Source organism: Barbus barbus, assembly GCF_936440315.1.
Source record: "Barbus barbus genome assembly, chromosome: 3".
NCBI classification, from domain to species: Eukaryota; Metazoa; Chordata; class Actinopteri; order Cypriniformes; family Cyprinidae; genus Barbus; species Barbus barbus.
This window is the reverse complement of record NC_136731.1, coordinates 11,442,557-11,514,645: the sequence shown is the minus strand read 5'-3', so window position 1 is coordinate 11,514,645 and position 72,089 is coordinate 11,442,557. Positions and strand designations below refer to the sequence as shown.

The 72,089-nt window shown below is 38.9% G+C and overlaps 3 protein-coding genes across 6 annotated transcripts; 1 reads left to right on the top strand and 2 right to left on the bottom strand.

Annotated features, from left to right (window-relative positions):
* Positions 1-304: 304 nt before the first annotated feature.
* On the bottom strand, positions 305-9,727 carry LOC306854109 (uncharacterized protein). Its single transcript, XM_079391935.1, has 3 exons — positions 9,673-9,727; positions 8,954-9,102; positions 305-4,981 (listed from the first exon to the last, which is right to left on the bottom strand). Exons 2-3 carry the CDS (start codon positions 9,033-9,035, stop codon positions 4,137-4,139), a joined length of 927 nt encoding a protein of 308 aa, XP_079248061.1. The 5' UTR covers positions 9,036-9,102; positions 9,673-9,727; the 3' UTR covers positions 305-4,136.
* An 8,925-nt stretch (positions 9,728-18,652) lies between these two features.
* LOC306848771 (uncharacterized protein) lies at positions 18,653-26,684 on the bottom strand. 4 transcript variants are annotated; one of them, XM_079383537.1, is made up of 3 exons: positions 26,622-26,645; positions 25,774-25,915; positions 18,653-19,868 (listed from the first exon to the last, which is right to left on the bottom strand). In XM_079383537.1, exons 2-3 carry the CDS (start codon positions 25,853-25,855, stop codon positions 18,922-18,924), a joined length of 1,029 nt encoding a protein of 342 aa, XP_079239663.1. In that variant the 5' UTR covers positions 25,856-25,915; positions 26,622-26,645; the 3' UTR covers positions 18,653-18,921. The 4 variants fall into 4 exon arrangements, 2 of the variants coding, with proteins under 2 accessions (XP_079239663.1, XP_079239664.1); XM_079383538.1 differs by having other exon boundaries at positions 18,655-19,868; positions 25,774-25,900; positions 26,622-26,677; XR_013782277.1 differs by lacking the exon at positions 18,653-19,868 and adding an exon at positions 21,773-23,089 and having other exon boundaries at positions 26,622-26,684.
* An 11,260-nt stretch (positions 26,685-37,944) lies between these two features.
* Positions 37,945-57,039, top strand: LOC306848022 (uncharacterized protein). Its single transcript, XM_079382332.1, has 2 exons — positions 37,945-38,533; positions 55,655-57,039. The coding sequence occupies exons 1-2, from the start codon at positions 38,155-38,157 to the stop codon at positions 56,374-56,376; spliced, it is 1,101 nt and encodes a 366-aa protein (XP_079238458.1). The 5' UTR covers positions 37,945-38,154; the 3' UTR covers positions 56,377-57,039.
* Positions 57,040-72,089: the final 15,050 nt, after the last annotated feature.

The following is a 72,089-nucleotide window of genomic DNA, read 5'->3' as shown; positions in this document are numbered from 1 at the left end:
ACAAAGTAGTCCATGTGATATCAGTCTGTCAACTGTAATTTTACGAAGCCACGAGAATACTTTTTGCGCAAAGAAAATAAAAATAACTATATTCCACATTTTCGTCTTTACATTTACATTTAGTCATTTGGCAGACGCTTTTATCCAAAGCGACTTACAATTGGGGAATACAAAAAGCGATTCATCTTGAAGAGGCAATCAGACAGAGGAAGTGCTCGTAACACCAAGTCTCAGTCATTGTTCAAATAAGTACAAGCTAGTAAGGGGAGAGAAAGATAGAGGGAAAGAGTTTTTTTTTTTTTTTGAGTTTAGGATGAAGTCAAGTACTGCCGAAAGAGATGAGTTTTCAGTTGTTGCTTGAAGATTGACAGGGATCCGGCGTTCCGGATAGGGGTGGGAAGATTATTCCACCAGCCAGGAATGGTGAACGAGAATGTTCTGGAGAGTGATTTTGAGCCTCTCTGTGATGTTACCACAAGGCGTCGCTCACTAGCAGATCTCAGACTTCTGGAGGGGATGTAGGTTCATAATAGTGAGTGGAAGTAGGAGGGTGCTGAGCCTGTGGTAGTTCTGTATGCAAGCATCAGTGTCTTGAACTTGATGGAAGCTGCCACTGGTAACCAGTGCAAGGAGATGAAGAGAGGTGTAACATGCGCTCTTTTGGGCTCGTCGAAGATCGGTCGTGCCGCTGCATTCTGAATCATTTGTAGAGGTTTGATTGTGTTTGATGGCAGACCAGCCAGAAGAGCATTGCAGTAGTCCAGTCTAGAAACGACAAGGGCCTGGACAAGAAGTTGTGCAGCATGCTCTGTCAGAAAGGTCCTGATCTTTCTGATGTTGTGTAGTGCACACCTGCAGGATCGAGGAGTCTTTGCAATGTGCTCTTTGAAGGTCAGCTGGTCATCAAAGATTACACCAAGATTTCTGACCGAAGTTGATGGGGTAATCATTGATGTGCCTAACTGAATCGTGAAGTCATGCTGTAGAGTCGGGAGTGGCAGGGAAGACAAGAAGTTCCGTCTTTGCCAGGTTGAGCTGTAGGTGATGTTCTTTCATCCATGCCGAGATGTCCGCCAGGCAGCCTGAGATCCGTGCAGCTACCGTTGGGTCATCTGGTTAAAAAGAGAGATAGAGCTGTGTGTCATCGGCGTAGCAGTGATAGGAGAAGCCATGTGCATGTATGATGGGACCCAGCGATGTAGTGTATGTGGAGAAGAGGAGGGGTCGACTTTACTGTTTCTCTTATGAACGCGTGTTCACGACAGTACATGACGCAAGTGCGTGGTGGCGCAAGTGCTGATCCAGATCCAGCGTGATTACGTTGAACATGCCTTGTGCCTCGTGGCTTCGTAAAATTACAGTTGACAGACTGATGTAACATGGACTACTTTGTCGATCATCTTGGTATTTTTCTGGACCTTGATCGTGTAAGGACCCTTGCTGTCTATGAGCACGTTTACATGCACATCAGTAAGCTGATAACTCACAAATATCAGCTTATGAAAATAACCAGTTTTCGCCGTTTACATGACATCAGGTTATTTCCCTGTAGTGACATCAAAATATAATAATTTGCATATCTGACTGAGTATTCCATACATTTGTCAGTTGTGATGTTAAATTAAGCTTGCAACATGTCAGCAGGAAACTTACAGTTCATATATTATCCTCTCATGCATTTATAAATGCAGCATTGTGACTGAACCACTTCTACTTCCGCTGCACGAGATGAGAATACATTTTTATAAATTTCTGAGTCATGAAAAAGTCTGCTTTTGTGATATATTTCCTTCTTTCTTTACTGCGAGTCATTTGCTCGGTCTAGATGCACTTAAATCTGCACGATGCGTTCCTGTCACAAATCACACATGTGCACTTCAATAAGCCGACAGAAAGCGGGTTATTGTGTTTACATGCTGTGCGAAATCTGGAGTAAGGGGCAAAAAAGTACCTGTTACGATCGGTTTATGCTTAAGATGCGTTTTCAGCTTATTAAGCATAATCGGTTTAAGAACGTGCATGTAAACACACTCTATGGGAGGGTCTGAGAGCTCTCAGATTCCATCAAAAATATCTTAATTTGTGTTCCAAAGATGAATGGAGGTCTTACGGGTTTGGAACGACATGAGGGTGAGTAATTAATGACAATTTTCATTTTTGGGTGAACTATCCCTTTACGTCTATAAGAAAAAGAGCCTAGGTGGAACAAGCAACCATTTATGCCCACCTGATGTAATGTGCAGATCTGAGAAAACTTTCTGATGTCTGTTTGGTGCATGAAATATGAGCTGTGCATGTGCATTGGATCGCCAGGACCCTAGCTCATGTTGAAAACATTTTGATTTGAACACCCTTGTCTAGAGTGTGCGATTGGAGGTGCCATCAAGCATGCTGCATGCTCAAACACTTAAAACACCTCTCATGCAAATCCTCACTCATAATAAATGAAGACACATTGGCACACACTTCTTGAACAACATCATGTTCCACCAATGAGGAGATAAAATATTCACTTGGTAATGGCTGCTGAAAAATCACACAAAAATCAACAATGCGTGGGTCAGAGCAACCCCTTTCTCAAGAAGATAAATCAGAGGATTGATGGCACCTCAGAGGGTTAAGTTAGGCATCATAAAGAATTTAAATTTTACAATGCCATTTTACATTCACCCGTTTTAATCTTATTCATCGATTTCAGCAAACCTCCGCTGGGCAGCACAACATATTCAATTGGAGACATGCACAACTCTAATCTATATATTTATTTTGTACTTAATATCTTCACCAGGCTGGCTAGACAAGGTCCACCATAAAAAACTGACCCCTACTGGCCAAGGACTAACTCGTTTAAAGGCAGGGAAGGTGATTTGGTTCAAAAACATTTTTTATTATGCTGGTTGTAAGTGTCTTCCCAATAGCAATCATCTAGTGGTCTAAATTTATTTATACATATTTATATCATCTGTGGAAGGCGTAGGACCATAAAATGTTCATCCAATCAAAATGCTTGGTCCGAACATTACGATAGGCTGTCATGCCTGCCTGTCAAATATGTTTTTGCATACCTCTGCGCACTCGTTTGTGCAGACATGATGTCATCAGCGCTTTCCAGCAAGAATAAAAGGTGCTATTATTGTAATATTATGTGCTTTGTATTGTAATGTTTTCTCACCGGTGAATGAGACATGAGGTAATCTGAGTGCTGCATTCAGTCCTCCACTAACACAGGTTAGTATCTGTTCTGCCGGAGCATGTTTATGTGTTTTGGAGGAGGCACAGCTTTGCAAAATGATTATGGGGATGTTGCATTTAAAGCTAGCTTGCTATTGCTAGCCTTTCCAAAATCGCCTACCCTATGTTCTTTTAGCAAACACACAGTCAAATGAATAGCCTTTCAAACACATATAATTCACATGGACACTAGAAAGATTCGTTCTTGGCCAGTGTCTACTATTTAAGTTATAAGTGTCAAAATGTTTTTGTACTTGTTTAAACTATTTAATCCCCTCACACAAGCACTCATCTACGTTGCCATCTTTAGTAGTTTGTTGTTCATATTCTGTCCCCTTTGTTTCTTTTCAGACTGTGAAACACCAGGTCGGGCCAGTGTTGCCACCTTGTGGAAACCAGTGCAAAGAAATTCAAAATGTATAGGCATTGTACGCATACACTTGCATATGCATAAAAAAAATCATAGCATGCTTTGGGCTTAAGTGTGATGGCAAAATAATTTATTACACATTTTCTCCAGAGTGAAAGTGCAGGTGATTTTTTTGAAATCGCTATATTTTGTAAACCTTTTGCCAAACTGAGAAACACTGCAGTTTCTTTCTATTATAAGATTACAAATGACATTTCAGGTCTCTTTGATACATGACACCCTTTTCACACTGAAGATGCATGAAATTCCTCTATAGTTCCTCTATAAGCCTCATGTGGATGTTAAGGTATCCTTTACGTGTCAATCTCTTTCCACACTGATGGCAGGCTCCTCTTTGAATTTTTATGTAAACCTCAAGATTTGTTTTGTGCTCTTCCAAAGTGATGACACATGAAATGCTTCTCTTCAAGTTTTTACATGCCTCTTAAAGTGTTTTCTATCTGTGAAATTCATTCCACACCAAATGACATATAAATCAGTTTTCTCTTGAGTGCGTCTTCATGTGTTGATTTAGTGTTACACTGAATCTGAAATTCTTTCCACACTCACCACAAACGAATGGCTTCTCTCCAGTGTGAATTCTCATGTGGGCATTAAGTGTTGGTTTATGTGGAAAACTCCTTCCACACTGAGGACATGTATAAGGCTTCTCTCCAGTATGTGTTCTCATGTGGCGTATAAGGGTTCCTTTTCGAATAAAACTTATTCCACACTGTTGGCAGGTGAAAGAGCACTCTCCAGTGTGAATTTTAATGTGACGTGTAAGGCTTCCTTTTTGAGTGAAACTTATTCCACACTGTTGGCATGTGTAAGGCTTCTCTTTGGTGTGAATTCTCATGTGCCTGTCAAGGATTCCTTTTCTGTTGAAACTTATTCCACACTCTTGGCATATGAAAGGGTTCTCTCCAGTGTGAATTCTCAGGTGTACTTCAAGGTTTTCTTTTCGGCTGAAACTTTTGCCACACTGTTGGCAGGTGAATGGGTTCTCTCCAGTGTGAATTCTCATGTGGACTTTAAGGTTTCCATGTTGACTGAAACACTTTCCACAATGTTGACAGGTAAAAGGGCTCTCTCTAGTGTGAATTCTATTGTGGTGTTTAAGGCTTTCTTTTTGAATGAAATTTATTCCAACCTGTTGGCAGATGGAGTAATCTCTGCTTCCTGTCTTTTGAGCGCTTTTTTCCTCTTCCAAGGATGTCTTTTCAGTCTGTGAGCAACTAAAAGATTTTTCTCCAATTATTAAATTGTGATGTTCCTTACACTGATCTTGCTCTTCCATTTTATTCAGATCTTGTCTCTCTTCTTTCAGTGCCATCAAATCTAATGTGAAAAGAGACAAATACAAGTTAACCCCAGTTTAATAATACAACAGGAACAGACAAAAATGTTTAGACATGTAACCAGCAGCATGTATGATAGATTCTATACCCACTTAAACAGGTGTTTCCTATAATGACAGAATTTCCTCTCAATATGGTCTGCTTTCTTTAGGACAGTGTTTCTCAACTGGTGGGTCGCGACCCACTACCGTTCTGAGTGGGTCGCAGAGTGTGCGACAACTGTTGTTTCCATAACCCAAAAATACCATGTTATTTTCACTTTGTGTCATTTTGTATACGTTTAAATGACTGTGGTGGATCAAACCAACTTAATTGCCATTTAATAGCCTTACCTTGTAGGCTGTTTTTTTCAGTATTAATCATATTCTTAACAGTCATACTTTTTGTGAAATAAATTTGCTTTGTTTTGCAACCAGTTGAGAACCACTGCTTTAGGACATATCCCAAAAATGTTTAAGCTGGTAGATGTCTAAAAACTATAGCTTGGCCCAAGAGAACTGGTTAATTAGAGGCTGATCTCAAACCAACCATTTATGTTTCAATTATTATAAAAATAGTGTCCTCCTCACGTATGTTCAGTTTCTAGAGACCCTTTTTCTGTTAGTAAACAGTGACGTTTTTCTGTGGGCGGAGCTTAGCTGGAGGCAGAAAGATTCCACTGACCGTTTCACTAACGCTAGCTATGAAGTCTGTTTAGCTTGTTTTTAATAATAACTGGAGAAATTCCGATTTTACCTGCATATGTAAGGTATAGATGCACTGTCCAGGACCACGGTTGTTATTTGAAAAGGTTAACTTTAACGGACGAAACCAAATTGGCCGACCCGCACAAGCTTTTACAAAGGATGGACGATCTGACAGGATTCCCTCCGGTTGAGTGACTCACATCTAACGTGTAACATGATAGTTAAGACAAACTCACCGTGTCTATCTAGTTATGAAGATGTATATATATTTCAATTTCAGCAGGCAACTATTTTTACAGCAACATTATTATTCCAGCCACAATTAATCACAACAATGTATAGACAATTATATAAGCATATAAATCGTCAGTTTGCTGTTTTACACACATGCACACAGACATCATTTCATACACGACATGAGATGCATAAGAAATCTATAGACGCGCCCATAACAACAAAAGACAATACTTTATTTAACCTTTTCTGATAAGAAGTGTGCCCTGCAAATGCGAGCATTTTTGACGATTGTTTCTGTCCAGTCCACTTGTTTTATCACGTTTCACCACAGCTGTCGTCGTTTTTTTGTCTGGCAGTGGCCTCTACAACATCGACGGGCCGCCTCCAGTTTTTGCTTTGTTTTGCCTCCAGCTAGCACTGTGACGTAATTGTGACGTCGGCCCTAAAAGGGTCTATTGCTATTAGATCTTTCCACATCATAGACCACAACATTTTTTGGATAGCTTGAGAATTTCTTATTTATGTTGGCATATGTGGACAAGCATTAGCTTATTTAGGTCCTACCTATTCTTCCCTTGCCACTTGTGTTTGATGCGCATGCAATATAATCACCCAGCCCTAGTTTAATCTGGCCAGAGGAGAACTGGGCCCCCAACTGAGCCTGGTTTCTCCCAAGGTTTTTTTCTCCATTCTGTCACAGAGGAAGTTTTGGTTCCTTGCTGCTGTTGCCTCTGGCTTGCTTAGTTGGGGACACTTTCTGTTTCTAGCTTCATTGATTATCGTCAATTTGATTTCACAGATACTATTTAAACTAAACTGAGCTAGACAATGACATCTCTGAAATCAATAATGAAATTCCTTTAATTGAAAATTAAGTGTTTAATCTTATTATACATTACTGACACTCTATCCTCCAGTTTGATACTGTTAAGTGCTTTGACACAATCTGTATTATTAAAAGCGCTATATAAATAAAGGTGACTTGACTTGACTTGACCCAATGAACCCATCATTACATGAACAGTGAATGCAGTTTGTTTTTTTCCGGGGCAGCAATGGAGTTTCACAAGTGTGTTCATTTGTTCCTACAATTTTGTGACAACATTGTTTGATACTGAAAGATGGAGTGGTCCCAGCGATAAAAGATGACGGTCGTGATGCGGAACTGCAGGCCAGTAAGTAAAACTGCATCAAATTTCTGTTTTGTTAGCAAAACTTTCCTGGCTAACTAAAAAACAAACCTTAATAAAATAACATTCTAAATAACTAACCAGTGTTTCCCATACATTGATTTATTTATGTATATCTGATTGCCACAAATAGATTTTCCAAAAGGCTTTGAACAAAAGAAACATGAGCACTACAATCAAAATGGGTCGCGGGTGTTTTTATATCACTGTATCTTCTGAAGAAAACTGTTTTCAGAACATTTTAATTTCATCTTGCATGTAATACCTAATGAAGCAGCATTTGTGAATGTTCAGTGTACAGCCATCACCAGGGAAACCTCTACCATTTGCAGCTCCAAAAGCGCAGAGAATGCTGGCAGAGAATGAATTTGCAAATATAAGCCCCCACCCACCTGGGGGAAGTGCCACCACACATAGAGTGCAAGTTTGTGAGAATATTCGATTAACGTTAGAATAATGTTCTACCAACCAAAAACTGACATTGTATTTCAGTCAAGAAAACTTTCCTGGTTAACCAAAAACAAACCATAAAAACTAACGTTCTGGGAGAGTTCTGGTATCCAAAAATTATTAGCTGGGATTAAAACAAATGGCAAACCTGGAAGTAGGAGCTTCTCAGGTGCACTTGAAAGCAGTATTAGTACTTCCACTTGAAGCAGCACTATGCAGACCGATCGGCGTCTGTCTTAAAGTACTGCTTGCCGATTAGAAATTTTTGTCTGACTTGAGAGCAAATCAAGGGCAAATCGAGAGCAGCCAGCTGGCTCATTCTGCACAGCTTTACAAGCTCTGAGACAGCTGTTTCACAAACGGGCCTGTTTACCAACAACAATCGTGCCTTTCGTGTTTATTTGGACACTTTCAGTTCTGCTAATGCTCACAAATATGGAGGGGCGGTGCCAGAGAATTTTGAATGCAGGTGCTGAGGGGGTGCTAGATCATTCACAGGGGGAGCTGGGCAATTAATAGTAAATATGACCAAAACAGGGTATTATTATTACTTTTTATATGAATAATAAAATAGCTATATAGGCGCATTTCAAATGTTTATGAGGAGTGTGGGACTATTATCGCGCTTACTGTCTGACATGAAGGCGCCGGGAAATCCCTCGCATTTTTTTCCTGCTGGAGCACCTGCTAGCCCCTCCCTAGTGACGCCCATGCAAATATGTGCTTTTATAATAGCAGAAATGTTAATGCATGTTAATGCTATATTGTGTCATGTTTACCAAAATAGAACTGATCAAATATATAGACCCCTCTTACTTGGCATTTTAATAGTGTAAACTTACATTAAATGTTATACTTGTACAGGCTCTGTATGAAGCGGTACAAACATTTTTTTTATATTGCTTAATGAAAACATCTGCAACGCCTGTGTATTTGACAAATATAGCTTCTAATCCACTTAAGCATCGGTTCCCAATCCTGGTCCTGGAGAACCCCCAACACTGCACGTTTTTGTGTCTCTTATCTAACACACACATTTGAGGTCTTGGAGTTTTTACTAATGAACTGATGAGTTCAATCAGGTGAGTTTGATTAGGGAGACATGTAAAATATGCAGTGTTGGGGGTTCTCCAGGACCAGGATTGGGAACCACTGCACTAAAGTATGCAAATACTGTGCCAAGTCCACTACAGGAAGCACAAAGTGTCAGACCTGACAGCTCCATTTTCAACTCCTTTCACATGAGACAAACCTCTCCATGTCAAATAAAACCACTTTAATTAGAACATTTTTATGACATTCTCCAAAAGTATCATTGATTTCTGTAGAAGTCAAAATGTTAATAATGATCATTTGAGTAGAATTTCAGCTTTGAGAATGAAAACCAACCTGTTTGTTCCTCAGTATCTTCATATTTGACTCTGAATGCTTCTTCAATCTTCATGTCTTCACTCTCCTCTTTAAACTCCATCTTTGTAATAGTGTGTCATGTGAATCTCAGCTGCTTCACCAGGGGTTTTTCTGTGTGTTTGGACACTCTGTCATGTTTAAGATGAGAATAATTAACACAAAGTTAAATAAATCTTAACTAGATCTCTGGGTGCATCTCAATCATCTCTCCCTAGAAATAAATGAATGAATAATTTAGGCATTCATAATTTACATTAGGTATTTAATTATTTTTAAATGAAACGTAATAGGTTACACATTCATAACATTCGCAGTTAGTTTGTGAAAGCTGACATTAACTGTACATGTTTGTGTTTGTTGTGCTTTGACCAGCAAGTCTCGTCGTGAATCAATTAACGTTAATCGCTTGTAATGCATTTGGTTCAGTTGACTAGTACTAAAAGCTCCGTTTCTCCATCGGTTCTTGCCAATCAAAGAATCTGTGTTTACCATAAACTGATTTAGGAAATAGGGAGCGAAATGAGACGCACCTTTCATAGCACGGGTGCACGTTATTCACAAAAAATAACGTTTATTAATGTATAAAGAAATCGTTACAATGCTATATTAAGTAGCAACTGATTCGTTTCAAAATTATTGCAAAATCTGTAAAATAGACTGCACGATATTTCAACATTTTAAATGCTTAAAATACAAACCTTTCTTCAGATGCAGGAGCGCGGCGCTTATTTATGACATCATACGGCACAACAAAATAAAAGTCCCGTTCGCAAGCTGCTGCCTAAATTTACAAACGTGAATAAGGACTACATACAAATGATAGAAAATACATATGTTAGAGCAATTCCGAGTTTATTGGTGAAATTGATATTTAAATACATGTTGCCCAATATGCTGAACATCAGTGTTGGGAAGTAACTTATATGTAACTAAATCATGTAATTTAATTAAAAAATACATGTAATTGTAATCAGTTACAGTTGCTGAGAAAAAGTGTAATTAAATAACAGTTACTTATGAAAATGTTAATGATTACAAAGGGGGTTACATCTGATTTAAAACATACAGATTTAATTGATTTCTTTCATAAATTGCAGTGACTGCTCTGACTATGTTTCAGGAGTTTAGGACACAGAATAGGACACATGCTTATTGTTTTACTTCCTATTTGGGTTTATGTATATGGTATTTTTTTTTTTTTTTAAAGATTAACTGTTTTGTTTTAGTTTTTTTTACAAGGCATTGTTAGATTCCAGTGTTTCCTATCATTGCGGGCTTTCTCCGTCTTCTCAATAGCGTTGGACACAGCTAGGTTCAGGTTGTGCCCAAAGCATCTTAACCAGAAATTACGAATACGAATTTAATGTTGCTTCCAGTGTCCATCGTGACACAAGACACTTTATTCTCTTCTAAGCCCCAGTCAAGCAGAGCCTCCTGCAAAGCATCGGCTAAGTTAGCGGCAGTGTGGTGGTCATCTGGCAAAAAACTTGTTTGGAGGCATTTTGACACCAGTGTCTATTCCGTGTCAATAAAATGGAAAGTCAGGGACATGTAAGGTGTCATTTCTGTGCTCGACCACATGTCTGTTGTGAGTGAAAAATGCACCAAACTGTTGAAACAGTCTGTTGCAGCTCACCACGGACACGGTCATGTGGGATAACTGTTTTGGGAAATATGAATGCCTGGGTAATTCATATCGAGTGTGGTTATGAGGTCTTTGAAAGATTGTTTTTGTAGAAAGACACCATTTCTTTGCAGATGTATTTGGACACTGCATCAGTACATTTGTTCCACCTCACACTGTCCCTCATATTTTGAGCATCGCGCATACGCATCACTAATTGATGGCTGTACCTGTGCGTCGGACGATTTTTTACTGCAGTGCCCATTTTGGCAGCCTCATTCTTGTGGTGCGCTTGAAGGTGCGTGTATAAATTAGTTGTGTTTCCTCCGGATGCTGCCACCTTTGACAGGCAAAGTTTGCAGATTTCCTCATTAACACTTTCAGGTTTCCTATTTGCATTTGGTTTAAACCCAAAATATTGCCAAACAGGCGCTTTTGCGTTGCGTTTTGACAATAAATCTTCCGCCATTCTCTTTCTTTTCAGGCAGTTCGACTCGCTCTCCTCACGTGATAAATTAAATTTGACTCGTGATACTGATCTGTCTCTTGGCACGCTGCATTGCGCAGTAGCGGCATTCCGTTTTTAATTGTAGTGTCCACTCTCTTCTGAACTAAATTATTATTTTTTTTACTTTAAATATTTAGTAAAAAATCTAAACGGTGGGGACGGTGTCACGGTGGGAAAGCAATAACCAGTGTGGCGGCTTTAAAACCAGTAACACCATCAACCCCGTCTATCGCAGGAAGCCTAATATATATACATTTTCTGTCCCCATATCTTGAATTTTGCAATAATTTTTAATGCATTTTAATTAGGGGTGCTCCGATCAGGATTTTTGAGGCCGATAACCAATTACAGAAAGCAGTATCTGCCGATACGATCACCGATAACGGTCTTTTCAAAGCCTTCTTTTTATCATGAAGAATTATAGTGATGATCCAATCAAAAATTTTAGACATTTATTCAGGGCCTGAATTTCATTTTTGAAAATGAATTACCCTCTTAGGTGACACTTGTGAGGGGCTTCTTTTATTTGACATTTTTCAAAAATATAAATTTATCTCACCTAAATATTTGATCATGCACTGCATTTTTATTTTGACAATCGTGCAATTGTGACACAATAGCTTATACACAGCACTATCCTGATTTCATGAACTGTGTGTGAGGCAGTCTTAAGCCAGGTTCACACATTCTCTGTTTGCAGTGTGTAAGTGGTGCAGAAGCAGCATTGACTGTACTTTCACACAGGAGTCTGCTACTGATCCGTGGCTGTTTACTACAAACACAACATTTATCCACCATTGATTTCAATTTCAAATCCAAACATTGTTCCTTAAAATCCTTTTTCAGCATCGTGATTCTTTTTTACACAGTACAGTAATACAATCTTTCATAGATGTGTTTAAATATAAGAAACACATTATTCAATGCTTTTTTCCTTTTGCATTTACTTCTAGATTTATATATTAAGTTGCTCAAGCAAGTGGCAAAACACGTAAACTACTTTTCTTACATTATCACAAACATACTAAATCAAAACTTACCATTGACAGAAACAGTAGTATCACATTCTATAGCCCATAGCCATAGTCCGTGTTGACTGAAACACAGTAGACTTTAATTATATGCATTTATGGTGTTATTACTACATTTTCTGTGTCAATCCATGTTCATATTTACCGCAAACAATGCGCTGTCACTTAGTTCAGCACATGCAGCGGAAACGCTCACCCCTAATGAGCACATGGTTAAACATGTGAAAATAGGTCAAATGTCTTCATGGTTTTGAAAAATGTGTCTTTGTATTGAGAGCTGAAATTAGACCAACTGAAACAGTTACAGTGTTTTTATTCATTTAACCTTTATTTAACCAGGCAAGTCAATTAAGAACAGGTTCTTATTTTCAATAACAGCCTGGCAGGAGAATCCATATCTCCTGAGAAACATTACAAACACGCATTACAACACATAAAAAAAAGAATAAGATCTCAGTTAAAACATTTTACTGTACAGTTAGCAATTGAGAAAAACCAAGTAAACAAAATAAAAAACCTAAAAGACTCTAAATACACTGTAGATCGATTCATGGAATGTGTGACCCATGCTGGCAAAATTAGTTGGAATGCAGGTGAGCTAATTTTGAGCTACAGGCAAAAAAAGTGAAAAATATTGATTGTGGTTGAATTTGTTAGGTGAGGTTTTCACAAAAAAAAAAAAAAAAGTAGTTCATAAAGCCCTTGTCTAGTGATCTCAATTATCCAAATAGCAATTAACCATCCAAAAGTATCTTTTTTGTGTGTACGTTTTCTGAGAAGAGTATCTTTTCGGACTGTCACCCGAAGTGCATGCATAAAGGCGCTTCCGACTGCGTGCGATCCCCATACACATACACACAGATTTACAGTAGGCTAAATATATTTAAGTAATCATGTACACATAATCTGTTATATCTTAAGTGAATGTTTGGGGAACTGTCGGGGAAAAACATCGGATGTGTAACATTATATTAGATCCATGCATTACACGGTCTTAATATAGGCCATCACATCAACATTAATCAAATGACAAATGAAAAGAGGGAATGACTCTCCGCTCTTGATTGAACTGCTTTTGTAGTATTAATAATCAATTTACTTGTAATGAACACACATAAGCAATTTTTACATTTTACCATTTGTTTTTCTTGTTTAGCTATAAAATGAAAAAAAAAAAAAAAAAATTATATTATACATACACAGGTCCTTTTCAAAAAATTAGCATATTGTGATAAAGTTCATTATTTTCTGTAATGTACTGATAAACATTAGACTTTCATATATTTTAGATTCATTACAACACAACTGAAGTAGTTCAAGCCTTTTATTGTTTTAATATTGATGATTTTGGCATACAGCTCATGAAAACCCAAAATTCCTATCTCAAAAAATTAGCATATTTCATCCGACCAATAAAAGAAAAGTGTTTTTAATACAAAAAAAGTCAACCTTCAAATAATTATGTTCAGTTATGCACTCAATTACTTGGTCGGGAATCCTTTTGCAGAAATGACTGCTTCAATGCGGCGTGGCATGGAGGCAATCAGCCTGTGGCACTGCTGAGGTGTTATGGAGGCCCAGGATGCTTCGATAGCGGCCTTAAGCTCATCCAGAGTGTTGGGTCTTGCGTCTCTCAACTTTCTCTTCACAATATCCCACAGATTCTCTATGGGGTTCAGGTCAGGAGAGTTGGCAGGCCAATTGAGCACAGTAATACCATGGTCAGTAAACCATTTACCAGTGGTTTTGGCACTGTGAGCAGGTGCCAGGTCGTGCTGAAAAATGAAATCTTCATCTCCATAAAGCTTTTCAGCAGATGGAAGCATGAAGTGCTCCAAAATCTCCTGATAGCTAGCTGCATTGACCCTGCCCTTGATAAAACACAGTGGACCAACACCAGCATCACTGACTGTGGGTACTTGACACTGGACTTCAGGCATTTTGGCATTTCCCTCTCCCCAGTCTTCCTCCAGACTCTGGCACCTTGATTTCCGAATGACATGGAAAATTTGCTTTCATCCGAAAAAAGTACTTTGGACCACTGAGCAACAGTCCAGTGCTGCTTCTCTGCAGCCAAGGTTAGGCGCTTCTGCCGCTGTTTCTGGTTCAAAAGTGGCTTGACCTGGGGAATGCGGCACCTGTAGCCCATTTTCTGCACACGCCTGTACACGGTGGCTCTGGATGTTTCTACTCCAGACTCAGTCCACTGCTTCCGCAGGTCCCCCAAGGTCTGGAATCGGTCCTTCTCCACAATCTTCCTCAGGGTCCGGTCACCTCTTCTCGTTGTGCTGCGTTTTCTGCCACACTTTTTCCTTCCCACAGACTTCCCACTGAGGTGCCTTGATACAGCACTCTGGGAACAGCCTATTCAGAAATTTCTTTCTGTGTCTTACCCTCTTGCTTGAGGGTGTCAATGATGGCCTTCTGGACAGCAGTCAGGTCGGCAGTCTTACCCATGATTGCGGTTTTGAGTAATGAACCAGGCTGGGAGTTTTTAAAAGCCTCAGGAATCTTTTGCAGATGTTTAGAGTTAATTAGTTGATTCAGATGATTAGGTTAATAGCTCGTTTAGAAAACCTTTTCATGATATGCTAATTTTTTGAGATAGGAATTTTGGGTTTTCATGAGCTGTATGCCAAAATCATCAATATTAAAACAATAAAAGGCTTGAACTACTTCAGTTGTGTTGTAATGAATCTAAAATATATGAAAGTCTAATGTTTATCAGTACATTACAGAAAATAATGAACTATCACAATATGCTAATTTTTTGAAAAGGACCTGTATATATATATATATATATATATATATATATATATATATATATATATATATATATATATATATATATATATATACACACAATTGTTTTATTCTTTTTCTCCATCTGTTCTTATAACAACGGTAAAATAAAAATAGCTGTATTGTGATTATTAAACTAGTATTGTTGCTAGGTCACTGCTTTGGAACCTTCAAAAAACTTTAAATCAGTTTTTCTTTAAATTGACTTTGCTGACTCCATCGACTTCAAATCATACATCATTTTGAAGGTCTTTTAATGGAGAAAGTAAAAATAAAACTAAAAAAAATTGTCACATTGATTTCAAAGTATTACACAGAATCAAATATAGGAGAGACAGCTCATTCACGTGACAAAAGAAAACAAAAAGCCTCAAAGCAGAGTAGGTCACAGGTGGTCACAGATGCAAATAAAGTAATTGATAAAGGCCAAATCATTGTGATGAACTTCGTAGAGTCATCAGCTCAGTATCTTATATGGGCTACATTTAGAAGGTATCTCCAGAGTGAAAACTCATGTGAACTTCAACGTTTCCTTTAAGTGTGAAACTCTTTCAGACTGTGGGAACGTGAAAGGCTTCTCTCCAGGGTTAACGCTTATGTGAACCTCAAGGTTTTCTTTGTTTTTGTAAGTCTTTCCATGGTGATGGCTCATGAAAGATGCGTGTTATTGCATGATTTCTAAGGTGTCTCCTGTCTGTGAAACTCTTTTCACACTGATGACATATGAAAACAGTTCTGTCATAAATCTCTGAGGGATCAGCATGGTAATGTAATGACAGTGTTAATGTGTTTGGTCTTGGCAAAATAGATCTGCTACAGCAGCAGTGCAAGTACCGAGACTTGCTGCTGTGAGCATGTAAGAAATACTGCAGCTGCACATATAATTTATATGGGATAATCCCCCACAAAGCAGGAGAAAAGGAATGGACAATACAAGCCAAAAACAAGAACAAAACACCCCTAACAAGCAGATCTATGGCCAAGACATATGTGACGGTGGACCACAAAACCAGTCTTAAGTCGCTGGGGTATATTTGTAGCGATAGCCAAAAATACGTTGTATGGGTCAAAATTATCAATTTTTCTTTTATGCCAAAAATCATTAGGATATTAAGTAGAGATCATGTTCCATGAAGATATTTTGTCATTTTTTTACCGTAAATATATAAAATCTTCATTTCAGATTAGTAATATGCATTGCTAAGAATTTCATTTGGACAACTTTGGATTTTCTCAATATTTAGATATTTTTGCACCCTCAGATTCCAAACGTTTAAATAGTTGTATCTCTGCCAAATATTGTCCGATCCTAACAAACCATACATCAATGGAAAGCTTATTTATTCAGCTTTCAGATGATGTCCCCCCAAAAAAAAAAAAAAATCCCAATTTTGAAAAATTTACAATTTTTGTGGTCCACGGTCACATATGTACAGCTGTTGCTTCGAAGAGCCATGTGAACCTCATGTATTTTTATCTGTGTTCCTGGGCTACCACACCAACTGGCTTAACGCTAAGGGCCTCTGGGTATGTGTGCCTGGGCTACCACATTGACCGGCTTAACACAAGTGCACTATGACTGTGTGTGCCTGGGCTACCACGCCGACTACTTGAACTAATTAGACGTGCACTGTTTTATGTTAATTAACAATTGTATATACGTTGCAATCCTATAAGACCCCTGAGCAAGTATCATTAAAGGCATTTGATAACTGTTGTTTCTTTCTCCACTTCATCAGTCCCAGAGGCAGTATTACAGTATAGCATGACAAAGTTAGCCAATGCATGCCATTTTACACTCATGCAGATAAAAGTTGTTAGGGTTACAGCGCACAAAAACTCGCGGATGCACCAACTTGAATGAACTTGAAATAAAAGCAGAGTATAAACATTCTTCCTCAGTTTCTGAAATACACAGCACAGTGAGAGCACACGTCTCTCCGAATTACATTTCCCTTCTCCTGCAACACTTTCATTGATATGGCTGCGATAAGTGCGTGCTTCTGACACTGCATGCAGCTGATATTAACCACACACTCATCACTAGGGATGGGTACCGAAACTCGCTATTAAATCGGTCTCGGGGCTAAATTATGAAAGACCGGAGTATCGATAAGCTCTGACGTTATCGGTACTTCTGTCGGTATTAGAGAAATTAAGAAAACGCACATACATTTATTGTTGCTCTCTCTCTCTCTCTCTCTCTCTCTCTCTATATATATATATATGTCACCAGCTGTTTTTATGTGCAATAATATTCAAACATTTGTCTGATGCATTTTTGCTATGCGCAATTCAGAAGCCAGATCGCGCTCACGCGGAGGAGCTTCAGCACACGCAACATGAAAGTCCTGTTTAATTATGATAGAAGAGAGAACCAACTATTCAAACATCTGCTCACACTTTAGGCCTGTGGCTGTTATAGTAAGCTAAGTATTTTTTTTTTTCGATTTTGGCTTCCAAGGATTATAGCCGCATTTCTTCTAGCACAACTCCCTTCCCTTCATAGCGGCGCGGATTCGTTCCTCCGAACCAAAACTTAACATCTGAATCAGCTCAATCAGTGATTGTTATAAAATGTTATAAATTGTTATAAAATGCTGTCTTTACTGTTGCCACGTTGCAGGACATATTTGATAGTAAAACGCTGAAAGTACAATCTGCACAAGCGATGCTGTTCAGGCTGAAATGTGTGTGCGCGCGTGTGCCTGCGCGGCGGCGTGCTCCAAAACGGACAAGCAAAGTACACTTTGAGGTTCGGGCGCGTCGAAATAACACACAAAAATATGCCAAAAAATACACACACAATGTGTCAAAATGGCCGGTTTATGAGAGTCTTCACTTTTATGTTTTAAGTGGATGAGAACAGTTGGGAGAAAATCCGATGCGTGTCAGTATATTGTCTTAAAGTGTCAGACTGGAGCTTGAGCCATCAATGTTAATCAAAGAACAAAATGCAAAGAGAAAATCACCCACAGCTCTTAATCTGAACAACGTTATAGCTTTACTAAGCATAAATCTATCAGTACATACAGTGAAAACTATGCAGTGCTCATTTACATTTGATTACTTTTGTAACTATTACTTACCTGAACATTAATATTAGTAGACCTTCATGGAAAAATGAAAGCACTGTTTATTTCATTTCGTTTGTGTGTTTGTTTTATTGTATTTGTCAGTTTCTTTTACTTTGTTTCTTTGTTCATGTTGTTACTGTATCTTATCTTATGTATATAAAACACTAAAAATACCTGCACACTGGTGCATTTACAAATTGATGAAGTGCAGGCATTTTTAGTGTTTTATATACATAAGATAAGATACTGTAAGAATATGAACAAAGAAACAAAGTAAAACAAAAAGTACCGTTAAGAATACCGTTAAAGTACCGGATCGATAAGCAGTATTGGTAAGAGTAGTAATACCGTTAAAACCTTAACGATACACATCCCTACTCATCACAGGTAATGAAAATATCGACCTTAGAAATAACGAACCTGAACACTGAGATATGTTGAAATGCATACACAAGAATGCTTATTTAATTTAACCTGTTTTCATGTCCATTACTATTAGCGTGTCCTGAGAGCGATTGCTCTAGACTGTTTTGCTCTAGCTGTTTAAACACAAATGCTAAATGCTGCTGCTAATATGCTTAATATTTCACTCCCACATATGATGCAAACTGCTAATATGACATTTTAAACTTGTTTATGGTTGCTCATTTTTTTATTAAATTAGACCACACAATATACACAGCGATAAGGATTAAAAGAGCATTCACTACTTAGATGTTGATTTCAGATGTTTCTGAAGCATGCTGCAACTGCTACAGCATGCACTAGTCATGTATTTGAATGTTGAGCAGCGACATTGCCTACCGGTACAAGAGAGAACCAGTCAGCTGTGCCATGTGATAATGTCATTATGTCAGATTAAGTTAGACCGATCTGACGTCGCCATCTAGATTTCTCTCATCCTCTCATACATGAAGCCTCATGTGGTACTTAAGAGTCACTTTATATCTGAATCTCTTTCCACAGTGACCACATATAAATGGCTCCTCTCCAGTGTGAGTTCTCATGTGCCTGTTAAGGATTCCTTGTCGGTTGAAACTTGTTCCACATTGTTGGCAGGTGAAAGGCTTTTCTCCAGTGTGAATTCTTATGTGGTCTTCAAAGTGTCCTTTTTGATTGAAACACTTTCCACACTGAGGGCATGTGTAGGGTTTCATTCCAGAGTGAATTCTTGTGTGGTCTGTAAAGTGTCCTTTTTGACTGAAACTCTTTCCACAATGATGGCAGGTGTAGGGTTTCTCTCCACAGTGAATTCTCATGTGGACTTCAAGGTAATCATGTCGATCAAAACACTTTCCACAACGAGGGCATGTGGGCTTCTCTCCAGCGTGAATTCTCACGTGCTCGTTAAGGCTTTCTATTTGAGTGAAACTTATTCCACACTGTTGGCAGGTGAAAAGGCTCTCTTCAGTATGAATTCTCATGTGGTAATTAAGGTTTCCTTTTCGGTTGAAACTTTTTCCACAATGTTGGCAAGTGTAAGGCTTCTCTCCAGTGTGAACTCCCATATGGACTTCAAGGTTTCCAAGTTGAGCAAAACTTTTTCCACAATGTTGGCAGGTGTGAGGCTTCTCTCCGGTGTGAATTCTCATGTGTCTGTTAAGGCTTCCTTTTTGAGTGAATCCTTTTCCACATTGTTGGCACATGAAAGGGCTCTCTCCAGTATCAATTATTATGTGGACTTTAAGGTTCCTATCTTGATCAAACATCTTTCCACACTGAGAATAAGCATTTTCTCCAGTGTGAATTCTGGTCCCTGTCTTTTGAGCCCCTCCAGTTATGAATTTATGATGATTCTTATAGTGATCTTTCTCTTCCATCTCATTCAGTACTTCACTCTCCTCTTTCAGGTCTAAGGTGAAAAAAGACAAATATAAATTAATCCTAATTTAACGGCACAAAGCAAATGTCCTCAAAACATTTAGACGTGTAAAAGATCAAAAACCAACATACTAGATCCTATACCCACTAAACTAATGAAAAAGGTGTTACGTGTAATCTGAGAACCATTTCTCAATATTGCTAACACTTCACCATCTTTAAAATGTCTTAATAATTATCATCCTGGCAGTTAAACCATTTAATTAAAAATAAATCATTTCAATCTCTCATTTATTACATCTACTGTGGGTTACTAGTGCTGTCAAACGATTAATCTCATCCAAAATAAAAGTTCTGTTTATTTTTGGATAATGTGAGTTCCGAATGGTTTCAAAAAAGACTTAAAAAAGACACGCAAATTACACAGTTTTGTGATGATGCAACAGTGTCCTGATTAGTCAAATAACAATTCTGTCAACTGTCCCAAGTACAAGTGAAATACAAGAGAAAATCTCAAAGGCAGCGTGCAGCAACTCTCTTGAAGTGCAGCTGAAATGTGCTGCTGTAAAGTCATTTTGAGAGGGTGAGAGGTACCGCTGAAGCACTCATGCTATTTTAATATGACTGATCTGATATTCTGTGTGGATTTATTTACATCTAACCTACATGCTATATTAAATAAACATTTGCAGGAATTTCCCGCATCATAAAATGCGAAACCTGTTGGAATGAGTAAAACTAGGTGACAATAGGGTTGTCGCGATAACCGCAATATTGTAATATTGTTTGCTTGTCTATTGAGGAAGGATAGCAACCGCAGTGTTCAGGTTTTTTTTTTTTCATGAGGCTGTGGCCTTCTTGTTTTACAATTTTTCACTGTGCATTCAATGTTAAATAAATTAATGATACAATATGGTTACGACTGTTATTTTCCCGCGAACCGTTGTAGCCGTTTCGTTTGTTTTGAATAGACCTGCTGAAGCGATGGCAGGCGCTCTCGTCCCAAAACCCAATGTCACGTCGCCAGTTTGGGAACATTTCGGCTTTCAACCCAATGAAAAGGGCGAGCCAGCGAATTTAGATGAGCCGATATGCAAAATTTGCAGCAAAAAGGTTCCTGTGACACGCGGCAATACATCTAATTTGAGGTGTCATCTCGCTAACTGTCATCCAGCCATTGAAGCGCAGCTGCCCCCTCAAGCATCAGGTCGTGGAGCAACATCAAAAAGAACAGCTGAGACCGGTACCGGACGACAGTTAGGAGTAGCTGAAGCCTTTGCGAAATCTGTAAAATACAGCCGTGAAAGTAACATGCCTTACAGCCGCTGTAACGCAGTATCTGGTTCAGGAGATGGTTCCATTCAACACGGTGGAGAAACCTGCATTCAAGTCAATGCTTTAAAAATTTGACAAGCAGTACGAGTTGCCGGGCAAAACTTACTTTTCAGAAACTGCTGTACCGAAAATGTACAGCAGGGTAAAGACATCGATCAAAAGCGAGCTTATGAATGTTGATTACTTTTCTGCCACAACCGATATGTGGTCAAGTGTCAATATGACTCCTTATATGAGTCTAACGGTTCATTATCTCAGCATGGAATGGATTCTGAAATCACGGTGCCTCGAAACAGTGTTTACGCCCGAAAACCACACGTCTGACAATATTTCGGATACTCTCCGGCACGCATTTGAAGAGTGGTCCCTGGATGAGAATAAGCTGGCCTGTATCACTACAGACAACGAGTCCAACATCGTTGCAGCAGTCAAAAAGTTGAACTGGCCGTGGCTGAACTGCTTTGGTCACAATTTACATTTGGCAGTTACAAACACAATGGCAAGCGTAAAGCACCGCACAGCCCGAGCAATGGGCCTGTGTCACACATTGGTCAGTACATTTTATCAGAGCTGGTTGAAGAGAAGAGATCTAGCGAAAGCACAAGCGGAACTTCAAATTCCTCAGCATGGCCTAATACTGGTAAGTTACAAAATGTAAACTATTTGCTAACTTATTGATCATGTTATTAGGCAATAAATAAAAATTCAATAATAAAAATTAAACAATATAGCCTACTGTTACAATAGCATATCCTACTTGTCTGTTGCTTGCTGGGTTTAATGTATTTTTCGTTTAAAATAAATATTTTGAAACGAAAATAATTTTAAAAGGTAGGCTAAGATATATTGAAGAAAAAACATTTAGGCTAACTTCAGCTCAATTTAACGTCAATATATATAGGCCTATCTGTCTGTTCACATTTAGCCTAATTAATATGCATTATTTTGCAGTCGGGGGAATTTAAATGTATTTTTTGTTTAGAAAAAATATATTGAAACGAATAAATAATTTAAGATGTAGCCTAGTCTATTATTTATTTTGGTAGGCTACTTAGATGTTGTCCTTGGCTAATTTCTATTCAATTAATTCAATGATTTAACGGCCAATACTACTCTTTTCAGGATTGCGCTACGAGATGGGGCACCAAACAGAAAATGGTGGAAAGGGTTTTGGAGCAAATCCCGGCTATCAGAAGAGTTTTGGATGACCGGAGACACCAACATCTAAATCCAAGCTGGCAGGACATCGCTGTCCTCGAGTCCGTGAATGCAGCACTGAAACCCGCGGCTGAGTTTACGGATCTGCTGTCTGGCGAAAGCTACGTTACAGTGTCTTCAGTCAAACCCGAAGCTCCTGACAGAAGATATGCTTAAACCATCAAACGAGGATACCACCTTAACATCGTACATAAAACACAAAATGTGCAGTGTTCTACAGGGGAAGTATGAACCGCTGCCTTACAAAAACTTTTGGCAAAGGCGTGTTGTTTAGATCCTCAATATAGGGGCGATCATATCAATGACACGGAGACAAAATCCGACCTCATCGAAGAGATGGTGGGAGTGGAGGACGAAGAGATCGCTGCCAAAGCGTCAGTGGTTGGAGACGAAGGGCAAGCGGTGGTGCCACCTGCAGCAAAGAAAAAGACTCTTGGAGACCTGCTGAAGTCACGGACAACCTCCGCGTCAGCGTCCATTCCCTAGAGAGCGCGAGCAGATAACGAGCTCACACGCTATCTGCATGAGGAGTGCATCGACTCCAACGCGAATCCACTGTCCTGGTGGCGCGATAATCAGTCTAGATTTCCGCTGCTGTCCAAAGTCGCGCGCAAATACATGTGTATTTGTGCAACGAGCACACCGTCAGAAAGGGTTTTCCGTGCCGCGGGGAATATTGTTACCCCCATGCGATCCTCCCTGAAACCACATAAGGTTAATATGTTTAATAGGTTTTCCTAGCACGAAACAAGGACATGATAACCCAAGTCTAAACCACATTCGTTACCGAGTAATATTTAGTTTATTCTCTGTATTTTCACTTAGGTCTACACGTTGTTTTCATGTGATAGCCTACTTAAGAATTCTTTCATTTTTCAAATTAGAAAAAGCCGTTTTCTTGTTGCTTGTTTTCATGTGATACTTTAGAACTTTTATTTTTTAAATGGGAAAAGGCATGTTCTTGTTGCTATTTGACATTTAACAATAAACAAAAATGTAACGTGTTAAAACGTGTCTCTCTGTCAGTTAAAAAGCAACAATATATGCTACATAACTCAAAAATAGAGGTTTGTATGCAGTAAAATCAGGATAAATTAGGTTTGTAAAAAAAAAAAAAAAACGGCGGCAATACCGCATATCGCACTATTGAGCCACCCAAAATAACCGCAAGGGAAATTTCTTAACCGCGACAGCCCTAGATGACAATCCCACACCGAAATTCAGAACTTGATTAAAAATATATTCTGTTGCACAGATATTTGTGAAATAAATTTCCATTATTTTTCTGAAAGGTTCACAGGCCAGGACACTGCCATTTTAAAATTCCATGACTTTTCCAGGTTTTTCATGACCGTATGAACCCTGACTGGTGACACTGTATACAAGTTTATCAAGCATTCTGAGGGTGTCTGGAAAAGAGAGAAGGTTCCTATTCTGGAAGCAAATACATCAGTAGTGCTGACCTGTCTGATTCACTAATCTGATATGATACGCGTTGCATTTTTTATTCCGGGTAACAATTTTTTTTTGGTTTGTTCATTTTTAGGCCTGGTGTAGTTTAATACCATAGAAATAGGGATCTTAATGCAGCCCCATGTAAAAGTTGCTAAATTTTTCCCGTTTCTAATTATCGAAAAACCAAATGTGGGTTAATTTGTATAGTTAATACTTATTGCATTTAAATAACAATGACTTTTATTAAAAGAAATTCTAATACTTGAACAATCCAGTTAAGGCAAATCTTGGTTTATTGGTGTCAATATAATGTGTGGGGAGAGAAAGCACGCTGCCCTTAGAGGCATGAAACTCGTTTCACACATGTAGTAATGATACCGCATATTTGAACTCAAATCCCTTCTTCCAGTTATCCCTGAAACGGTTTCAAATGCAGAATCTTATGGACTACAAGGAGCAAGTTAATGTACTTAAATTTCACCATTTGGGGCCAGTTTTACTGACAGCTTGCGCCAGCGCAAACCATCTTTTAACGTTAAAATAGTACTGCCAGGTTTTCTTTCAAACTTAAAATTTATGGAAGGAGAGAATTCAAATGAATCATGCAATGAGATTTACTAACATTTGCGCTTGTCAAATTACTGGTATTTGCGCCATTATTTTGACGCCACAAAATAGCATTCTTAAACTGCTTTACGCTTGAAATGGCTGCAATTATTGCGGCTAGGAGGAGGCACCACAGAGAGAAGGGTATAAGGGAGACTATTTTTACACACATTATTTTGAATGCCAGAACAACACATTATTCAAACATATTGTTTGCCAAACCATGTTATTTTTTATTTGCTTCATGAAATAAAAGACGCCTTTAAACCCTCAACAAGGAGTCACACAATACCAGATCTATCAAAACTTCTTGCAACCCTTCAGGTTTTGGCCTCCAGTTGTTTTCAAAGTACTGTGGCTTTTTTATTTCTTTATTCCTTATTTGTGACTACACTAATTTGCACTGCGCTTGGTATATTGCATTGGTCGATATGTAAATGAAATGTTCCATCTGTGTTCTTTCTGTAATCCCATCTGTGTTCTGTAATTAGCGTGTTGTTAGTAAATCACCCGCAGAAATTTCCACACCTATCGGTGCTGTTTTGGAGGGGCTTCATAAAACCAGGAAATGATCAGGCTGTTTATCAGAGAAGGGACAGGGAGGTGTGGAACAAAGGTAAATTGTGTGAAAAATAATGTGTTTTTTTTTTAACAAACGAAGCATTAACATGTTAAGACTGCACCCCATAAACACAACCAAGCCTAGAAAAAGTCAACCATATCATTCCATAACCATCATATTATTTTTCACATATTTCACCTTTATTCTGCAGCTAAAAAACTGTTTGTTGGCTTCCTGGTTCTATGTACATTAAATTTGCTTAAACATGCACTAGGGAAACATTTGCCTCTCTTGGCCATCTTTAATGTTACTGTTATTTATTTATTTTTTTATGTTAATGCACACAAAAACTACATGGCGCTTGTCATTTCATTTGTAGATTTAATATGGAAACTTGGTGAAATGATTTCAATGCGTTTCAATACTTTTTAAACATGACTTATTGCATTATTCAATTATGTTTAAGTATGTCACTATAACACTGACAACAAATGTAATGTCGATGACTCAGATTTTTAGGTTTATAAAAATAAAGGTTTTAAATGTTAGATACTGTTGCATAATTGATTAATAAAAATATATGTTTTCATTCAAAAAATTTATTTTTAACATGTCTGTCCACATGATGTGACCCTACATCAAATAAATCCACTTTATTTACAAGTCTTATAATATGACATTCTTCAAAAATATTACTGGGCCTAATTTCTACAAAGATCAACATTTTAATATGGATGCATCTTTAAGAATAAAAACCAACCTGTTTGTCCCTCAGTATTTGCATGTTTCGCTGTGAATCCTTCGATCTTCATGTCTTCACTCTCCTCTTTAATAAACGCCATCTTAAATGCATCAAGTCGATCTCAGTTGCGTCACCAGGAGTCTTTCTGTGTGTTTGAGAACTGTGTCATATTTAAGATGAGAATAATTAACAGAAAGAAAAATAAATCCCAACTAAATCTCTGGGTGCGTCTCAATCAGCTATTTCAGTAGTCAGTGCACTGATAAGGAAGCCAGTGAGTGAGAGATAGTTAATAGACTTAAATGCCCTGATTATTAAAAAAAATAAATAATAATAATAATAAAAACCTCAAAACTAGCAATACAAATAAAGTTAATACAAAGCACAAGATTTTGAAATTAAATTGACCAAGTTACACGTTTGGTTTTTAAAAGTAGGCATTGCACGTGTGTGTGTGTTTGTTTTTGTTTTTGTTTGTGTGTGTGTGTGTTTCCTGTTTGTAGCAGCAGCTGTCCTCAGCATGCGGTTATTTGAGCGCTTTGAATCAGTAAATTAATTCTAAATTAACAATTTGGTTCAAATCAACACGTTTCAGAAACTTGCTTTATATTACCAGGATTAGCCGAATTAGCTTTTACAACAGATTCAGGATGTAGGGCGCGAAATGAGACGCACTCTTCTTCTGTTGATACTCATGTGAGGATGTGCTTTACAAAAAGTTAGTTTCTTCTTATATAAAGTATTACTATGTTAAATTCATTAATGATTTTGCATCTTTTTACTATTTTGCATAGCTTGTACAAACGATAAAATTTCCTGAATGGTTGTGTCTATTAAGCTCCTTAACTTATAAAAAAAACACAAACCTCTCTCGAGTAGAAATCACAACAGCTGCAGGAGCGCGGTGCAGAGTTATGACGTCACATCCCAAGACCAACATAAAAGTCCTCTCCACACGCAGAAATATTTGTAAATACATGTTGTCCAATGATTTTATAAAAATGAGTGTGTAATTTTACCTGAAAGAAAAAACTGGGTGCCAAATCCATTTAAATGCAAACCGTACCAAATGTGATTTATTGGTTCAAAATGTGTTTATGTGATTTATTATTTAAAAAACAGTTTTATGAATAAATAAAGCAGAGTTCATGCACGTATCAATACTGAAAAGTATTATAATTAAAAATTGAGTATTTCACAGAATTCTGATAAAATCAGTAGTAAGTCTTGTGTCAAGGGTCATTTGTACTCTAGTGATTTAAATAGCTTACTAATGAGGGAACACGGATGCAATTTACACCTGCTAAACTATGCTTTAAACAGGACAGGACAATACAGTCTCCAAAAGCAGAAGGTCTATCGCCTTATGTACTGCTGATGCTCTGACCTGCCATAAGAAGCACATGTTCACGATCTAGACCTGCTTTGCTGAATAGTTTAACACTAGTGGACTATTTCTGTACGCATCCGGTCAAGTGAGCAGATCTAGTGGCTTGTGTATCTGGGCTAGGGAACCCCAAAGTTATTACTCTAAACCAGGGTTCTTCAAATCTTTCTTTTATTTTCACTTTTTGTTAAAAAATAGTGATTTATAGAAGTATACATATGAAGACTAACCTGTCAAACATTTTGTTGTACCACCCCAGATAGCAAGCACAGTCGGACAGATTCTGGCTGAGTGTTGGCACTATCGGCTGGAGTCCGGGTCGGCTGAAGTACAGTCTCACGTGGTCGGACCAAGTCGGACTAATTACATTGCATTGTACCTGGCTCTATAACGGCTTAAGTAATGCGAGTGATACTGTCTTGTTTGGTGCCAACAAGCTGTGGTAATTATTGATGATGATGATGATGATAATAACAATAAAAAATTACCTAATAATACATTTTATTTGTAATGTCCATTTCTTACCTAGATTTTTACCCAGTTGATTTTTCATGATAATGATACAATCATGATAAAATAAATATTATTAAGTAAAATAGTATAACCTAATTAAAGTAATATTACAGAAACAACAAAAGGATTAAAAAAAAGTAGGCTACATAAACATGCATGCAAATGGCTTGATCTGTGGATGAACTAATCCGATTTTAGTGGAACTGACAAAAGACCAGGCATCATGCTGTTTGGCGCCATTTATAAATATTATGCGGCAGACAGATATCTACACTGCACACGGCCCGATGCTGTGGAGCGACAATCGGCCCACTTGCTTTGAAACAGCCACAATACGACTTTCGCCATCAATTTTAATCCCACAGAGCGCGAAACGGAGCTCACTTTCAACGCCATCAACTGGTAAGTGGAGCATTATTGAATTTTGTTAAATGTGAAATATACATAGCACAATCAAAACAGTTGAGCAATTGAGCAACGAATTGTTAGCTAAACCGGAATTAGCCAATGTGTTATTCTAGGTAAGGTAAGGTTAGTGGTTAATTAGTCAACACATTTTAATAGCATAGTCCCCAAGGTGCAGGAATCCTTAAAACTATCTTTTGACATAGAAATAAAATATGAAGAGGAAAAGAAGACACGTTTTATGTATTTTGTGCTCCGTCTAGTACAGTTAACGTTATATGTAACTTATATTAAAAAACAAAACAAAAAACACACTGCTAGATATAGGCCTAATATAGGCCTAACTTACTATGTTCTTATAGCGACCATTTAAGCCAACAATAAACATATGTGTTGCCAGAAGTATTTATGGTTTAATATTAACTTACTTGAGTGTATATAGTGTAAGATGTATAGTTTTCAGCAACGTTAACTGGCGCGAAGCGGTGGAGGGCAAAGAACTGCAGCGCAGTCACGAATATTTATCACGTCAAAAGAAGAAAAACTAAAATATGTGAACAAACTGCAAGTTTACAGCACCCGTCGCAGAATTTCAATCACTAAAAAACAACAAGTTTTAAGCACTTCATGTGAATCCGTCATTTTAGACAGGAGAGTTAACATGGATGGACTTGAACTTGAAAAATGTTGCTTGACGCCTTTCCGCGGTTATAAAAAAATAAATCACTTGATGTTCAGTAAATATGAAAAGATGATCAGTTCATGTTATTTTAAAGCTAAGACTTTGTTTCACACCAGAAGTGACCTGCTCTCACGATATCATGTGAAGCATAAGTAAGACTGGCATAAGGGCGGGTTTTTGCGAAGTGTCAATTATTCATATTCTGGGTTCATCTGCTTGTCTGTATATAATACACATTAGCAACGAGGTGTATACTGAATTTGGTCTTTTAACATAACTGTGTCACTGCAGGCACCTGCTGTCCAGGTGGGCGTTCAAATAATTGTGCAAAGTCACGTAAATAGATGTTTATGAATATGAATTTATGAATAGATGTTAGTTGATACCGCCCATTGTTGAGAATATAAATAGTATTTTTATTCAATACGTATTGCATAAAATAAGTATAGAGTACCATAAATAAATGTGTTGAAAATTATTTTACAGTACAGTAAATGTACAATTTTAAGTTGTACTTAATTGCAATTTATATGAGTTATTTACATAAAAAAATGAATTAGGCTAGCTGACTTAAATATCATAGCACTTACATATTGTTCATATTGTGCTTCTATTGTCCTAATTTGTAACTTGCTTTGGATACACATAAATATACAATACACACTGAATAAATAAGTGTTTTTAATACAAGTGCATAATTTGTTAATGTCAATGTTGATTTCTCACTTGTCTTTTTCCTTAGGTTGGAGAAAGAAAAAGGTAAAAACATGAATAGACGTAGCCTTATAAAACGAGCAGTGAAAAGGGTGAGTTCTTTACTTCCTTTCCTGATGAGATGCAGATCACTGGAGCTGCAGAGAATGCCACTGTGAATATCACAGAGGATGACCAGAATCAGGGTGATCAGGGTCAGGCATCACACATTTGTGACAGTGAAGATGATTCACAGAGTGATGATGGCTTCAGTGGTGGCCAAGGATTTGAACGTCCAAAATGCGGCTTCAAAGAGCAGCTTCAAAGAGCTCTAAATGATCCCAGCCGAAGAATAAGGGCCTTATGTAGTGAAACGATCTGTCATTTTCAGGAAAAAAAAATTATATTTATACACTTTTTAACCACAGCTCGACTTGCTCTAGCTCTGCGATGTGCATCTTCACACATTACGTAATTCTGTTGGAAAGATCATGTGTGGTTAGTTCTTTGTCTTTGGACTTCGGGTAAAAACTCCATCTCATTTTCTCCTCCAACTTTAAATTCATCCTACATTGTTTTACCTTTTTGTAAAGCGCATTTGACTTTTTATGCATGTTTTGCTTTGTAAAACACTGGGTCAGTACTTCCACCTACGTCACGTGTATATGGTTAAAAAGCGTATAAATATTAATTTTTTAAAGAAAATGACATCGTTTCGATAGATAAGACACTTCATTCTTCATCTGGGATCATGTAGAGCTCTTTGAAGCTGCATTGAAATTGTATTTTGGACGTTCAAATCTTTGGTCACAATTAAAGTCCACTATATGGAGAAATATCCTGGAATGTTTTCCTCAAAAAACTTAATTTCTTTGCGACTGAAGAAAGAAAGACATGAACATCTTGGATGACATGGGGGTGAGTAAATTATCAGGAATTTTTTATTCTGCAAGTGTACTTTGTCCTTTAAAGGGATAGTTGGACAACATGGCAGCGCGCACAGACGCAGCGGCTTCTCTCTCTCCTGACAGAACGGTGTTTTTGTGTTTTTTGTCTTGTAAGTCGCAATGTTTTTGTACATCTTCGTCGCGTCTACCTGTCTTTAAGCGCGCATACAGTCGTGAGTTTCTGCTCGATGTCGGCAGAATCACGTTTTTAGAGTTAAACTCAGCGCACGCCGAAGAGCTGCGGGACCTCAGTCTGCTCCAAAAGCCCACTCCATCACCGACCCCCACTACTCCATCTCGCCCACAGCGGAGGCGCTACAAACGGCGTGAGAGGAAGCAGAAGAGGGGTAAGCGCGGAGGTATCCGAGCTAGGCTAGCGGCCAACCCACACAAGCCAGCTATCCCCACCATCGTACTGGCGAACATACGATCTTTGGACAATAAACTGGACTACATCCAACTACTTTGCTCTTCTCAGAGAACTGTAAGAGACTGTTGTGTTTTTGTGTTTACGGAAACATGGCTTAACAACAGCGTACCGGACTGCGCCATACAGCTCGACCAGCTAACATGCTATCGAGCTGACAGAGCTCTTGTCGAGGGAGGTAAGATCCGCGGCGGCGGGCTTTGTGTTTACATAAATGATGCATGGTGCCGCGATGCTGTTGTGGTCTGCAAACACTGCTCACCCTTGGTGGAGTTTATGATTGTTAAGTGCCGGCCGTTCTATCTACCGAGGGAATATACAGCTATACTGCTCGTTGCTGTTTACATCCCTCCCAGCTCCAACAACAACAACAGGAGTGAGGCACTAAATGATCTGTACCAGCACACCAGTGAGCAGCAGACAGCCCACCCAGATGCTTTTCTCATCTTAGCTGGGGATTTCAACCACGCAGACTTAAAGAGTGTGTTCCCAAAAATACACCAACACATAGACTTTCCAACAAGGGGAAAAAATACTTTGGACTTTGTTTACACCACCCAGAGAGGAGCTTACAAGACCCTCCCCTCCCCCACCTCGGAGCCTCAGACCACATCACTGTCATGCTAATGCCTGCATACAGACCGCTCGTTAAAGCCATCAAACCAATACACAAACAGATACAAGTGTGTCCGGAAGGGTCGTCAGAGGCACTTCAAAACTGTTTTGACACCACTGACTGGAATATGTTTAAACAGGCTGCCACATACAACAACACTACAGACCTCCAAGAGTACTCAGAGACTGTCACTGCCTACATCACTAAGTGCATTGATGATGTAACGGTCACAAAGCCCTTCACTGTCAGGGCCAACCAGAAGCCGTGGATGACAGGGGAGGTCTACAGACTTCTGAAGGCTCGGAACGCTGCCTTTAGAGCTGGAGATGAGGAGGGCCAACTAGGGCCAACCTTTCCCGTGGCATCAGAGAGGCCAAGAGACAGTACTCCAGGAGGATAGCTCATCGTTTCAGCGACAGCAGAGACACTCGGAGCCTGTGGCAGGGGATACAGACCATCATGGACTACAAGCCCCCACCACAGACCTGTGACAGCACCATCCCCCTGCTGAACGAGTTGAATGCCACCTTTGCTCGCTTCGAGGCACAAAACAGCACCACTGCACAGAAGACTCCACCTCCTCCCGGCGACCAGGTGATGACCCTGTCCCGGACAGTGTGAGGAGATCCCTCAGCAGGATCAATGCACGCAAATCTCCAGGTCCTGACAACATTCCTGGGCGTGTACTGAGAGACTGTGCAGTGGAACTCACTGATGTCTTCACAGACATTTTCAACATCTCGTTAAATCAGGCCGTTGTCCCCACATGCTTCAAAGCTACCACCATCATTCCAGTCCCGAAGAAGTCATCTCCATCCTGCTTCAATGACTACCGTCCAGTCGCACTTTCTCCAATTCTCATGAAGTGCTTTGAACGGCTAGTCATGCACCACATCAAGTCTGTCCTCCTCCCCCTCCCTGGACCCCTTTCAGTTTGCATATAGGTCCAACTGCTTGACCGATGATGCCATCGCCACTGCCCTCCACCCAGCCCTCACACATCTGGACAAAAAAGACACATATGTCAGGATGCTGTTCATAGACTTCAGTTCAGCATTCAACACAATCATCCCTCAACAGCTCACTCACAAACTGGTCCAGCTGGGGCTCAACACCTCTCTGTGCAGCTGGCTGTTGGACTTCCAGACCGGGAGACCTCAGGCAGTACGGGTCGGTATTAACACATCCAGCACCATCACACTGAACACTGGGGTCCCCCAAGGATGTGTGCTGAGCCCCCTCCTCTTCACTCTGCTGACCCACGACTGCACACCGTCACACAACTTCAACCTTTTCATTAAGTTTGTGGATGACACGACTGTGGTGGGTCTCATTACCAACAGAGATGAGACAAACTACAGGAGCGAGGTGAGCCGCCTGGCCGGGTAGTGCAGTGACAACAATCTCTCTCTGAATGTGGAGAAGACGAAGGAGATTGTTGTTGACTTCAGGAGAGTACACACTCAGCATGCCCCTCTGACCATCAACGGTGCGACTGTGGAGAGAGTGAGCAGCACCAAGTTCCTGGGTGTGCACATCACAGAGGACCTCTCCTGGACTAACAACACTGTAGCACTGGCCAAGAAAGCACAGCAGCGTCTCTACTTCCTCCGCAAACTTAGAAGAGCCAGAGCCCCGGCCCCCATCATGTGCACCTTCTACAGAGGCACCATCGAGAGCATCCTAACTAGCTGCATCACTGTGTGGTATGGCGCTTGCAACGCATCCTGCTGCAAGTCACTTCAACGCATAGTGAGAGCAGCTGAGAAGATCGTTGGTGCCTCTCTCCCCTCCCTCCAGGACATCTACAGCACCCGTCTCACCCGCAAAGCCCTCCGCATTGCAGGTGATCCCACCCACCCGACACACAGCTTCTTCAGTCTGCTACCATCAGGGAGGAGACTGCGGAGTCTCCAGGCTGTCAGGAAGCAGAACTCCCTCCCGTCCTTTCCCCCCCTCCCCTCTTTTACCCCATGCAACACTGAACTTTGATACTACCCCCCCCCCCCCCCCCCCAGCTCCCCACATCCCCAGGACCTTCCACCCCCCCAGCCACTTAAAAACTGTGACCAGCACCTGTCCCTTGTGCAGCATTGGACTGATCACTACCTCATCCAGCATTGACTGCAAACTACCTCTTCGGGTAGTCTGATAAAAAGAGCCTTATGCCACTTTATTTATCTCTTTTTTTAATTTTTCTACAATGTCCTCAGACTGATAAGCTCCTCTTGCACTATATATATATACACTCTACACATATACACATACTGTATATCTGCACAGTTTTGTTTTATTTAACTGGCTTGCACTCTATCTTCCATGTGCCTTATGCCACTTTATCTATCTCTTTTTTTATTTTTCTACAATGTTCTCATTATATATCTGTATAGTTGTATGTACATATGTTTAAACTGTATTTATCTGTATTTGAACGTCTACTGTCAGTGTCTTAAATGTTAACTGTATGCACCAAGGGTCTGAGAGTAACGCAATTTCAATTCACTGTATGTATGTGCCGTACATGTGGAAGAATTGACAATAAAGCAGACTTGACTTGACTTGACTAGTTCACCGGGCATTACACGGGCATTAATCTTGGTTTGCCTGTATAGTTTTTATTTTTACTCTAAAATGGAAGGTAGCCATTGACTTTGACGCAATTTCAGCAAAAAAATCTTCTTTAATGTTTTGCTGAAGAAAAAAGTAACATATATCTTTGATGGTCTGAGCAAAATTAACAGCAAATTTTCATTTTTGGTTAACTCTCTGTTAAAATGGGTGTCAGGGCAAAAAACACACAAAAACATGCATGCGTGCCAAAATGTGTTTATACCCGCGTGTATACTTGTAAATACTACACTTGTTTCCTTTTTTCCCCCAAACAGACATGTTCAAAATTGTTGAATTTATTGAGTCACATGAGGTGGAGCTGGTTCCAGCCATTTGGGTGGAGAATGGCCAGTGCTTTTGGCCTAATTCACTGAGGGGTATGGCCCTTCACCGGGCCATCAAAAACAAGACTGCTCCTAACTATGAGTGGGAAAGGTGGGAAGTCCGAACAATGTTTTCAACAGGTAAATTTGACATTTTCATGCTAGGTTTCACTTTTTTTGTCACATTATTGTAAACATGACCATGGGCTAATTGTCCTGTAATGTGTGATCACAGCATTCTGTGGTCCATTATGAGATTATATTGTACACTCAGCAATATAACAGACCATTAACAGACTCAGCACTGTGTTTCCAATGCTGTTTGTGCAATTCCTTAGCTGAGCCTTGCAAAGTACAACATTTTTGTCTAACTGAGTGATCCTGAAGAAATTTTTTGAAAATGTTAAATTCAACTGTATTTTACAGACAGCTATGAAGAGCGCAGGAGGAAGGTTAAAGAGGCAGAGACCTGGTCAGACCTCCAGTCAGACGCAGAAATGTGTGGACAGAAACCACCAAGGCGTAAAATGTACGGATATTTGTTCAGCATGTCACTGGAGCTATTCCTTGATGCTTTCAGGCAGTATTTAAAGACCTATTTTCTGGAAGTTTTTTTGTAGAATTAGCAAGAATTTAGCAATTTAGAAGTTTCCATTTCATTTTGATGATAAATGCCGAGCGCGCCTCTCAGAGCCGGCGCCAGCGAAGCACTGATGAGGGGGCGGCTGAGGTAACGAAAGGGGGCGATGACGTAGCGCAAAGTAAAATAATAATAAAAAATAAATAAATAAAAACATATGTGGCCCATTCACGTATTTGTCAGACTGTAAACAAACCTGCCCGCACTACTACTACAACTATTAGAATACTGGGTTCACAGATAGTGTTTTGGTCACGAGACAGGTCAGTGGAAGGTATTTTATTTCATTTTTTATTTCATTTATTTATTTATTTTTTCCAGTGCAGTGTTTTATAATGATGTATTACGCGCTGAGAAACTGCTATAAAAGACGAGAGCGCAGCATTCAAATTCAAAGACATCCATAGCACCAGTGGCGGCTCCAGGATTTTTTTGTTGGGGGTGCTAAGGGGGGCTTAACAGTTCAGAGGGGGTGCTAAATAAACTAATTAAATTTAGAAAATCTTATATATATATATATATATATACAGCAGCTTCGAAAAAGGCATATTTTACTTTTTTTTCCTGCATGTGATATTAAACTTCTCATGTGTCACTGTATTAGTAATATAATGCGAACTGCCAAATATGACACTTACAAAGTAATATAATTTATGAACGAATATAGAAAAAAAGAGAAAGTTGGGATTTTTTCTTCTTCTTTTTTCAATTCAATAAAAACTCTTTTTTTTTTTTACAATTCATAAAACTATTTCCACACGGGCACACAACCGCTCCGTGTTGATTTGCATGGTATCGTGTCGATGATTGCCAGAGGTAGCGTCAAAAATGGGCAATATTAAGAGGATTTATCATTTCCAATTAATGTAGGCTTGTTACATTCTTCTTACTATTTGGCATATTATTATTATTATTATTATTATTAGATTACTTTTATTATTAAATTACATGAAATGATTGCCCCACAATAATTTCTGAGGATAAAATAGGGTATTATCTTACTCCTCATTGAAAATATTTTTTAGAAAGATTTTTTTTTAAACAGGTTTGTTAATTTATACAATGAATATAGGCCTATAATTAAAACGATTAACACTGCAGTCATCAATGACAATTCAGCTTTACTTCATGCACTGGTTTTCAAAAACAACCTGTTTAACACAAAATACGTTTCTTCTCATGTTTTTCACTACGAGCCAAAAAAATAAATATTAAGGGAATAATTTAAGACAGTTATATCAGCATATGTTAGACTAGATTAGTCTCTCGTTTTCTCAGAGAGAATATACGCCGGTAATGCCGTCAGTAGTTTTTTTTTATTTTTTACTTTCACGTTCTCTAGTGAATTGCACAAAGTTTGCGCGTTGCTTGCTTGAGTTGCTTGACGCCTCCCCCATAATGTCTTTATAGGCAACATATTAGGCACTTTTTTAGGTTTTTAATGTTTATTTTTCAATGTTAATGAGAGTGACACCGAGAGTTAAAAAACAGGAAAATCATTTGGAACTAAACAGACTGTCCTAAATATTTGCTATAGTAGCATCATATTAATGCTAGAAAGCCTATTCATTTGGCAACTGTTTTTTTAAATAAACCATTATATTTCATAAATAAATCTATTTTCACACTCATCTTGAGTGAGGGGGCGGGATAGTCCGAGTGAGGGGGCGACGCCCCCTCACGCCCCCCCGTGGCGCCGGCCCTGGCGCCTCTCCTCGAGAGACCGGTCTCTTCCCCGTGCACGCTGGTGTCCTCGTGGGTCCAGGAAGGGAGCGTAGAGGGACTCCCGCACCGCCAGAGACGTGAGCTGCCGGACCCGCTGTCCGGACGAAACCGCACCCGTGATACGGCCGTCGGGTCAGGATGCCGGGCCGACTAGTCCCGTCGAGCGCCGTGGACCTAGAGGTAGACGAAGCCACTGGACAAGCCACCATCCCTCGCACCCCGGACCTCAGAGGGGAGCGTGTGCGGCCGCCGGACTCCGCCCCTTACCTGGACCCTTCCTTTCTGAACACTGCCCTCCTTCACAAACCCCGCAGCACGACGAGGACACCAGATCCACTGTTTATTTTGGACACTTTATCCCCTTTGGACACTTTATTTTATTATTTTTGTTTAATAAAAGCCTCTCCGAGGCCTGAGGTCACACCCACTGTGTCTGTCGTTTGCTCTTCCCGCCTCTCTCTCTCTCTCTATATATATCTTTTAATACTTCTTTGTATATATTTATTTGAAGTAACAAAGGCATGTTAATTTGCAGTTGTCATGGCTACAAGAACCATGATTTATTTTGGTTTTATTCGTGTTAAAAGCATGGCTAACTTTCGTAAGGAAACATGGAAACTAGGAGAGAATATTAGATGCATTGGTGGTGAAATTAATGACATTAAAGCACGCTATTAACCTCAACACCCAAAAAAGTTTCACAGGATTATGAATGTATATTTGAAAGTGTGGGCTTTGTTTTCAGCTTCTTCTTTTTTTTTTGTTCTTGGTGCCAGATTTTTTAATCTTTTCATGGGCATAGTTGTCCGTCAACTATGATCATTGACATTTTTTGTTTTTGAGCAACTGGGATGGTTGGATTACGTACTGAGTTGAGTTGGTGCCCTACGTAAACTGCGTACTCTGCTTATAGGGAGCAGAGCTGCACTGAAATATTTGACTTCTCTCATTTTTCTCTTCTAATCCTCACTCACAAAGACTATTGTTGAACTTATGCCATGCCAGTCTATGATTATAAGTTATTTTAATTTATTTTTGCAGATCGTTTTTATTTTAAGGAAAACAAATCATTGCACCGAGTCGGTGCACGGTGCCGGTGCCACCGACCTTATACATGCACTAAGTATTCCCCGTATTATTTCCCTCCTCTCGACGCTTCACTCCAGTCCAGCGGGCGGCGCTAAAACTCATGCGTTTGTTTGCCAAACACCATTAAACCTCAGAGGAAGAAGTTTAGTTTCACCGCGCTCTCTGTTGTTTTGTTGTGATGCTGTGTTAATACAAACTAAATGTTGTTTCTGTAAATATAAAACACAGTTTTTGAATCAAGTAAATATCTGTACTATTCTCATGCTCATAGTCGTGACTAAGTGTTGAAGCAAGCAGGAATATCTGGAGGAGTATCATCTGAACAGATCTTCTTCTGTGAAGATGGTGTTTGTTAAAGAAGAGAGAGAGGAGGACACGAGTGAACCAGAAACCTGTAGAATAAAACAGGAGGAACCAGAAACCTGCAGAATAAAACAGGAGGAACCAGAACCCTGGAGAATAAAACAGGAGGAACCAGAAACCTGCAGAATAAAACAGGAGGAGCCAGAACCCTGCAGAATAAAACAGGAGGAACCAGAAACCTGGAGAATAAAACAGGAGGAACCAGAAACCTGGAGAATAAAACACGAGGAACCAGAAACCTGGAGAATAAAACACGAGGAACCAGAAACCTGGAGAATAAAACAGGAGGAACCAGAACCCTGCAGAAGAAAACAGGAGGAACCAGAACCCTGCAGAAGAAAACAGGAGGAACAAGGAGGTTGGTGTTTATTCTTCATTCAACATTAATGACTGTTTGTGGTACATTAGGCTAACAAAGCTGGTGTCCAAACTGCGGCCCGCTATCACTCCTGTGGCGGCCCGCGAGGGATAAAAAAAAAAAAAAAAAAAAAGAATCTGCAGAGGTGGGCAAACTACGGGCGTTTTCATCCAGCCCGTGCATGTATGTATCGCTGCAGCCCGGAGACCTACAGGTGGGAGGAGCTTACGCCGCAAGTGGGCGGAGCTTACGCCGCAAGTGGGAGGGGTTTCAGAAATGTGCAAGTAGGAGGAGTTTACGGCACAAATGGGAGGAGCTTATGCGGAAATCCCCAAGCTGTCATTGCCGAGGACGGCGGTGAATGAGTATGGCAGGAAGTAGTGACAGTAATGAAAATAAAACGATCAAATATTAGGTTCCTCACCATGGTCTGATTTCTTACAGCTTTGTTATTATTGTGTGTGTCCAATACCACTCACTGTCAATGATGAAGTCATGTCTTTACACCTTTTACCATACTTAAAGTGATGGTGTTTTAAATTCATCAGGCTGTAGGCCTTATTCAAGCACATTTCTGAATTTTAGCTACATGTTCTACAATTCTACAGTATCAAGTAAATGAACATATTAAAATGTGATGCAACTGGACTCAGTGAAGTGAATGTGTAAATACATGAAAAACATTTGGCTAATGTAAAAAAAAAAAGTTACCATCCATCTTTACTGCATAATTTTTTAAAATAGCAGACTAATGTTCTTCTGAACGTCTTACACATATATTACATTTAAATCTCAGGGTGGATAAATTAATTTTTTCAATGAATAAAATCATGTACAAGTCACTCAGAATTGATTGCAAAAAGTGTTCATTTTATTTTATTATTTTTAGTCTTTTTTTGTTATTTGTAAGGACACTATATCAGCTCATTAGAACTGATCTGCATGCAGTGAAAACTGCAAAATCCAGGGTGGAAGGTTTCTGAATAAATGCCCTGGAGCTCGCCTCGCTTTCCCTTCCCAACATAACCTGGTGGATACACAAGAAAAACAATAAGAACTAGGGTTTATAGTTGACATTAAACATTTACAAACATTAAGAATAATTTCTCAGCTCTGTAGGTCCATGCCATGCAAGTGAATGGTGTCCAGAACTTTTAAACTCCAAGGGATGACATAAGTAAATTTGATTTTTAGTTTTCCTTTAGACAAACAACTAGTTTATTCATCACCAATTTACACAAAATGTACCAGGTGTGCAGCATTTGTACTCAAACCCACACTCCAAACAAGTGGAGATTGAGTACATCCTCCAGAAGAGCTGTTTGTAGTGAGACGACTTATTTTTCCAGCATGTGACACCTGAGGTGGAAAAAAAAATTAACATAACATTTAACATTATAAATGATGTTCTTGTTATGCGTTTAATTTTTTTAATGTCAATATTTACTTTCTAGCCATAAGAAGTGTGCCTGATTCTTGAAATTGTCATCCCCAACTAGGTCCCTGAACCTTGAGCAAGCCAATGACAGGGGCATGTAGGCAGCATCTCCTTCTAGAAGAACAACTTCAAGAAGTATGTTCTTCAGCAACGCTCCGGATAACTGAAAAGATAGCAATAGTTAGCACAGGCCGTAAAAAAAAACAAAAAAAAAAAACAAATTTAAAAAGCATATTATATAACATTATTCAACTACCTTGAAGATGAAGCATGATGGAGGGTCATCATCTTTTAACAGCTCACCCTTAAAGAAAAACATAAGTGGATTAAAATTGTTCTATGATACACATTTTAAATCATCATTACAATTGATTATGCATACCTTGCTAAAAACAGAGGGCACAGCTGGGGTTTGGTCAGCTAAAATTAAGTAATTTAAAATTAGCTGACCAATATTATAGTTACATAATTTGAAACCCAGCATAGTATATGTATTTTGTTTCATATCAAAGTTCTTACTTTCATATGCAAGTTCAGTTTTTTTCTTCCCATAGGTTTCAGGGAGTGCAGAGCATTCTTCTTCTTCTGAAAGAGGATTAGAATTTTAAAAAGTGATAAAATTATCCATTAATTTTTAATTTGACAAAAAAAAAAAAACATCAGCAAAATATAAAAAGCTGACAATACCAGCTACAACAGCTCGTTTTCTCTTTCTCCCATGTCTTCCACAATTTGATTGTCATGCAACAAAAACAAAGTAAGCAATAGAACAAGTACAATATCAAAATTAATTGAATGCAAGGATGCATTACATTGATCACAAATTACAGTAAAGACTTTTGTAAATACAAAAAAAAAAATCTAATTAATGGTCCAATTTAAAAAAAAAAAAAAAAAAAAAAACCTTATTCACCAATGAATACAACAACATTTCAAAAGTCTTGCCAACCCCTAATAGTATTAAGAACAGATATTAAAGGAGTTTGATAGAGCAAGTAGTGTTTACACCTGCTGATTTTTATCATCACTGAAACACTTTGCTACTCCTTTTCACTCAAAGGGTCTGCAGAATATATTTTTACTGAAATAGTGTTATGAGCGAGTCACTAAATCATTCTGTTCCATGACTTCCCAAAACAGTTTACAGAGTGAACAATATTTCTTCACTTCTTTAAGGGTTTCTTAAAAACACCACGTGTTAAAAGTACAGCTAATTTTTTCACACTTACTCTAAAGAGCAATTTTCAAGCAAGATGGCACACCACCATTTTCTTATGTTCTTCATGTTTAGCTGTGAACAAAGTAATGAATTAGTATAATTTTCAATTATATTAAAATGCATATAGCTACAAAAAATAAAATACTTACTTCAGTGAAGTCAAACTTCTGTCCCAGAACAACATACAGTGCATACTATAATATGCAAAGAAACAAAAAAAGTTAAATGGGTAACAGCAATTGATTACACCTCGATGTTCCTCATTTACATATTATGTACTTGCCATCAAGACAAACACTCCACAGTTATTTGACAGCCTTTGTCTTGCATTGTCCTAGTAATGAAATCAAACACACCATAAATTATTAATTGATATGATAAACACACACCAACTTGTAAATTAAGAACTTTATACATTACAGCAGAAGCTGTGATCATAGTCATGTGGGACATCAAAAAAAAAAAAAAATTCCCACCGTAATGTCATTTAGGACAGTCTCCGACCATAGTCCTGGTGTCCCAATTTTTTGGGCAAGCTCTCTATCAATTAAAAAAAAGACAGAGGTATATGAACAATGAATAAAGATGAGCAAAAATATTGTTCTTTAAGGAAATACCAGTGCTAGCAAGGCAGTGTGTGCGGCTACCTGGCTGGATTAATGGAACAGAGGAATTTTGCAACAACGCTTACTTGCAAGCATGGAAATTAATTTTGAACAGTTGGGTTGGAACAATTTGAATGAACGAATGAACAAACAGTAAGTTAAATAAGATTTAAAAAAAAAAAAATGTATGGTCTAAAACTGAACTACCATACAATTTGACGTCAACATGAAATCCAAATTGACCCAGTTGTACTTTTCTTGCTGTGCGAGACTGATCAGTGCACATGTACAGAATGATATTAGCAGAATAGATATTATATTCACATAGATGTTATAGATATATACACACACAAGTTTAACTCGCATCAAAAAAGTACAATAAGTTGGAATTCAGTTTCATGTTCACCTTATTAAAACATAGTAACAATAATTCATTCCTTAAGTTATAAGTGGAACAAAAACAAACAAGCAGTATGGTTTCAAACAGAACTACCACACTGCTGTTGTGAACATTTGAAGGACCTGTATAATTGAATGTATCTAGCATCACTTAAACCAGAGCCACAGAGCGAGTCAAGAAAGAACAGTTGTCTTTGCTTTGGCTTCATAATCTGAAAAATGTCCGAGAACACTTTTACCTATTATTGTGCAACAAACTTTTCAATAAGACAACTTTAAATGGATTGAAAAAATTGGTTAAAAACTTTTGTTCACATAAAAATATGACTTTAAATTATAATTTAACCTGTTAGCCTGCACCCCCACTTTTGAGAAATCCCAAGAAATGGCATACCGGGACTAAAACAGATACAGTTCATGAACCCTTTGCACTAAAAGCATAAGTATGGACTCATTTGAAATATAATGTCACAGTAACAACAGTGGTAGTGCGCTGTTTTGCGACACAAGAGGTGGCATTTATAGATTTTGAAACCTGAAATAAGTATTATTTTAAAAAGTTAACAAATTTAAACTTTTGTCAAAAATGATTGGATACAATCTCCTATTCATAGTGAATATAACAATAATATTTTGGTCAACTTACACCCATGTACTACCACCCAAGATAAATGGGACTGAAAGTGGCCTGTTGCCTGGAAGTTCTCATCAAATTTTATATTGTCCTTAGGACAAAGCGGACAGTGAACTTTTGTGCACTTGAGGCACTGGTATGCCTCAAGAGTGTCCTGCACATCTTTCACTGATAAGTGAACCTAAAACACAATAACATGCGTTTCACATTTATTTCACTGATTGTTATGAGTAATACATTTTATAAAATAATTATGATATTAAAACAAATGTTTCAATTGCATTACATTGTGGATTACGCAGAAAAAAGCATAACTACAATGAAAACTTTTAAAAATGAAAAGTTTTAAAAGAATTGCATGCATTGTACAATTAAGTTAGGAGTTGTAACGTTATTCTAATATCAAATCCATTTACAAAACGTTTAAGACATTTACAATTTGAAAATCAATGCAGTCCTAAAAAGTACAAAAATTACACTGCCACAATACCTTATTATGGTCTTCAGAATCCATCATCTGGAGAGCAAATTGTAGAAATGGAATGCAGAAAAGATCTTGTCATGCACGTTACAGATTTTGTAATTTGTGTGCTACTAAAAAAAACTACAGAAATTTATTTGGATACACTTTACCCTTATTTTTTTTAATACATCAAGACTAAAAACAGTGTACAAACGCCATTATGAAATGGTCTTTTTCAGAACTTATAATGCTTTTTTACAAAACTAAAAACTGTGCAACAAGCTTACCCCTTCATCTCATCGGCATGCTCACATGTGAAAGCGGTTTTCTTCTTTGTTTTCTGATGGATCACAACAAAACTTCCACATTACCGCCACCAACTGTGGAGCATAAACCAATAGCTACTACAACACAGGTGATACTAAATAAACCAATCAAAATCCTCTGGAAGTTTGTACAGCCCACTTGCGGCTAAAGCTCCACCCACTTGCTGCTAACCCACCCATTTGCAGCTGGCTCCGACCTCCGTTTATACCCATCTCAGCCCGTGAGGCAGTTGTTCCAATATGCAATATCAATAAAATCCAATAGATGGCGCTGTAGCCCGTAGTGCAGTATATAACCCCTGATTTATACTGTCCCGCCGCTCCAGTCGATCCGCGGCACGTTTCAGAAGCGGCTCTCCGCGCGCCTAGTCTATTTTTGACGGACGCCGCGTTCAAGCCGCACAGAAAATACTAAATAAAAAGTCAAAATAGCTATATACACTACGAAACTGGCACCACTGTAAATAAGTTACATGTTTTAAAAATGTGAAAGTGTTCATTTGTTTTGAAAAATGCCTTGTATTGGAACTGTTTTAAAAAGACTTTCCAGTATCAGAACAAATGGCAGTGTTATCCTCCTGCTCACGGGTGCTGTCATTTTTGTGGGGAAAACATGGAAATAATTTGTCGTTTTATCTTGCAAAGATATGCTTTCTTCTGTTTTCCACACACATTTTTATGAAAATGGATATAGTACTGTTTTTCTGGATTATAAATTGCGTTTTTTCATCTGAAATGTGCTGCGATTTCCAAGGTGACTTTATATAAAGTAATCAAGGTCAATGCAAAGCGCACACATTAGGATTGGTGATGAATGAGAAAAGGCAAGTGAGTTTCTTTTGAGTTTGTATTGAGCATTTTCCAGCAGCCACGTTTCAGCTAGTTTCAGTTTCGCTTTAAATATTTAAGGCTGGGCGATTATAATATATGTTTATAGTGAATGCCACTATAATTTGTGTTTGTTTTTTACTTATGTTTTCATTCTTTTTTCTATTCTGAACACTGCTAAATTTACAGGATTGTTTGTGGAGTGTAGGGAATATAAATACGTTTCTAATGTTTGTAAACGTTTCGTTTATTTTACATTATTTCTGAATGAAATTATAAAATGTGTCTTATACATTAATTGATTTGTACACCGATGCAATTTATCTGTGTGTCATAAAGTGCTCATAAAAATAGGTAGAGATGGTACAAGAATAGAACTGCCATGTAGGTACAAGTATACAGTACTAAGTGAGTGTCAGTTTAGATTTAGTTTTTTTAAATAACTCAAAGCTTCATATTATGCGGCTCCTCACTTAATGTGGAAAGCTTGATGTGGCCCTCGAGTCAAAAAGTTTGCCCACCCCTGCTTTAGATACAGGGTGTCCACAGATCCTTAATGTAAACAAGACCTGTAAGTTACTGTTTCTATTATAAATGCGACTGAACCAACACCGAGAAGATTACATCATTAAGACTATTTTTGGTTTTAGCAATCGTAAAACTGTGTTGAATATACACATTCAGCTTGTTCAACCCTCTACGGACACCTATTGGCAATAGAATCAGAATTGGCTAGTACATTTTTTTAGTTTTCTTGCCATATTGCTTGTAAAATGTCACAGCTTTTTAAATATCTGAAAGTACACACTGAACATCACTCAGTCAATCATTATAAGCTAACAAGTTTAATGCTAACATTGAATTATTACGATTTGATTTGTACGGAAACAAAGTATCCCAGTGGCTCAGCTGACACAAGCTGTGTCTCATTTAGAAGGACGCGTCCTCCGGAGGTCTCATTCGAAGGGTGCATACGTCATCGAGGCTGTCTCATTTCAGAAAAGCAAGTAGGACACTCCAAATGCGCCCTTCTTTCACAGGAATTCGGAGGATGCATCAGGTGTATCCTTCGCTGCTGCAGATAACCCACAATTCTTTGCGACGCCGTAAACAACCGTCGTTAATTTGAAAAATGTCGGTGCAGGCAGATGTAAACACAAGCGTGGTTTTCAACTTCACTTAAAGTGCCTCCAGTAAAAACGGATAAACTTTGTTCTTAATATCCTCCTCCTTTTTTTCTCTTACAGATGTCTGTTACGCTAAAAGTAAAAGCTTCTCTTTTTTTCAAAATACTTTCCAAATTTAGAAATAATTTTCCTTCATTGAAGTAGTGTGAGTGCAACGATGCTCATCATGTTCTAAATGTGTTGGCAAATCAACGTGATACCCGTTTCCTTTTCCTCCCGTCCTACGAAGGCCGTCTCGTTTAATTCTAGGTTGAGGACACTTCGTATACGTTACACATCCTATAGAGGATTCGGCCTCTGGAGGATTTTTGACAGGCCAATTTTAAAATATAAAAAATAATAATATCTACTGTAATTGTTCAAACTTTAAGAATGTTGTGTACACATAAATTCATATAAAAAATTAAAATGAAGTGATTTTAGTGTTTTTTCATCTAGATCGGGGGTTGGCAACCTTTTTGGCATGACGTGCCATTTAAAATTTTTCTGGTTAACCACTCAACCCCAAACCCCCCATCCCCCCTCGCCGCCGGATAAACACAGCAGTGGCGATTTCTTTAAGACTGCAAGGGAAGCTCAGCTTCCCCTATAATGTCAAAAAATTAATGGTCAAACATGTACTATTGTGTTAACATTTTATTGATTAAAAATGTGTTAGAATACGTTCATCTCGAAGACGAGTTCGTTCAGAATCAGCTACATATAGCAGGTGACTCGATTTCCTTCTCATATATTCCCGTAGCATCAGTGTATTTGCCTGTTGAAGCCCAGCGTCCATTGACTTCAATGGGGCTGCTTTGAACAGTTTTTTTCAGTGCTTCAAAACTAGACGGTCATTGGATAAATGCTGCGATTATGTCCCTGGGGGTGAATGGAGGAGTGGGCGGGACTGGACTCCGGGCTTCTGCGTGATGATTGGAGGGTTTGTCGAAAGACTGCATCTCCTTTTGATTGACAGCGATTGTGTCCTATAAGAAGTCGCTGATGCTGAAGCTATTCGAGCCAGTGTTGCCAATTTAGCGACTTTTCAGACCACCCTAGCAACCCTTTTCCCCAAAAGTGACTAGCGACAAATCTAGCGACTTCTTTGACAAACCTTAGCGAGTCTCTGTGATCGCTGGTACTGCCGCAACGGCGCGAGGTCAGCGCGCACGCACCTCTTTCTCTGTTCAGTGAGCGGCTGAGAGGAGCAGCGCGTTCAGTTCAAATAGATATTATGTTGCTTCTCTAATTTTACATGCAAATATAGCCGAAATCACAGCACAGGAATTGTCTTACCTTGTATGTATTATTTGATTTAATCAGACGACGGCTCGATTATAAATTAGGATTTTTGTGCAGACTAACTTCTTGGGAGGGAGAGCTGGTTATGTATTCTTAAAGGGCTGCGTTTCAGTCACTATTTCATATTTATCCCGTTGACTGACAACATAAACAGTAAAATATATAAAGGAGAACAGTTTTATTGAGAATTTGGCTGCATTAAAATACAGTATGAGCACAGAGAGACAAACAAATGTAAAAGGCAATATGATGCGATGACGTAATGGATATGCTAATTAGTGCATGACGTCATCAGCTACTTTCCATCGAAAGAAGTTGGCAACACTGATTCGGGCTCAGTCCCATAGTGGATTTTGCAAGTGGAGTCAAAAGACAAACTGCTGCAACCTATTTCTTGATATTTGCTTGGAGAAATTGCTGGCCAATTTTCATTATACATTTCACACAATTATACACCACATTCCTTGTTTCAGTTTAACCTTATTCCCACATTTCCTCCATCGAGTTTAATGTTTTTTTAGATCGTTTTTTCATTCATTCATTCATACAGTAGGCCAGGCGGACTAGCCAGCTAGCAAACTGCACACGATGGCAGAATTTACGTATAAATAAATGGACAATTTTTATGATGTATGCCGAAAATGAGCTTCCCCTCTTTGAAAGACCAGCAGCCGCCACTGAAACACAGAGTATGCATGAGAGAGAGAGACAAGGCCAATGCATTAAAACCCTTCAGTTTAATCACCGTTCTATATTAATGCGCTGCTTTAATTGATGCGCACACACACACCACTCGCACACAGAGATCACTCTATGCAAAAAGTAACATTCAGAAGCTTATAAACGTCTTGTCAGTGCTGCCACTCGACTTTTATTAATTGATACTGAATCGCTACATTATATTTCTCAGCAACGAGGGGGTAAAATCGCTGTATTTTAAGTAACTAAACTCAGTTTTTTAAGTAACTAAACTTCCCAGAACGTTCTCAAGAACGTTTCCTTTTGGGTAGCCAGGAAAGTTTTCTTAACGTAAATAGAATGTTCCCAGAACGTTGCGGGAACGTTCTCGACAGGTTCCCGGAACGTTCTCCTAACCTAAAGGCAACGTCCTATTTACGTTCCTAGAAGGTTCCCAGAACGTTCTCCTAACCTCTTTACTCCGATACCGCTGCTGTCAGTAATCATCCAGCACTCCCGTCCTGAGTCCTGTAGAGTATAAGCGGTATGGAAGATGGACAGATATGGACCTCAATAATCAGTCGGCTACTACAAACGTCTTGTTTCAAACTATTGTTTAATCATCAAAGATAATCAGAGCACATTTAGCCATCATAAGGAACTACCATGTACCATATAATAGCTTAACCCAAATATTACGTTTCTTAAGCACCAAATAACAATGACTTCAACAAAATATTGGGTTTTAAAAATGTGCATTTTATTTTTACAGACATTAAAAATGAATAACATTTATTTGACTTTAATATTACATTCATTTCTTACCACTGAATTAACGATGATGTGCTTCTCTCTTTTGGTCCATAAACAAAAACTTCTTAGTTAATATCATGTTCTCTTCAGTTACTTGTCAAATCTCTCTGAAATTCATGAGAAAATGTCATTCGCGCCGCAGGATGTCTATTCGCGTCTTTTCATTGACTTAACATGTAAATCACTCGCGCTTAACGCTTCATTCACGTCTGGTGTGAACGCACCATAAGGATTCTATAAATTCTATAAATACCTTAATAGTTAATGTTAACAACTTTACAGCGCTTGTCGTGAATTTCACTGACAGTGTAGTAGGGCTGCTTTGTGAAAACATCTAAATGGTTAATTATAGAGATAGTAAAGCCTTATTCGCACGGATTAGTATTATCTGGGGACCATGTGTGATTTTGAAATGACCCCCCCCACATCTGAATTTCGTGTGGTGCATTCCCCCGGATACCGGGATGTCAAGGCTTTGAGAGTCCTGTTCTATGGTCCAATTAGATGGATTTAAAAAAAAGAAACTAATATAGTTTTGTGCCCCGTGTCATTTACATTTCACCAGGTTAAAATAATATCACAAGCTTTATGCTTGATTTATTTGTAATACATTAAACCTTTTCAGCTTTCTCTTTCTGCAAATTGTATGGTGTAGCGATCTGACAGCACCCAAAATACTAACAAACACTCCGTCGCAGCTCCATTCTCCGACTAGCTGTATAAGATTGTGTGCTACTCTAACATATTACTTCACAGGCATTATTGGCTTGTACTTTTACATCCATAATATTATAAATTGACAGTTTATTGCTGGCCTGTCGTTTTATAGTGCTGTAATTTGTAAAGATTTCATATTATTTTAAGGTGATCTTAAAGGGTACACTACTATGAAAATCACAGATTCAGTGAGACATCAATAAGAAAAAGTGTAATTACTTGGATATTGTTAATAATAGTTGTTCATATTAAAATATGTTTGAACTTAATACATGACAGACTATTTATTTAACAAAATTCTGTCATTTTAATAAATATTACATTAAATTTATTTAAAAAAATAGTTGCTGCTCCCATTAAGCTCACTGTGCTCTCTTTAAACTGTTCCACATTGAATGTCTGTGTAAATACTTCATAAACAGACTTTAAATATTAACTGATGGTTGTCACTTTAAGTTAAGTTAATCGATTTGCTATGGATTCTGTCAACTCAAATCTGCAGACTGGCTCTGATCTTTGGTAACTAGCATCAGCTTCTCCAGACTGTAAATCTGTGGAAAATCGGGGCAAAAATCATGTAGTGTATTCCAGCCTTAAGAGACTATAGAAAAGTTTACATCCATTTAAAAAGAGGTTTCATAATGAAGTTAGTTTCCGTGTTCATCCCCATGAATTAAATGTTTTATTGGTTTGTTTTATTTGATTTTTTTAATGTGTTACTTAGCTGAACGTGGACTAGTCTAGATGCTGCAATGTGCTTAAATGACACTTCACTATAAATATCAAATTGAATGCCTGTTGCTTGATTTTAGTTTTCTGTTTTTTTGTGATTTACTTTGTACCTTCAAAAAAATATATTTTTACAATTATTCTTTAAAAATTGTCCTTAAAATAAGCAAGAATTTTTAAGAAAATATTATGTGAGCTTAATGGGAACAAAATTTCCCATAATTAAAGAATATAGAATGTAATTAAAGAATATAAAAATGTACCCACTAAGCACAGTCAGACTAATTTAATGATCCATATCTTAATTGAAATGCTTTTGTCATTTAAAATAAAATTAAATATTTTTGTGTGAGAGATTATTTTATTTTAACATAACTTTTTGTACTGAAACCAATATCTTGTGCACTAAAAATGTCTCAATGTAGATTTTGGTGAGCTTAATAGGTACGTTTACCCTAATTAACATTTCACATGATTAGATAATCTTGACAGCTGTAATGGTACAAACATAGTAAAAGTATTTGAAACTGTTCCACATATAATACTTCCTATGCAAAGATGTTAGCCAGTCACAGCAGTGGGCGTTTCCACTGAAGTCTCACAGAAGACACGCCCCTTCAAACAGCATTCAAATCAAAGACTAAAATCAGGGAAGAAAATAGATATTGTAAAAATTAACAAATTTAAAAACAATATACGTCAATGTGAACCCCAAGAAACATTTTGAAATAACAATACAAAATGCAGTTCATGATCCCTTTAACCTGTTAACGTTCACCAGAGCGACAGCACACTGAAGCGTTTTTTTCCCCCACTAGTTTAATGTTTATGAATTAATTTAACGTGAAAGAATATCGTTAATCTTGACAAACTATATATCATTCTGAAGGTCTAAGCCTCAAGCATCGACGACAGATCGCTGTTTTTCGATGGAAAGCTTATAAGGAATGTATTTGCTACATTTGTGTAAGCAGTACACATCAAAACAGGCAGAATAAAAAAGCAGTACATACCAGATTCATTGTAATAACGAGCCACAAACGCGTCCACTGCTGAAATCCCAGTTTAGTTAGACAGGTAAGGGTCCACAGAACAACATCCCAGCGAGCACTTTTAGTCCAGCGAAACAATAACGTTGTAATAAGGATGAATATTCCTCTGTTTACATTTCATTTCTTCGGGAGAGTCCGTTATGGAATAAATTACGCTCAAAAACAGCGTCTTGGTGGTAAAAAACAACACGGTGCTGTAGCATACAGTTTTACAAACAGAATGAGACCGTCCACGGAAAAAAAAGTCTCAGAAAAGCGGAATATAGATTATTGGAATTTGGCGCTCCCTCCAGTCAGCAGTGACGCATGCTATGACACAGCTTTCATCTGAGCGGGGCGTAACTTAGCGATCTGCTTTTTACATAAAAAACGTTTTATTTTTCTTCTACATTTTTTATATATGTGTGTGTGTATTGTGTGGGGAATGTGGCCGTATTTTCATGATTATAATATGTATGGACGCACATCAGCGTATTTATTACCGACTCTATGACGGCTATCATTGTGATTCATTGATCAGCTATTATTGATTATTTGGCCCATCTGTATGATTATCATCTGAATGGAAACACATCAGCGTGTGTTTACTGACTCTATGACCATGTCTGGCAATATCACTTCATGTCTGGCAATCAGAATACTTCAGTATACATACTATATACAAAGCATTTTTTTCTTTTTTCTTTTTTCCTTTTTTATTACTCAATTATTTTTGTATTTTTGAGTGCTCAAATAAATCTGTCTATTATTTTATAATTGAAAAACTATGCAGGAACATGTATAATGACTAAAATATCTTGTATAATTCTGCAATCCATTTGGTGGTTATTTTTCCTCAAACAGGGGGGTGGGGGGACTATAAATAGTTTCAGAAAAAATATTGCAGGAATCTCATTTTTCATGGTATCTTCCTCAAATTTGAAATATGAACTCATGAGACATGTGGCGTTCAATCCATTACTTTTCTGGATTGCTCCAGGACTTATTTCATGTATTTGTATATGAAATAAAAAAACATTCAGTGTGGAAAAATATTTTTCAAGGCACGTCAGTGTCTATAACTTTTTATCTTTTTGAGCATTATCAACTCTGGATGATAGATAGTAAAGCCAAGAGTGTCTTCTTTCCGAAGATACCTAATTTGTGTGTGTAGCACACTTTGTCACGAACTGTTACCATTTTAATTTAGGTAGGTTATTTTCACCTGTGAGGCCCACAATGGGGGCGAATGTTAACAGGTTAAAAAGTATTAAATTTGAAGTGCTGGTACCTGCACATTCCCTGTAGACTAGGGTTGTGATGGTGCGTAAATTTTGCCACCGGTTGTTGAACATTGTGGAACCAAAATGATTAAATAAATTAGACCAAAACGAATAGAATAGGTGAGTACTAGTATTACTTGGTCAAGTGATGGCGAAAAAGATGTGTGTAGATGTTTTTTGAAAATGGCTAAAGACTGGCTGCTTGCATTGAGATAGGCAGGTCATTCCACCAGCTGGGTACAGTCCAGCAAAAGGTCAGTGAGAGTGATTTTGTGCCTTTTTGGGATGGCACCACGAGGCGTCGTTCATTTGCAGAACGCAAGCTTCTGGAGGGCGTGTAGGTATGAACTAGTGAGTTTAGGTATATTGGTGCAGCACCAGTGGTTGTCTTGTAGGCAAGCATCAGTACCTTGAATTTGATGTGAGCGGCTATTGGCAGCCAGTGCAAGCTGACGAAGAGAGGAATGACATGAGCTTTCTATGGCTCGTTGAAGACCACTCTGGCTGCTGCATTCAGGATCGGTTGCAGAGGCTTGATACTACAAGCGGGAAGGCCTGCCAAGAGAGCATTTCAATAGTCCAGTCTGGAGAGAACAAGAGCTTGGATAAGGAGTTGTGCTGTCTGCTCTGTTAGGAAGGGTCTAATCTTCCAAATGTTGTATAAGGCAAACCTGCAGGACCGGGCCGTTTTAGCAATATAGTCTGTGAAGCTTAACCGATCATCCATCACAACTCCAAGGTTCCTGGCTGTCCTGGAAGGAGTTATGGTTGATGATCTGTATAGAGAGGTTGTGATGAAGTGCTGAGTTGGCTGAGACCACAAGCAGTTCTGTATCAGCAAGGTTGAGTTGAAGGTGATGAACCTTCATCCAGCCAGAAATATCTGTCAGACAGGCTGCAATTCAAACAGCTACTGTCGGATCATCTGGCTGGAATGAGAAGTAAACTTGAGTGTTATCAGCATAGCAATGATTGGAAAAGCCATGCTTCTGAATGACAGATCCTAAAGATGACATGTAGATGGAGAAGAGAAGTGGTCCAAGCACTGAGCCTTGAGGAACCCCAGTAGAAAGAAGTTAGAGAGACTTAGAAACCTCACCCATCCAAGACACCCTGAAGGACCTACCGGAGAGGTAAGACTTGAACCACTGGAGTGCGGTTCCTGAGACGCCCATCTTTATAAGGGTGGACAGGAGGATCTGGTGTTTAACAGTGTCAAAAGCAGCAGACAGATCCAGCAAGATGAGTACTGAGAATTTGGAAGCCGCTCTTGCCAGTCTCAGGGCATCAGTAACCGAGAGCAGTGCAGTCTCAGTTGAGTGGCTGCTTTTGAAGCCAGATTGGTTGCTGTCCAGGAGGTTGTTCTGTGCAAGAGAAACAGAGAGTTGGTTGAACACGACTTGCTCAAGTGTCTTTGCAATGTACGGAAGAAGGGATACCGGTCTAGTTTTCTAAAAGTGCTGGATTTAGAGAGGGTTTCTTAAGCAGTGCGGTTACCCGAGCCTGCTTGAATGCTGCGGGAAATGTCAAAGAATGGCGTTGATACTGTGAGTGAACGTGGGTATAACTGAAGAAGAAATTGCCTGAAGGAGGTGAGTGGGGATAGGATCAAGCGGGCAGGTAGTAGGATGATTGAAAAGGATAAGTTTAGAAACGTCTGCCTCCAAGAGTGGAGAGGAGGAGGAGAGAGAATGAGTATTTTAGGTTATGAAGTTTTTGTCAGTTTGTGGTGTGGAGAATTTGTCGCTGATGGGTCTTGTTTTATTTATGAAGAAAGTCATCAGCAGTAAACTGATGAAGGAGGGGTAGAGGAGGACAAAGAAGAGAAGAAAAGGTGTTTAAAAGCTTGCGAGAGTCAGAACAGTTGTTAATTTAATTGTGGTAGTATGTTGTTTTAGCAGTGGAGACACTTGCAGAGAAGGACGAGAGGAGTGACTGATATATACTAAGGTCAGTAGACTTTTTTTGATTTGCGCCACTTCCTCTCTGCAGCCCTAAGTCTAGAGACATGTTCCCAGAGAACATCAGACAGCTAGGGGGCAGAGGAGGTGGTGCCTGCTGGTCTAGATGAAAGGGACAAAAGTTGTCTAAGCAAGATGTTAGAGTGGAGCAAAAAAATGTCAGTAGCAGTCTATGTGTCCAGTGCTGAAAACTGAGAGGGTGGAGGAAGTGAGGATGAAACCATAGAGGATAGGCGCTGAGGTGACCTGCAGAGGAGTGTGTGTTGTGTCCAGAGTTCGTGTGAGGTTAGAAGTGATTAGGACGTGGTCAGAAGTGTGCAACGATGTAGCTAAAGTGTTGTCAGTTGAGTAGTAGCATGTGTAGATAAGGTCCAGTTGGTTACTTGATTTGTGAGTAGCTGTAGTAGACCCGTGCTTGAGGTCAAATGAGGCAAGCAGAGTGTTGAAGTCAGCAGCCTGTGGTTTATCTAGCTGGGTGTTGAAGTCACCAAGTAGTGCCAAAGGAGGACCGTCCTTGGGGAAGTTTGAGAGTAACACATCCGTCTCATCTAAGAAGTTACCCAGTTGATCTGGGGGATGATAAATAACTACAAGATGGATTGTAACAGGGTGGGTAATAGTAATTGTGTGTGATTCAATTGAACTGTTGCTGGTAAGAGATGGTAGACTATCAAATTGGGTGTGGGCTGTGGGAAAAGTTAAATTAGTGGAGAGGGCTGCAGGAGTGGCAGTGTCCTCAGGTTTGATCCAAGTCTCAGTTAGGGCCATGAGGTTGAGTCTTGAATGAGTAGCAATAGATGAAAGAAAGTGTGCTTTGTTTACAGCAGACTGGCAGTTCCAGAGACCAATTGGAATAGAGAGTAAAGTAAAAGAGGACATGGGGACAGTACGCAGATTATTAGGATTGCGCTGCCTCCAATGTACAGTGCGTGATTTACGAGTGTTAGTAGTAATAGTAGAGATTTGAAAGCAAATAATGAGTACAATTAGAAGTAGATGAGAACAAGTTATACAATAAGTAAAGAAGGAGAAAAAACAATACTCGGGTGCCTTGTCGGTGTCCATGTTGGGTGGAGTCGTGCAGGTAGAGTCGATGGTCTTTACACTCATCGGTCTTCACACAAACCACAGTACAACGACGCCAGTGTGCTCACCACACACCAGCTACAGGTGGAGAAGAGAGAGGGAGGTATAAAGCATACAAAATTTACTTTTAGTAACAACAGTAATGTGCTAAATCAAATTTTTTAGATTTAAAATTTATATATTCTTCTTTTATCAAATGTACCATTATTCTTCTATAGTATTATACAGATCTGACCTGCAACTTCAATGATTATAAAAAGATCATTCTTTACTTTGTGTAATTCAGTTGCAAATTGATGAAAAGTTTAATCAAGGGATTTGTTAAACATGGGATTTATGTTTTAAAAAGAATAAATTGAAGATCAATGTACCTCATACATGGAAAGTTTCTCTGCTTTTTATGAGTTACTGAAAATTAACCATTTTTACTTTTATTTCAGAGTTGATTGAAGAAAACGAGGAGAATGAAAAATTGAGTGAATTTGAGGACAAAAATCATGTTAAAACTGGAGAAAAACCTTGGAGTTGCTCCCAAAGCAAACAGAAAGATTTAAAGAAAAGAAGAGCCAATAAATCTTTCACCTGCACTCAGTGTGAAAAGAGTTTCTCAAACAAATGTCATCTTGAAATTCACATGAGAGTGCATACTGGCGAGAAACCGTTCACTTGTGATCAGTGTGGGAAGAGTTTCACTCAATTGTCAAACCTTAAGAGGCACATGAACATCCACACTGAAGAGAAACTGTACACATGTGATAAATGCGGCAAAACGTTTTTGAGAGCTTCAGTTCTAAATCAGCACATGAATATTCATACAAAGAAGAAGCCACTTTCATGTTATTTGTGTGGAAACAGTTTTTCACGTCTACAAAATTTAAAAGCACATCAGAAAATACATGATGGTGTGAGAGAGTACATGTGCTTTGAGTGTGAAAAGACTTTTTTTTCAGCAAACAGTTTAAAACAGCACCAGATGATTCACACTGGAGAAAAACCTTATGTGTGTTCACACTGTGACAAGAGATTCAGTCATTCAACAAATCTGAAAAGACACGAGACGATCCACACTGGAGAGAAACCTTATCACTGCACTGCATGTGGGAAGCGTTTCAATCGTTCATCTGCTCTACACAGACATACAAAAAACAATCACAGTAAGTAGATCATCTTCAGATCCAGCACTTTCAGATCTGATGCTGCATCCTCACCAAATGTGACACAATAATGCATCAAGCAATAAAATATAATCTGGATAAATCTGTTCTATCATGACAAAGAAACATTATCTAAAGTTTTCAGTGAAGTTTTCAACTGAGAGATTCAGATCACCTCAAAGATGGAGTTCCTCCCCAAAGAACAATGTCCAAAAGTTGTATTGTTGTATATCATTTTACTTCATGATATAAATGAATCTTATGAGTTTCATATTATGTTCAATTGTCTTATAATGCATATGTATTACCTGTAGTTTGCTTACTCTTTCATGAAAGAAAGTAGAAGCTTTTTACATACCCTTCTTGTTCAGGAAGCTGAAGAAGAGGCTGTAACACTTTTAGAGATTTATTTTTTAAATTGTTCTTCATTGTTTTTAAAATGACCGAGTTATTATTCCAGTTAAGATGCATTTGGAAAATGCAGATGCAGGATATACTGTCATGTAGCTTTGTAACTTATTCTTCTGTGCTTCTCTTGTAAGTAGGAATGAATACCTGAACCTGGTATTAAACGAGCTCTGGGGCTAAATTACAAAAGACTGTAGTATAGATAAGCGAATGTTACCTTCTGTTTTTGGTGCTGGGGAAATAAAAAAATACACTTACAATTTATTATTGCTACATAAATATTATCAAGCTAACTGTATCTTGCCAACCGTTTCTACATGTGATAATATCAAGACATTTGTAACAGATGTGTTTCATTAGTTTGCAATTTTGTTTGCACTACAAACATACATATTGTGGCGGGAGGAGCAAAAGACAGACACAGTGGGTGTGGCGTCAAGCCTCGGAGAGGTTTTTATTAAACAATAAAAGGTAAAATAAAGTGTCCAAAGGGGGAAAAGTGTCCAAATAAACAGGGAATCTGGTGTCCTCGTTGTGCTGCGGGGCCTGTGCAGGAGGGTAGTGTTCAGAAGGGAAGGGTCCAGGGAAGGGGCGGAGTCCCCGGTGGCCGCACGCGCTCCCCTCTCGGGGCCGGGAGCGAGTGGCGGCGGCGGCGTCTCTTGCGAGGCTTCTTCCCACTCCTGGGTTCCCGGCGCTTCTGGGGGATTCGACCGCCCGGCATCCTGGCCCGTCAGGCGTCTCACGGGTGCGGCAGTCCTTACACCTATTTATATTTCTGGATTTGTTACACCTATTTCTGTGTCCTCTTTAAATAGTTTTTCCTCAAGGCGTGTTCAGTACATTTCATACATAATGCGTTTTACCTTTTTTGGCTGTGTTTTCCTTATACATACAATTCGATTCCTCCCCAGAGAGAAGGGGCACCTAGACGTGTTATAGTAAGGAAAGAGGCCCCCTTTGTATTTTTACAGATGTTTCCTATCTCGAGGGTCTGCACATTCCATCTATGCAGGCATCTGATACACACAGGCATATGATAACAATGGAAGAATAACTTGATACATAAATGGCTAAATTCACATTAATTATACTTGATTAATTCATATTTTGTCTAATAAAAATCTTCTACATATGCAAATAATGGTGACTTGACTTGACTAGGGTTTTGAGGAGGCATGGCTTTGGAGAGTGATTAGCAGGGAAGGTGGGCTCTTGCTTTCAAAACTAGCTTGCTATTGCTAGCTCCTCCCACAGCAACTGCATAATAGGCTCTGTGCACAATATGGCCATAGATATCTATACTGACTAGATGTCGCCTCTGACGCTGCTGTCCATAGGAACGATGCGTCAGCGCGGCCGCCATCTTGGGTCGGGGGAAGCCGCGTCTACTCTACATTAGTTAACATTGGCAGAGAACTATCAACGATTAAAATCACCTTAATTTGCTTAATTTTCAACCGATTTTCAAGCAGTTTGGTTTATTATAAATGTCAGACATATATTTATGATAGAACATAGATTAATTAATTATTTTACTTATATGATATAAGTAAAATAATTAATTAATCTATGTTCTATCATAAATATGTGATATATCATATACAATACAATACTTAGACACACCTACATAACTAATTAATTTGTTCTACAATGCACAAAACAATTACAAGGATGCTGATAGTGATATGAAAAAAACATGAATAATATAAAGTATATATAAAATATAAATAAATAAATAATAGAGCAAATCTATTATTAAATGAATAAAGGCACGAGTTAAACAAACAAAGCGGGAAAAAAAACAGTTATGGACCTCCTGACCAACAGACCTCAGAATGTTAGGATGGGGAACCTAACATCTGCATCTAGGCAGAAATTAAATCATCATAAATCGTCCAAATCTCAAATTATTTTTTTTTGTTTTTTGGTTTGTTCCAACTGACAGACATGTATTTATGATCGAGTCCAGAGAAAATTGAAGCTTTTGATATTAATCTACTTCAAAACTAGGTGTAAGTTTATTATTCTTCCACTTCAGTGAACTTAAAATTAACTATTGTTACTTACCTTAGCCTAGCCTACTGCACACAAAATGGTGTGATATCCATACTTAAAAATACATGTTAATTAAAAAATTTGAATTGTACTGGTTTATTTTGTACATCAGCAAGCCTGCAATACAATGACCCAGCGTAAAATGGTTATATAACACAAAAACAAACATAACGTGCGTACGTAGTGTGAAAACATCTTCCAGTATTTACAACAGCTTATTAAATGATTAGGCTACAGTATATAACAGATTAACCATTCTTTGAAAACATCCAGTTCATGAAAATATCTACTACAGCTTCTTACAATGATTACAGTGTATAAGACAGGTCAAGCATTCTTAAAACTAAGTGTTTAGTATCCCTGCAACAACACTACCTTACACAGTTTCTTCCTCAGACTTTTGCTCTGCAGTTGCAAAGTATGAACCTTTGCCACATGACACAACAGTGGTAGGTCTCATCAGCAACAACGATGAAACGCACTACAGAGAGGAAGTGGCACAGCTGGCTGAATGGTGTGGCACAAACAATCTGTCCCTCAATGTGGAGAAGACAAAGGAGGTTGTGATGGACTTCAGGAGAAACTCCGTTGACCACCCCCCACTGACCATCGACAGCTCGACTGTGGAGAGAGTCAGCAGCACTAAATTCCTGGGGGTGCACATCACAGAGGATCTCACCTGGACCACCAACACCATGTCACTCTCCAAAAAGGCACAACAGCGCCTACACTTTCTCCGCCGGCTGAAAAGAGCAAGTCTCCCTCCACCCATCCTCACCATATTCTACAGAGGCACCATTGAGAGTGTGCTGACCAGCTGCATCACTGTCTGGTACGGGAACTGCAGTGCTGCTGACCGCAAGACCCTCCAGCGGACAGTGAACACAGCTGCAAAGATCATCGGTGCCCCTCTCCCCTCCATCCTGGACATCTTCCTTACACGATGCTCCAGCAAAACCAACAGCATCGTGAAGGACTCCACCCATCCCTCCCACAGTCTCTTCCAGCTCCTACCATCAGGAAGACGGTACCGGAGCATCAGAGCCCGCTCCGCCAGACTGCTCAACAGCTTTTTCCCCCAGGCTGTGAGAGCCCTGAACTCAAACCACCCCGCCCCCCTCTGAAACCCCATGCAAACCCCTACCTCCTGAACATGGACCACCCCCCACCCCAAACCTTACCACACCAAAGAAAAACTGTATGGAACTTTAATTATTTTTTTATTTATTTTATTCTTATTTTTCTTTACACTATGGACACTCTCCTCTATGTGCACTATGGACACTTTACACTATGGACACTCACACTCTACACTATGTGCACTATGGACACTTACACACACTGCTGCGTGTGCACAATCTCACAAAAAACTCAGCAATATATGTATGTTTACATGCTCATGCACTACAAATCATCCTGCACTGTTCCCCAACCAGCTGCTGACTCAAATGTCTCTCTTTGCACATGTACAGTATTTTATCCTTTTAGTTTGTATAGGGTAAATACTTATATATAGTATACTTATAGTTAAATCTGTTAGTAGTGTATAGGTTTATAGTGTTTTTTTTACTTCATTGTTGTAATGTCTGTATTTATGTAGCACCGTGGTCCTGCGAGACACGACATTTCGTTCCACTGCATGTCCCCCGCTCATAGACTTTAGAAAACGGCGCTCATTTGTTTGATTTCTCCTCGAGAAGCTGTGCAAGCCTCAAAAGTTTAAGGTCCTTGCACCCTGACTGAGTCCGAAACTGTCGTATTCGTTTTTTCATATTCGTCATTTGGTGGCTCTCAATTGTCAAAAACACCCCTCAAAATATTTGCTACGGATGCGAAAAATGCAGAAAATCGAACCATCCAAATTAATTTTTATGACGGACGGAAGTTGTGTATAAAACGTGAGGTCGTATTTAGTTTTATATATATATATATATATATATATATATATATATATATAAAACGAATAAACTAGTCAGAATATAGGCTACAGTTAAAGCTTTCCTTTAGTTTTTGTGAAATACACGCACGCACGCAGCCACACACACACAACATGTTTAAATACATTTATGTTGTTAATAAATAAATAACAATAAATTGTTGTAACAGCAATATCTCCAAGTTTTGTTTTTCACTGTAAAAATGTAATGATTTGCCAATGCAAAGAGAGTACCGCCACCTTTTTCCTCCACTTCAAGCACTGATTATAACACAAACAAATCATCCTCCTGGCGACTTTTTTTTTTTTTTGTCAAAAGCGACAAATCCAGTGATTTTTACTGGTGTTTTTGGAGACTTTTGTGGTGTTTGGAGACTCGAAAACACGAATCACTCTGCAGTTAGGCCTACTGTGCTCAACGAGCAGCGGGTGCTGCCGTGAGCCCCTCTCCCGTCCAAAAGCACTCACAGGCGGTCAGTCTCTCAGTAGCCTCGCGCAGCAGTCAGAGCAGAGAGGAGACACACACCCCTCCGCGTCCAGGCTGCAAATGAATCGCGCATGCGCATGGCCGCCGCCGTTCCCGTAAATGTAAATGTAAATGTTCACTCACTCTCACACAAAAATAAATCACTGCATTTAAATTGACTCACGACATAGCTCTCCATTCACTCTAGTCTAGTCTCTTGCCAAGTTCGCTTGTGCCAGCTCTCGCTAGTCTGTTATCAATCTCGATTTACATAGAAAACCCCAAGTCTTTTTAAAGACTAAACCCACAAACATTCTTGTTAAAGTTTAGATCAAATCTCAGCCCTAGCCAGTAATTTTTTTTAACTGCTAGGCAGTAGCTACACTTCGCTAAAACTACCCAAGACACTAAACTACCCAAACCCAAACTACCTAAGACACACACACACACACACTACAATCATTAAGTATTAAAATAAAATCTGAATTGTCTGCAAAATAATTATTTTGTTGGTTTAAAGATAATGCCTAAGTCCCTACTGATTAGCCCCTGATACGTCTCTCAACATTGCCACACACACAGTTACATATTGCCTAAACTTTATTGAAAACACATAACAAAAATGGAGAAATTTCTTGTGAGGACCAACAAGCCAACCGACGCACCACCAGCTGCAAAAAAGCTTCGAAGGTACGATGAAGCATACCTGCAGTTTGGATTTACAGTCACGGCTGATCTGAGACCTCAGTGTGTCGTGTGTGCCAAGGTGCTGGCAAACGACAGTATGAAGCCCTGCAAATTAAAAAGGCACCTCGAAACAAAGCATGCTGGCATTAAAAATAAACCGGCTGAATATTTTAAAAGAAAGCTTGATGACCTCCATCAGCAACAGGCAACCATTTCAGTGCACAGCACTGTGTCTAAACAGTGTTTGGAGGCATCGTATGTAGTGGCCAAAAGAATCGTTAAACTGGGTAAACCGCATACAATCACAGAGACTCTCATTTTGCCGGCAGCGTAAGACATGTGCAGAATAATGATAGGCGATAGTGCAGCAGCCAAACTCGGTGCAGTACCGCTGTCCAATGACACAGTCGCTAGGAGAATTATAGACATGTCCACTGATATCAGAGAGCAACTGATAAGAGTTCGTAAAAAAGAGTCCTTACTACGCGCTGCAACTGGACGAATCCACTGATATTGCTGGGCAGGCACAGCTCCTCACCTGTCAGGTATCTGCGTGACAAGGCGATTGAGGAGGATGTCCTGTTTTGTCGGCCTCTTCAGTTGCACACTACAGGAGAAGCCATTTTCAATGTCCTTGATATTTTTATCCGTGAAAATGGTTTGGCTTGGGACCGATGCGTTGGCCTATGCACAGATGGTGCGCAGGCAATGACGGGGCGTGAGCGTGGCCTAGCTGCTCGCGTTCAGCAAGTAGCTCCACTTGTGAAATGGACACATTGCATGGTTCATCGCGAAGCACTAGCTGCTAAAAAAATGTTGGTTCTTTTTGACTCCGTGCTGAACCAATCTGTGAAAATGATAAATCTCATCAAATCACGGCCGCTAAACACTCGCTTGTTTGGGGTCCTCTGCCAGGAGATGGGGTCAGGGCATGAACAGCTGCTTCTGCACACTGAAGTTTGCTGGCTCTCCAGGGGGCGGGTGTTACAGCGGTTGTATGAGCTGCGAGAGGAGGTGAAGTGGTTTTTGACAGAAATCAAATCAGATCTGGCGAAGCATCTGGATGACACTATGTGGCTTGCATCTCTGTCCTATTTGGTCGATATATTTGACCGCTTGAACGGCCTCAACCTGTCTTTGCAAGGCCGTGAAACTCATATTTTGCTCCTTGCAGACAAAGTGCATGCCTTCACACAAAAACTAGACCTCTGGCATGGCCGCATCAGTCGAGGGAACTGCGACATGTTCCCCAGCCTTGCAGACTTTATCACTGATGCAGACACGTCACACGATTTCTCCTCCCTATTTCAATCAGCGTCTGAGCACCTGTCAGCAATGAGAAAACAATTTGCGACGTACTTTAAAGAGGATTATCGCTCTTTTGCGTGGGTTCGAGATCCGTTTGTGTGCACAGCAAACGAGCTATCAATTGATATGCAGGAACAGCTTATTGAGCTGAAGAGTGACAGTAGACTGAAGGAACTCTTTAGCTCCTGCCCTCTTTCGTCATTCTGGGCAGCATTGATGCAGGAATATCCTGAACTCTGTGACGTCGCCTTTAAGATTCTCCTTCCTTTCGCGTCAACATATTTGCGTGAGCCAGGATTCTCAAAAATGACTGCACTCAAAACGAAATACCACAATCGTGCACAAATCGAGGATGATTTGAGGCTATGTTTATCAAACATTGAGCCAAGAATTGAGGATCTTTGCAAGGCAAAGCAGGCTCAGGTCTCACATTAATATCACCTACCTGCAAGCTTCTGTAAAAAATGCAGATGATGCCTACTATTAGACCTAGTAATAATAACAATAATAAAGCATAAATTAATATCAGAGGTCTGGTGCTAATTCCCAATTATAGCAATAGCCTAGTAATGATAATAGGTCTATACTGATGATAATAATAACAACAACAATAAAGCATGTAACCTCTTATAATTATATAGCAATAGCCTAGTAATGATGATAGGCCTACTACTACTCATAATAATAATAATGTCTGCAAGCTCACATTCCAAGATGGCGCCGCTGTGTTCGGACGCCGTTCGGGTCGCTCCGCTGAGATTTTGCTTAAACTTACTTTTTTACCTACTTTTACTTTCTGTTTTTACACATTTCACGTCGGCACTGATCACCTACAACATAGAAACACTTTTGGACATTGGAAACCACTACACCAACCTGCTTCAGGACACTTTATCCACGAATCCTGCGTGGCCTCTGGAGATTCTTCGGAACGCGGAGACGAACAATAACCCCCCGAGGCGACGGATCAAGAAACACCGCGGGAAGCGCGCTGGAATTCGAGTCGGACTCAGGAAAAGGGCTCACAGTCCTCCTCTTCCAAGCATTCTCCTTGCTAATGTCCAATCCTTGGAGAATAAGATGGACGATCTTAGAGCCAGGATTAGTTTCCAACGGGACATTAGGGACTGTAACATCCTTTGTTTGTCAGAAACGTGGCTTTCGTCCTCGGTCCCGGACACTGCTGTAATGCCGAGTGATAACTTCTCTGTCTTTCGGACGGACAGAACAGCAGAGGCCGGTAAATCCAGGGGTGGAGGAGTATGTTTCATGATCAACAAGAAATGGTGTGATCCCAGGAATATCTCCATTCTGTCGCGTTCCTGCTCGCCTCATCTGGAACATTTTTCCATTATTTGCCGCCCATTTTATCTGCCCCGGGAGTTTTCATCGATCATTGTTACTGCTATGTACATTCCACCACAGGCGGACACCGGCTTGGCTTTGTCTAAGCTTCACGATGTGCTCAGCGGCTACATTAACAAACATCCGGACGCTGCCTTTAAAGTCCCCCTTCGCGGGGGACTTTAACAAAGCCAACCTCAGACAGGTTATGCCGAACTTTCATCAACATGTATCCTGTCCAACTAGAGGACCAAACACACTGGATCATTGCTACACTCAGTTCAAGGATGCCTACAAAGCCCGCTCACTACCGGCTTTTGGCAAATCGGACCATGCCACAATTTTTCTAACACCGGGATACAAACAAAGGCTCGTTCAGGAACCTCCGGTGCAGAGAGTAGTGACGCGCTGGTCCTCCCACTCAGAGACTATGCTGCAGGCGGCGCTTGATGACGTCGACTGGGACATGTTCCGGGCGAGTTCTTCTGACGTCAGCGAGTTCACGGATGTAGCATTAAGTTTTGTAAACACGCTAACCGAGCAAGCTACAGAAACAATAACGATAAGGACATTCTCCAACCAGAAACCGTGGGTGGACAGACCAATCCGTGCTGCGGTTAACACACGCACTGCCGCTTACAATGAGGCTCTTCTGTCTGGGAATACGAGCGAGTACAAAGCATCGTGCTATGCTCTCCGACGCGCAGTAAGAGCCGCTAAACACAGATACAGAGAGAGAATTGAGTCTCATTTCCAGCTCAACGACTCTCGACGGATGTGGCAGGGACTGAGGACCATCTGTGACTTCGGAAACAAATCCTCCGCGGAGGTGAGAGCAGATCCGTTGCTGGCCGACGAGTTAAACATCTTCTACAGCCGCTTCGATGGCAACGGCGGCGGCGCGTCAGGAAGCAGCAGGCAGAGCAGCGATGATCCTGTAATCACCGTGTCGGAGGATGAGGTTCGGAGGGCGTTAAAGAGAGTGAACGTCAGGAAAGCAGCCGGTCCTGATGGGATAACCGGCCGTGTTCTGAGGTCCTGCGCCGATCAGCTCGCTGGTTTGTTCACTTCCATTTTTAATGAGTCCCTTGCTACCTCCGTGGTTCCCACTTCATTCAAAAAATCCATTATTATCCCTGTGCCAAAGAACAATAAACCCTCTTGCCTGAATGACTATCGCCCAGTTGCCCTCACATCTATAGTCGTGAAGGTTTTTGAGAGACTTGTAAAGAGCCACATCTGCTCATCCATCCCTGATACTTTGGACCCTCTTCAGTTTGCCTATCGCCCAAATAGATCCACGGACGATGCCATTTCTCACGTTCTCCACTCTTCCCTCACACACTTGAAACACATTTTGGCTGCTATTCATTGACTATAGCTCAGCTTTCAACACTATAGTCCCCATCAAGCTGGCATCTAAACTCACAGACCTCGGCCTAAACTCCTCACTCTGTGACTGGATTCAAGACTTCCACACCGGCAGACCTCAAGTGGTGAAAGTTGGCCAGTTCACCTCAAACTCCATCACCCTGAACGTAGGAGCCCCACAGGGCTGTGTCCTGAGTCCCCTGCTCTACTCTCTCTACACGCATGACTGCGTGTCCTCTCACAGCTCCACATCTATTGTCAAATTCGCTGATGATACTGTGGTTCTGGGCCTCATCTCCAACAACGATGAGACCGCATACTTGGATGAGGTAGAGAGACTCACATCATGGTGCCAGGACAACTGTCTCTCTCTGAATGTGGGGAAAACTAAAGAGCTGATCATGGACTTTAGGAAGAGACAGCAGCAGCCCTACTCTCCTCTCAGGATCAGTGGGACCCCTGTGGAGAGGGTGAGTAGCTTCAAGTACCTCGGTGTAAACATCTCCGAGAACCTGACTTGGACTACACACATCCAAACACAGGTTAAGAAAGCCAGGCAAAGACTGTACCATCTGCGACAGCTGAGGAAATTCAGGGTCTCACCAGCAATCCTGAAAACTTTCTATTCAGGGACCATAGAAAGTGTATTGACTCAGTGCATCTCAGTGTGGTATGGAAACAGCTCCAATCAGGACTGCAAAGCACTACAGAGAGTTGTGCGCTTAGCTGAGCGCATCTCAGGGTCTGCTCTCCCCTCTCTGCAGGACATCTACCTCAAACGCTGCAAAAATAGAGCTGTTAAAATCTTCAAGGACTCTAATCACCCTGGTAACCGTCTATTCACTTTGCTTCCATCTGGTAAGCGCTTCCGTAGCCTGATGGCAAAAACTGAGAGACTTAGGAGGAGCTTCTTCCCCCAGGCCATCAGGCTCCTAAACTCTAACTCTGTGTCATAATATCACTTGACTCCATGTAATATCACCATATCAATAAGTTATTCATAATTTTTCTCCATGTAAATATCATATATCAATAAGCTATTCATAATTTTTCTCTACCTCATATTGCTGCTATTCAAATACCCTGTACAACTTTTTGCACATTATTTTTTGCACATTCCTCTCATTACTATTTGTCAACAACATACTGACCTGCACATTTATATTTTTTTATCTTATTTTATCTTATCTTTTATTTTATTTTATGTTTGTACTTCTTCTTAATATTTGTATTCTTTATAATTGCACTGTCCTTGGAGCGGACCTGACCTACATTTCACTGCTGGTTATACTCTGTATAATTGTGTATGTGACAAATAAAACTCTTGAATCTTGAATCTTGAAAACATTAGAAGTCTGGTGCTACTGCCAATTATAACAATAGCCTAGTAATGATAATAGGCCTACCTACCGCTACTGATGATAATAATAATAATAATAGTGTGGGCCTAAAAATAATAGCCTAGGGCTAGCTATCTATCTATCTATGCAAGGTGGTGTTTGGGATGTGGGGGGGGGGGGGCACTGGGGCCCCAACTGCAATGAACCAGCTTTGGGGGGGGGCCAGCTTGCAAAAGGTTGAGAACCCCTGCATTACCACAAACAATCTTTTTTCAGAATGAGTGTTTTCAGTATTCAAAAGAGGCGACTTGCCTTTCAGAGGGTGACAGGCCCTTCAGTGTTGTATGTACCGTTTCGTCGAGTTACAACAAAGAAGTCCGCTTTCATGCGTTTTGGGATAGATCGCCTGTCTGCATCAGATGAGGACGTGCGCTTTTATACCAGGTTTGCGTCCTACAGTTTCAAGGCTTTTTGGAGTTTAATTGAACCTGCTGTGATCAACAAGATGGTGCGCATAACCAGCGCCAAGACAGCCTCTGCCAGCATCAGCACAGTCCATCACCCAACAACGGTAGGTAACAAATGTGGTAACATGACGTGCATAGAGTTGTAGGCCTAATGTAACTGAAATTGGATACAAACTGTTTTATTCCGTAATTGCCACTGTTGGTTTGTGGAGTTAATTACATCTAATTAAAAAGTAAAAGCTAAAAAGCTGATGTTGGTATTATTTTCTGATTTATATTTGTAATAACAATATTAATGTCAAGGTAACTAAACAGAGTTCCAGAGTGATGTTTGTTAAAACATCAACAAAATGTCCAAAAGAAAGTGTGGTAGTGATATAAGAAGCTTTTTAGTGAAGCAGCCACGCACAGTAAGTTACTTTGCTTAACACGAAAACATATTATATTTAACTTACGTGATATAGACATACTGTCGCTAATCATGTTTTCTGGCGGCCACTGGAGCGCGCTGTGATTTAATACAAAACTGAATTAAAGGACTATGAACTAAAGACTTGTATACTTTTTGTTTTAATTGTGAAAATCCCAGTCATAACATAGAATTGTCCTGTTGCCTAAAAGTGCTTTAACTATTATTCAGCCTTTGATGATGGACAAATGCCAATATATTGCTTATGATTGCAAATGTAAACATTTAGATCCCAAAATGAATTATTTACTTCTTACATAACTTAATTTTTCATATAACACTTAATCATGACTTGTAATAATAACCGTGACTTGTGACTTTTTAACAATGCCTCAAGTAAACTCACCTCGCTGCGTGATTGAAGAAGAACCGTCGTCCACCATCTAGTCATCACTTGATCACTTGATGACTACAGTGAGTGATGATTTGACTTGTGGACCAGAGATATTGTCCAATTAATCTCAAAAATCTCAAATAAAATATTTCAACCTTGAAACAGTATCCAAACAATACGAACATGGTAAAAAGAAAGGTACAGGATCTGTAGACTAATTATAGGGAAAGGAAACTACATATCCCATGACGCATATCGCGTATCTCGCGATAGTTTCATAACGAGACTTAATATTCATCTTTGAGGACGTTGAAAAGCTTCTGACCGGCGGAAAAATGTGTTAAATGAATGAATTAGATTATGAAGAGTGACGATTTTTAGATGGTGCTTTTCCTTTAATATATACCTTATGCAATCTATTTTTCAGTTACTTTTTAAAAGTGGTGGGGACAATATCGAGCCTGGTAAAAAGTGATGGGGACATGTCCCACCCGTAAATTACGCCTATGATTATAACGGAAAACATATCATTTTTATGACATATGTATGTCAGGATCCTGGACTGTTTTGTTGTGTTTTTGCTCCTCGTGTGTTCCCTGTGACCCAGTTTCTCCCCAGTCTGATTGTGTTAATTTACTCCAGGTGTGTCTCATCGTCTTCTCCAATTACCCTGTGTTTATAAGCCCCAGTCCTTTCAGTTAGTGTTTGTCGGATCTTGAACGTCTTTCCATGTGTTCCTGTGTCTCCTATGTGGTTTTTTTTCTTTTTCTAGCTTAGCCTACTAGCAGTGCTGATGTTTTTTTTTTTATTGCAAAAATAATAAAGAATACAGTATAATAGAAAACAAACAGAGAAGAACAGTATGTACAAAATAACAAAGTACCTTTAAAAAAAACGGATTAATAGATAGAAAAATAAATGTAAGTACTTTAAATTTGGCAGAAAAAAAGAGAGATAGAGAGCATACAAATAAAGATACAAATATATTAAAGGAAAATGTTAAATTTAGCACAAATTCTTGAAGTTTTTAAAGCTTTCTTGTTAACAGACATTGATATTGTATTTAAATACAGTTTCAGTTCTTGTTTAAAGACATTAAAGTGGGGTTTACATTTAGTATATTTACATTTATGGACATAAAACTTTCCAATAAATAAAAGAAGGTTTATACAAAAACTTTCATTAAATGGATTCTTATCTTTAACATAAAACCCAAAAAGAATGTGTTTATAGCACAAAGAGAAATCATAAAAAACATTTTGGACAATCAAAGCATTAAGATTATTCCAAAAAGACTGAACACAAGGACATTCCCAAAACAAATGAGCTACAGTTTCAGAAGAAAATTCACAGAAAGAACAAGATATATCAATGTCACTTTTAAATTTCTGTAAAAACTGCTTGACAGGATAAAACCTGTGAATTATTTTATAAGATATTTCTTTAACTTTATTTGTTAAAAAAAAATTCTGAGGAAGTGACCAAACATATGCCCACTTAATATCATCAAAAAGGTTGTTCCAAAAAGAAATGGAGGAAGAAATAGTAGTAACAAAGTCCAAAAATAAAGACCTAATTTTGTGATTGGATTTTTTAACAGAGAAACAAACAGAAGCAACCACAGTGGATTCGGGAGTGGGAGGACAAACAGAAATCAATGAGCCACTGTTATTATTTCTAAAAAGCATACAAATTTCCAAAGAGATGGCCTTTAAAACAGTATTAAATTCTTTTCTAGAAACAGGAAAATGTAATATCTTAAAATAAAATCAGAGTAATTAAACAAATTGCCATCATTGTCAAACAACTGGTTCACTAACAGCACTCCATTACTGAACCAATTTTCTAAAAACAAGGATTTCCTCTTATGTAAAATATTACAGTTGTTCCAAATAAAAAAGTTGTGTGGCGAGAAATTATGCTTATAAATAAGTTTCCAAGCCAAAAGCATTTGCTGATGATAATTGGAAAGTTTGATAGGGAGTTTACTAATGGAAAAATTACACATTAATACAAAATTAATTCCACCTAATTGTGAAAAGACATATCGAGGGATTACATTCCAAATAGAAGACTGATTATGGAGGAAGCGTTTCAACCAGTTGATTTTTAAGGTGTTATTGAGAGAATCAAAATCAATCAAATTTAAGCCACCTTTATTGTAAGAATTTAAAATAACAGATTTTCTAATATAATGAGTTTTATTTTTCCAAAGACATTTAAGTAACATTACATCAATTAACTTACAGGTTGGTCTATCTACAAATAAAGAATTAGCAGCATAGGATAATCTAGAGATACCCTCAGCTTTAGTAAGCAAAGTCCTTCCTTTCAATGACAGATCTCTTAATAACCAAAGATTAAATTTTTGTTTTTTTCCATAATTGGGTTAAAATTCTCCTGACATCTTAGTTTAGAATCTTTGATTATTTTGACTCCTAAATATGTGACATGCTCTTTAATGGGAATATTACAGATAGAAGATACAGCATATTTTTTAATTGGAAGTAACTCACATTTATTAACATTAAGCAGAAGGCCAGATGCATTTGAGAAAGATAAAAGAGACTTTAAGGCAATTGGGATCTGAGAGGCATCCCTTAAAAACAATGCCGTATCATCAGCCAATTGGCTAATAATTAATTCCAATCCAGCTACAGAAATTCCTTTCACAGGGCTCTCTTTAATATAGAAATTTTAAGAAAATCTAGGTGAAGTGCCATTAGAAAGTCGAATAGAACTGTTTGCATTATTATAAAGCATCTTAACACATTCGTAAAAAAAATGACCAAAACCAAGTCTGTGCAGGGCCTGTAACATAAACTCATGTTCTAAACAATCAAATGCTTTGTAGTAATCAAGAAAGAGGATAAAGCTATCAGTCGAAATAAGATCTGAATAATCCACCAAATCTAAAATCAGGCGTATGTTATTAGATATATGTCTTTGTGGTATAAAACCTGATTGGCACTCATCTATTATATTATTAAGAATAGATTTTATCCTCTTTGCCAAAACTAACGCAATCATTTTATAATCAGTATTCAGTAAAGAAATCGGACGCCAATTTTCGATTAAAAGAAGATCCCTGTTGGACTTGGGTATTAAAGTTATTAGTCCCTGACATAAAGAGGGAGGAAGTGTTGATTTTTCAATACTCTCTAAAAACATTTTATGTAAAAAAGGAGCCAATTTTTGATTAAAAGCTTTATAAATCTCTGCAGATAACCCATCGGTACCGGGGGATTTGTTACTTTTTAGATTATTAGTAGAGACAGTGATTTCTGAAAGACTAATAGGTGCATCACATAGACTACAATCTTCATCACTAATTTTTTTAATATAAGATAAAGAGTTAAAAAATTGAGTGGCCGATTGCTGGCAAAATTTTGAAGAATATAAATCACTATAAAATCTGGCACAAAAATCTGCAATTACCTTAAAGTCATCAGTTACATTTCCATCAATACATAGTTGCTGAATACAATTTTTATCTCTCTGCCTTTCTAACCTAAAGAAATAAGCAGAATTCTGCT

What these genes read in the sequence shown, in the direction of transcription:
- LOC306854109 (XM_079391935.1), bottom strand. Translation starts at nt 9,035, where the DNA reads ATGGAGTTTAAAGAGGAGAGTGAAGACATGAAGATTGAAGAAGCATTC. An exon ending in AGATACTGAGGAACAAACAG is followed by an intron (nt 4,982 to 8,953) that starts GTTGGTTTTCAT and finishes TTTTCACATTAG; the next exon opens with ATTTGATGGCACTGAAAGAA.
- LOC306848771 (XM_079383538.1), bottom strand. Translation starts at nt 25,855, where the DNA reads ATGGCGTTTATTAAAGAGGAGAGTGAAGACATGAAGATCGAAGGATTC. An exon ending in AAATACTGAGGGACAAACAG is followed by an intron (nt 19,869 to 25,773) that starts GTTGGTTTTTAT and finishes TTTTCACCTTAG; the next exon opens with ACCTGAAAGAGGAGAGTGAA.
- LOC306848022 (XM_079382332.1), top strand. Translation starts at nt 38,155, where the DNA reads ATGGTGTTTGTTAAAGAAGAGAGAGAGGAGGACACGAGTGAACCAGAA. An exon ending in AAAACAGGAGGAACAAGGAG is followed by an intron (nt 38,534 to 55,654) that starts GTTGGTGTTTAT and finishes CTTTTATTTCAG; the next exon opens with AGTTGATTGAAGAAAACGAG.